This window comes from Manacus vitellinus, unplaced genomic scaffold (assembly GCF_001715985.3).
Source record: "Manacus vitellinus isolate BGI_N305 unplaced genomic scaffold, ASM171598v3 scaffold_1_pilon, whole genome shotgun sequence".
In the NCBI taxonomy this organism is placed as follows: Eukaryota; Metazoa; Chordata; class Aves; order Passeriformes; family Pipridae; genus Manacus; species Manacus vitellinus.
In genome coordinates, this window is record NW_021939396.1 from 2,573,642 (window position 1) to 2,645,730 (window position 72,089).

Below are 72,089 nucleotides of genomic sequence, written 5' to 3' on the forward strand. Positions count from 1 at the left end.
GGTAATGAGTTCATTTTCTGAGGAAAGGCATTAGCATTGCTCTGTTACTTTTTTGTCTCTCTTTATCCCACTCCATCATTTCAAAAACAAAGGAGATAAAAATTCTGCTCATTTCAAAAACAAAGGAGATAAAAATTCTGCTCTAATCTGATCACAAAAACGGTATTGGCAGGATAAAGGTATCATACAGCCACAGGACAGGTCATCCCCAATGGTTGAGGGTGACAAATATGTCTGTGAAGTTTACTCTTTCCTTCAGTTTGTTTTCATTCTGCTTTCCATTCCACAGAACAAAAACCAAACTGGCAAATAGCAGAGATAATTCTGGCTGACAGAAGCACATCAAAACATTTTAAAACTTCCACCCAGCTTTCTCTGTTTGTACATCAAACAAGCACTTTCTCCAGCCCAGAGGAGTCGGTAAATAAAACATTAATACTTGGAGTTCCTACATCTCCCCAAGTGCAAACCAGAAATAACAAAAACTCAGAAAACATGAAGAATATCAAGAAAAGTTTGCCTTTGCACTCCTTTTGTATCTCATTTTTGACTTCCAAGTAAACAGTAAGAACTGGCAACTGATAAATAGAGTTTGACCAAAGCAGCTTTACCTATTTAAAAGTGAAGATGATGGCAGGGAACCACTCACTGGAACAGTCCCAAAAGAGAAATGTCATGAGTCTTGTACTAATTTAAAATTACAAATTACTTGGAGCTGGTAATTTACCCAATGGAGGCCAAAACTAAGCACAGATTGCTGGAGCTCTCTACAGTTATACACCAGATCATCAGTCAGAAATGCATCTCACAGATGCTTCTTGTTTGCTGAATGTAATCTCCTGTTGACCACCTCTCATTGCCGCTCTGTTGTCTTTTGGTTTACACAACACAAGCACTTTGGAATGGTGTGTACACATGTACACACACACACACATATTGAGAAAACCTCAGCACATCTGCTCTCTTCTGTTAGGAGTAAATAAATTATGATCATTAATGAATTCTTCCATAAATGCGTTACAAACACATTTCTCACTTCTCTAGTAATGACACCTGTGGCCTTACCTCTATCAAATCCAAGGAATCTAGTCTGAAGCTAAGATCTTGTCAGAACACCCTTAATGTTAGACATATGCCAACGTGTTCCTTTACAGAGGAACTGGTTTATCAGATTCCATTTCTGAATCTCTCTCAGAGTTGAGTGGCTGGACTTATGAGCAGGGTCATTGGAGAAATTAGGAAACCCATTGTCCTTTATCAATTCAGCCCCATCTAGGTGTTTTCATTTTCTTTTGTGAATGTCCCAGTTTCCTGAGCCATATTTTAGGAGTAACAACAATCAACTGCTTCACGTTGTTTTATTCCCCTTTGTGTACACTTGTCACTATAATAATCAGTATACACCATTGAGTGTGGGTCCTTGTTCAGGTCTGCATGTCTTTGACAAAAACATTTGCACAGACATGACAAAATAAGATTTACATGATGCATTCTGTGCCAGAGAGCCTGATATCTGGGCAGGAATATCCCTATGCTCTATAGACACATAAGCTGAGGACAGGCCACACAGAGGAATCTCAGCAAGCCTTGCACAGCTCTCAACCAGAGCTGCTTCCACACCCAAATCAACTCTCATGTTCTAAACACCAAAACCCATCATTGTTGCAATTATTTATAGACAATACCAACCTTGGAGTATTATGAAGAGACAGAAGTAGGACTGATGGAGAGGCTGAAGAGGCTATATGTCCTCCACAACACATTAACTAATGCGGTTGCTGTTCCTGAATGCAACTGTGAAGTGGCCATATCACTGTTTACCTTCCCTTATTCAAACAGATTTATTCATCTCTGGACACAGAGCAATCAGGAGCACAGGCTAAGACAAAACCCTGTAAACAAGAGATCTTCCAACAAAGCCAAACACAACAATATATCCAGAAGTGAAGGAGTTGATGCCTAGTGAACATGAGCCCTGTACCCAGGGTATCAGCAGACCTGCACAGGCTTTCAGGAGAATAGCACCCTGCAATCCATAGCTTTATGCTGGGAGGTGGGTTCATTTCCACCTCTGCCCAGGTGCGTAATTTAACACTGTAAAGAGAAAGAGATAGGTCTAAGGGATGGGGGAAAAAAAGTCACCATTAAAATGTAAAGGACACCAAATAGTTTATAATAAAATAGAAATTAAAAGTGGTTTGATTAGAGAAAAATCAGAAAACTCATGAGGGGGAAATATTAGATGCACTAGGTCTCTTCAGTTTGGAGAAGGAATGAAGATCAAAACCCAGTGGATGGAAACTAAATCCACGCCACTTCCTATTAGAAATTAGTCATCATTTTTTTGTAAGGCTGAAGATGATTAGAGTGCAGCAAATTCCCTGCAGGAAATTATGAATTTCTCACTTGTCACATCAAATTTTGGTGCCATTTTAGTCCAACACAGATAAATGGAGTCAATATAGGGCTGTGACGGTGAGTCCTAATGGTAAAACAGACTTTTCATTTGGGGATTATGCTGAGCTTGATTCATGATAATTATGAAATTCAGTGAAAATGCTTCCCAGTTTCAGGAGTGAAGGCTAACTCTTCTTTGCAGACAATAGCCCAAAGAGCAGTTTTAAGAGGTTTACATATTACTTGTGTGTGGGCAGAGGGTATTGCTTTCTAGAATGAAACATCAGCTTCTTACAGGAGGGAGAAAAACGATTTTCTGACAATATTTTTGTCTTGTACTGACTATTCAAAAACCAGAATATTGTGCACTGCTCCAGTGCCACAAAGCAGTTCCTCTGCCTTAAAATAAAGGCATTCAGTGACTATCCTTTCAAACACCAGGCAAGAAAGTTATCCATAAGACAAGCTCCTATGCAATTTTTTTGCCTCATGATTTATCAATTTAAGTGGCTTGTTCTTCCTTTGTGGTTCATTCTTAGTCATCCAGTTCCCTCACTCTCTAGTTTGACCTTCTTAAGATTTCTCACCCCTGCACAGGGGTGCAGGAACATCATTTTCCCATGGCTCATAGGACAGAGCTGAGGAATGAGAAAACTGCAGGTGATGCATAAATCTGTCAGATGGCAGCACAGTGAATGTTTATAAATCTCTATGAATTTAGAATACACATTTTTTGTTCCATTAGAGAGTGACAATTTAAAGATTTCCGGATTACAACGAGATTAGTGATGTGTATCTGGACCCTGCTGACACACTTCTCCTATTACATGGTGTTTGACTACATAAAAAATTAACTACTCAGTGCCAGCATTTTCTGCAACAGCTGCTGAAGGAAAATCAGTGATGGGTAAAGGACTCTTTTATGATTTCCATCAGAGAATTTAAATGTAAGAAGCACCCTGGTTTCTTCAATGACAGGGTGTATTTTTTTTTCTTGTTATATAAACAGAGATAATATCACTAGAGCTCCGCTAAATCCAATAAGAGTAAGCATCTCTTTTCTAGTAAGGACATCTGAGCTCTTCCAGCAAAGATTTTCCAGATATCTTTAACATGAACAGAGTGCATTTTAGGCTCACTTGGACCAAAATATCACCAGCTAATTTCTCCTGGGAAATAATGGCAGAAGTTCACATCAAACAAGTCAGAGATTTATAGTTGGAAATCTCAAAAGACAAAAATGATGTATTGGATTTCTGGGTCCACTTATAATAACCTGGAATGACTTATATGTTGTATTATTGGAATAGCAGTGTGTGTGTGTGTGTATATATATATATATATTGCTGATATGAATGAGCAGTAGATGCACTGCCTACACCTCCACCAATAGGACTGAAATATATATGTATCCATCATCACAACCAAAATGAGAAATTGGTCCATACTGGTTTGGTTTTTCCAAGTAATGAGAATCAATAAATACTTCCAGCAAAATTTGCTGAATGAGCTCTGAAACTCTTTTTTTTTATATAAAAACTTACTCTGGAGTTAAAGGTACCAGATGGACTGCAACATGGGATAAATTAGCTGGTGATGATTGTTAGCAAAGATTATAATAAATAGCATAATGGAAGCTACTGTGAAAAATTTGAGCTACTTACTCGAATGTATTCTAGCTCAGCTCAACTATCAAGTTACATTAAAATGCATCTGCTTAATGTTAGGGGTTTTTTTTCTTATTAGAAGGAAAGAGTTGTCTAAAACTGGAGCTGAAGGATGATCACCATACCTGGGATTTACTTTGCAGTTTCTGACTGTCCTGCCATACTCATCTTGTTTGGAATATAAAAAAGCAGGCATCCTGACAGATTCTATTTCTGGAATAGAGCAAAGAAGTGATCCTAAAACAAAAGTCAAAGTTAAGTTGTTTGTTTCTTTTCCCAAGTCATGTTTATTTTCATTTGTTTCAGAGAAATATTTCTCAAGTGATATAAATCTGACAGTAACACTGCCAGAATATCAATCTCCATAGCTGCTGCTGGAAGAGCATTGGAAAGAGTCACAATTACCCATAGCTGAGGAGGGAGACCAGACAAAAAATGGTCAGGGAAAGGATGGATGAGATCTATGTGGCTGATTTGTCACCTAAATGGAGTCAGTCCATAACAATGATAGAAGGATGGTTTTTGTACTATCAGCCCTGCTAGTGCAGGTACCCCAGTGCCTGATTACAGTCTATAATACAATGCACATTTCTCAGAGATAAGAAAACTCAAGCTCATTATAAATATGAAAAATTGGACAACGTGAGTGACCTTCAAAGCTTTTTAGGGTCTAATTCCTTCTGATTTAAGGCTCAGGCAGCTCACATTCCATTTTAGGCATCCAACTGAGGTAGTTCATAGAATTATAGAATGTTTTGAGTTGAAGGGATCTTGAAGATCATCTTGTTCCAACCCCTCTGCCATGGGCAGGGACATTTTCCACTAGCCCAGGTTGCTCAAAGCCCCATCCAACCTGGCCTTGGACACTTCCAGGGAAGAGGCATCCACAGCTTCTTTGGACAACCTGACCTCACCACCTTCACAGTAAAGAGTTTCTTCCTAACATCTAATCTAAATTTCTCTCTTTCAGTAGAGTAGGTGCTGTAGGTACCCTCAGTGTGTGAGAAGGAGTGGTAGACACTAAGCTGATTAATTTGATCATCATTTCTTTCTCTTCAGAGAGAGCTGGAGGTGACTAAGTTAATAACAGGTTCCCATGTAACATCTAATAGTTAATATTATGTCTTAAGGCTGTGAGCCCTGGCCTTTCACGAGGCTGGAGCAAAACAACCAGCTGAAGGTAGCACCAGCAGCCAGGAGCAGACCCCACACCCTGCATGGATGCTCTGACCACTGGATCCCAGTTTTCTGTATAACCAGGAGAAAAAGCCACCAGTTCCAGTCCCCACAGCCCACTAGATGCTTCCCACTCAGTGAATTTACATTTCAGAATGAACTTTTCCCCCTGTCAGGTTGTATGCAGGACTTTGCTGCCATGAAAAGCTCTGAAAGCTGAAAAGGACTTAAACCCAAAGCTTGTTTATTTTTGAATTTTCATCAGTAAAATTTTGTGTGAATTCATCTCTGAGGCTGATGAGTAATTTAGGAGCTCTGTGAATAGCATTTCTCAGCATCCTGGTACCCACTTTGAGCTTCCCTAGGTGCTTTTGGCTCCTCTGTGCAGACTGTCAGATGCTGTGCCTTCCCCAGCTTCCTCACCACTCACTGGTGTTTGCCCCTCAGGTTTGATTGCTTACTTTTTCCTGCATCAAGACAGAACATATTGTCACATCCATTAAATTAGGGGGAAAAAAAAAAAAGAAAGAACTGTCAGGCAGTACCTGGATGATTGTTTTGCTAGTTATGTAGCTTTATGCAGCCATCTGCTTCAAAGGTTAAGGAAGGAGAGGCATCTCTGCTAACTGCAATTAGCAGATTTATCATCAACTCGAAGATCCTTGTGGAGGCCTCAGTGGGAAACCATTCCAATAAATATCTGTCAGGACACCAAAACACCTCTTTGAAATAGGTGTAACTGCGAGCAGCGGCTTTGCACAGATCCCCCTTCAGACAAATCACACAAGAGATTTGTGCTTCTGTGGGTTTTATGCAGGGCTCTGCAGGACACTGGCAGTTGGCTTTTGCACCTCCTCCACACACAGGTTTTAGGAGAGCTGTCACATCAAGTCTGTCTGAAGTACAACCAAAGTGTTGTCATCAAACCCACACAGTTTTCACAAATCATCGCTCAGGTTCTGTTTATTGTCTCTGTCAATGATCTGAACGAGGCTACCGAGGGCACCCTCAGTCAGTTTGACACCAGTTTGGGTGGGAATGTTGACCTGATGGAGGGTAGGAAGGCTCTGCAGAGAGATCTGGACAGGCTGGATCAATGGGCCAAGGCCAAGTGTATGAGGTTGACCAAGGCAAAGGGCCGGGTCCTACCCTTGGGTCACAACAACCCTCTGCAGTTCTACAGCCTTGGGGATGAGTGGGTGGAAAGTTGCAGGTCAAAAGGACCTGGGGGTGGTGGTTTACAGCAGATGAACATGAGCCAGTGTGCGCCCAGGTGGGCAAGAAGGGCAATGGCTCCTGGGCTGTATCAGTAATAGTGGGGTAGCAGGACCAGGGCAGTGACTGCCCCTCTGGGCTGGGCACTGATGAGGCCACACTTCAAACCCAGCGTCCAGTTTTGGGTGCCTCTACTCCCTGACTACAGTCAGTCCACAGTACCAACTCCTTGAGTGGTAGTACAGTTATCTCTTGCCTCTGTGTCATAAATATGTGGCATATTGCAGATCAGACCTAAGAATGCAACTATTCGCTAAGTTTTTTTGGTTTGAGTGTCAGCATTAATGTTAATTATAGAGCATTTCACATAATCAGTTGATTGTATGTGGTTTACATGTTGGACTTGACATAATTTGTCAAATCTTCTGCCAAGATTTGATAGACAGAATGACTATAAACAGTAAAGATAATAAAGTCAAAACTGAAAATACTACAACTGGATGCAGCATCAGATTCAAAATTCCAGTTGCTGTTACTGACCATCCAAAAAGTCTCCCATTAGTGATGTTCTCCATCTTTCTTCATCCTTTCTAGGATATGGTGTATCTTCTCTGCAGTATGATGGATGGTAATCAGGGTTCTTCGTCTGTTGTGATGCATTCATTTTAGCAATTGGCTGTTGCAACAGTTTTTTTACCAATGTAAGATTTACTCCAACAGGAGTAAGCAATGAAACTTGACACAATGTATAGTTAGATTATAGTAATTGGTGAGTTGTGACAGGAGCTGAACAGTTAAAGTCACATCCCATAATTTTGATAAAAGTACATATGTAGATATTCAAGTGATTATATGTCTCTACGGTGGTGTTTTCTATAAATATAGAATCATAAAGAGTTCTCATAAAAATACATCCATTTCCAACATATACAAGCACAATCCCAGGGGTTTCATCAGGATGTATTTCAAAATGACATTTTTTTCATTGTCAAGGCAAATGTCTTGGGCCTTAATAGTATTATTTTCACAAATAAATCCTTGTTCCTGTGCAATCATGCACCAATATCAGCAGTTTGCCATTTGTTCCCATTTTGGGCTCACATTTGTGTGTTCTAATGGATAGAGGACACTTCCATAGCAAATTAATCAGCACAATAATTGGGTATATGTTATATACTGAAGCACTGAGTACTGGTAAAACAAAAGCTGTGGCTTTACCATCAATGGGGTCATAAGTAACATTAACTAGATGCCACCAAGATTGGGAACCCCTTTCAAATTGAGTCTCATATTCCCAAATTACCTTTCAGTTCTCAGTGGTCAAGGTGCCCTCATTGCCTTCCCTTATAGTTGTTGTTACAGTAAATTGCAACCACAACTAAGAAAGACATGGTGCAGAATTTACTGTAGTTACCATATTGATTAGCACATGTAAAACAAGAGAGGGTCATCACCCTGTGTGTTGGGCTTGTCAGTGTGTGAATTTATTTTGGTTCTCCTTAGAAAAGGATAAAGTATCCTCAAAGGGATAACCTGATCTCCAGAGGATGTGTGCTGGTATCATTCCTGATATCACAGAATCACAGAAGCACAGAACCATTAAGGTTGGAAAAGACCTCCAAGATCATTTGGTCCAACCTTTGATGGCCATAATGACAACTAGACCACAGCGCTAAATGCCACATCCAGTCTTATCCTGGACACCTCCAGGGATGGTGGCTTCATCACTTCCCTGTGCAGCCCATGCCAATGCTAGGCCACCCTTTCTGTGAAGAAATTCTTCCAGATGTCCAGCCTGAACCTTCCCTGGTGCAGCTTGAGGCCATCTCCTCTTGTCCGGTTGCCTCGGGGAAGAGGCCAACATCCACCTTGCCAAAACCTACTTTCAGGGAGCTGTAAAGTATGAGAAGGTCTACTCTCAGCCTCCTTTTCTCCAGGCTGAACACCCACAGATCCCTCAGCCACTCCTCATATGGCTTACTCTCTCAACTCTTTACCAGCTTCATTGTCCTACAATCCCTAGGAAGGAAAAAAATCAAGTCTCACTGACAGTTTTACAGGTCACCCCTTGTTTAACTGCTCGTATTAAAGACAAAACTCCCTTTCCCCACTTGGAATGTCTCTGTTCTGTCTCTTTAAAATGCAGTTGAGTTAAACATCAGAGGCCTTTTTGGTCCCTTTAGCCCAGTCTGGAATAGATTGCAGTAAGTACCATGTCCTGTAAAACCCCATTCTGCTATAATAGGGTCTTCGAGGTGTATTGGCCCCACTGGTTATTAATTACTGTATTGGGGTTTTGACTGCCTTTTCATGTTCTTGGTTCCATTCCCTCAGTTTTTCTTTTCATAGGAGGACAGTGGGTGAACGATAGAAAATCATGCAGCACCCTAAAGAACCAGCAACTTGTTATCATTCTTTACTAGATTGGGGCATCCACAATTGGGGTATTTTAATTTAGGTGTCTGGTAGAATTGCCACACTACCTGCCATCCACCTAGTACCTAAAATTTTTGCTTTTCTACTAGGTCCTTAGTATTTCTGGTGGAAAGTGTTTCTGCCCATGGCAGGGGGTGGAACTAGATGGTCTTTGAGGTCACTTCCAACCCAATCTATTCTATGATTCTATGATTTTTCAGGTGAAACTTGTGAAACTCTTAGTTTCAAATCCTGAGGAAGATTCAGTTTCACATCTTGAGAAAGCAAGACTGTCTATAAAAGTTCAGTAAGGGCATCATGAATAATCATGGGTGAATGTTTATATCCCTGCAGAAGTCTGTGGAAGGTACACTTTAAATCTTCCCAAGTAAAAACAAATTTCTCTTCATCCTTTTTCTGCAAAGGGACCATAAAGAACATATCCCTGACATCCAGCAATGCCATCCATGGGTGTGAGGTCACTCATACTGTGGCTGTTAAAACTGCAGTATTGGGCACTGAAGTCATTCCACTTTAGTGATGGGTACAGTCTCATATTCAGAGTAATCTGAGGGAAGCAGTGAGTCATCATTTCCGTCATCACAATCATCAAATATTACCATCCTGGTCCTCTGGGGACACCATCAGTTTCCTAATTTGCATGGGTTAGGGGAATGTGGGGCCCACATGAGCATCATCTAGATCTTTTCTTCCAGTTTTTGTGTTTTCTTCTTTTCTTCCTGTAACTGCTTCTGTAGCTGTTCAATTTACAGGGACAGTAATAACTCAGCTGCCTTCCTGCCTTCTATTTCCTCTCTCAGATCTTCTTTGTCTCTATTATGCATTTTCCTATCCTGACAGGTGGTTTCTAGGCAGCTGCCTAACTTCTTACAAATAATTCCTTTTCCTTTACCATTTTTAATATTTCCTCTTGCTAATTTTAGTTGTTTTTCAATAACACTCAAGTCATGGCAGTGGTCATGAGCCTGTTCTGAGAATTTGGGACTCAAACTTATTCCATGCCTCCATAAACAATCAGTGATGCTACTTGCCATCCTGCCAGCTACACCAATCTGTTGTGAATGGGTGATTTAGATAATTTAAAGAACCACTATCAAAGGCATTAGTAAAAGTGGGTTTAGTACAACACTGTAAAAAGTGACTTAAAAAAGTTTGATGGGAAGGTTCACTCTAGTATTCTAAACCAATTTTCCTAAACTCTATTCTAAACTATCAAGGCACATGTCAATAGAAGTTTATTAATTATATCAACCAATTACCAAAGATCTGCCATTGGTAAAAGGTCTCTGTGCCTAGAGAAACAACCTTGAGGGTCATTCCAGCTCAAGGGGAGATCAACACCATGCAGCCAGGAGATGACAAAGAAGGCTCACTTAGCCTGTCCTCTCAATGGAATAAAGCAACTGACTCAGTCAAATTACATGTGGTGGGAAAGCTATGATGCTCCTTGTACCTACACCTTTCTTTCTTCCTTTATAAATGAGTCTTGAAACAGCCATTCATTCGTTGTGTGATTGGTGTTCCAAGCTCACCAGGTCATTCTGCTCCTCTGTGGGTTGTCAGAGAACAGAAAAAAACTAGAGGAGCTCCTTAGAGCCTGAACCAAACTTCTGCTGGTTTAGTGAAGGGGTCAAGGGCATCTACCACACAGGATGCCCAGGGAAGTAGCTGAGTCACCATCCCTGGAGGTATTTAAGACATGTCGATGTGGCACTTAGGGACACGGGTTAGTGATGGACTCGGCAGTGCTGGGTTAACAGTAGGACTTGATGACCTCAAAGGTCTTTTCCAATCTATTCTATTCTATGACTCTGTGATTGTCATCTAGGCAGATATTCATTTTTTCATAGTCTTTAGCAAATGTAGCATCCTAGATGGCACTGACTGACAAAATTTGTTTATTGTGTAAAAACCCTGAGCAGAAAAGCAACACAGATTTCCCTATTCACCTCCTGGCACAGCAAGTTACTTGACTATTGCCAAGATGCAAGACACAGGCAGACCTTCCTCTGCTACCTCGTAGAGATGAGTTATTATGAGGTATATGAATAAAATATTCCACTACTATAGAATATGTCACTGAACATCTTAACAGATGGGCATCACGCCCTCCTTCAGTTTTCAGACAGACATCTCCATCTAGCAGATAGATACATCTTTGGAAACAGCTTCCTTCTGCTTGTTCTCTGTTACCTTTATTTCTTTCTTCACTATATAGATCTCATGTAGAGTGTTCACTTGACAAGTCTTACAGGAAGACTTCTTCACTGCATTTTCCACAGATTTGCCTGACATAGTAAAACTTATTTTACATTAATTACATTCATATTTTTCTGAAAACTGCAGGAAAAAAACATCTTTCTTAATTTTACACAGATTTCCTCCCCACTGACAACAAATCTTTCCCATGGCCAGTGCAAGTTAATGAGACACTTCTGGCTGTGAAACACTCTCATAAATTGCCTCTGGTAACCCCCATGGTCCAATTCAAATTGCTTACTTTTTACTCCCATTGTTTTATAGGTTCTCTTATGTTGGGATGAGTGGTGGGGGTGTTCAGTCCAGCTGTGAAAATCCTTTAGTGAGTTTTCACAAATGTTTTTTGGGTTAAACTGTTCTTCTGAGTTTGGGAAAGGGCTTGTGCATGGGATAACTGACAGTAGGATTCCTTGACAGCACGTTGCTCTCAGGCACAAGTTTGTCTCTAACTCCCTTCAGCCCTCGAGGCAGAGTTATCTGCTGCAAAGGTGTCTCCGGTAAGCACTGAAAGGGTAATCAGTGCCTTGCACAGGTAGTAAAAGCAAAGCTCTCATAATACTGCTGTGAAACTAATTCTCAGTTGCTCTGAGATCAGAGAAACATGAGTTTGCCAAGCTTTTTTGACTGTAGGACCCTGTGCAGTGCTGCTGAATTCAATATCACAATACTGACGCTCAGTATTAAGTATTTATAACACCACAAACATTGTCGAAACAGAAGGAACATAATGAAACCTTGCCCAGAGAAGGGTCCTTTGATTTTTTTCTAAATGTAAGCAGATTTGACCAAGGTTTCTAATACATGAACTTCATGAACATGTGAACAGTGTTTCCAGCATTGAAAACTTCCTGTCATGAGGACTCATTTTAATAAGCTTTACTCTGTATATTACCCAAGTAATTGCAACAGTTAAGTGAGAAACATGGGGAGAAAGATGAGGCAGGAACATGAATCTGCATCAGAGAACACAGTGCTAGGTTAGAGAGCCCTGAACCAGCTCTGAACATGCTGATGTGACTCTGGGCAGAGCTCCATGTTGTAAATAAAAGTCAGGTGAGAACCAGAAAGCTGGAGAACTGTGCCAGTTCTCATCTCTTGTTAATTATTCCTGCAGTTAATTAGTCTTGTTGCAGTATTTGTTCTGGTGGGAAAGATGCCTTTGGTTCTGGAGTCAGCAAGTTTGGCACTGGATTGCCACAACATTTTGGATTCAACAGCTGAAATCCAGATCATATTTCTACTGTACTTTCTATAATCTATTACCCCTATAGAGCTGAACTAAATAATGAAACCTGAATAGGGACCGCCAGGGTAATGAGGCCCTTATGACTGTAGTCATAATGAATTGTGGTGACTCAAGTCACCAAAGAGTAAACAACTTGTCTGAACATTTTATCTCAAAATATTAAGCTTGCATAAGTCCAGTTTCCCACAGTTTTCTCTGAATATTTGATTCAGGTCTCCTCATAGCAAGGACGATTTTCCTGCTACAGCAAGTACCTGTTGTCCTCAGGGTAGTCTGGAAAATTCCAGCAAAATGTAATACACTAAAGAAAAATAAGAGGAACAAAGAAAAGAAACATACAAATTTTCTGAAACAGCATAAAGGTTTTGTCTTCCTGGAAAAGTTTTAAACAACAAAGGCTCAACCTCTGACCTCAGCATGGATAGCCTGAGTGGAGAGATCCATTGTTGTAATAGAAACCTCTCATTAATAGGGAGGAAGGAACAGGTTACCCAGGGAGGTGGGAGATGTCCCATCCCTGGAAACATTCAGGGTTTGACGGGGCTTTGAGCAACCTGGTCTAGTGGGAAGGTGTCCCTGCCCATGGTAGGAAGGTTGGACTAGATGATGTTTAATAGTCCTTTCCAGTCCAAACCATTCTATGCTTCAATGCCAATGTGAAGAGGGAGTGTCAATTCAGTCCTTATCCAAGGATGAGGCCTTGCTCTCTGTGTTCTATTCTGCCTTTCCCTACCCCCTCAAAGCCCTTAGGTAGGTTCAGGTTCTCAAGAAACACTTCAGTGAGCCCTGACCCCTCGTTATCATAAACCAGATAATCCTCTATACTTGGTGCCTCAAGCAAATTCCCTATAAACATCTAGAGAGGCATCAGGGTCTGCTCCAACTGACAGCCCGCAATCCGCCACCTCCTACAACAACTGAGAAGTCTGTTCACCATCTCAGCCACACCATCCTTAATCCCAGGGATCATTTCTCAGCTCAAACCAGCCAAAAAGATCAGGAACACAAAGGAAGGGACCAAATCTCCAGCCACTGCCTCCTCTCCAATTCCCTCTCCTTCACCTCAGCTAACACCTGACATTCCCACTGTCTGCCAGACACAGCTGATGTGGCCGGGATTGTGAACATAAAGAAGGAAAATTAGTTACAGCTGGAGCAATTGTCAGGCAGGAAGATAATTGAAAGGCAGCAAAACGATCAACCGTTTAATTGCTTACATTAAAGAAATGAATTGACAGCAATCAAGCCAACCTATAAAAAGTACTGAAAAAAAAATGACATGTGAGAAAATAGATTAATTTTCATAAGGAACAAGTAAAACAAACTTGGGAAAAAAATGAAAACTCAAGCTTGTGTTGTTTATAAGCCTTAATCAATTTAAAACTCATTTTCAATGTATTAAAATTTACTATTTAATGTCTCCCAATGAATTCTGCCTGTGGCATCGTTCAGCAGCCTCACTGAAGCCTTGTGCAGTTAAAAAAGATTATCCATCAGCACTACCAGTGCCAAGCATGCTTAAATCAGGAGGCAGACCCCAAAATCATAAAGAGGGGAACACTGGGAGATTTTTTTAAAGGGAATTTTCCTACTTGGGGGACTGTTGATTTCCTGGGAATTTTTTTTTTAGAGGAGGGAAAACTGTAGAGCTCTTAGAATTTGTGTTTTCAAACCTTTTACTTTGGTGTCCTAGTGTTGAATATTTGCATAGAAGTAAAGGCAAAATGGGGGGGGGAGAAGATGGGGGGTCTCTGTTTTCAATCTTACAGTCCAGTAACATATTTCACATCTCTTTTGGTTCACACTTTTTTTTCCCAATCACGTGCCTGAAAAGTCCTCTGGAAGATCAGTGAAGCTGTCCTTTGTCCCTAAGAGCAGGACCACATCTATTGGTATGAGGAAAACAAATTCCAGGTGAGCTGCATTCCTTCTGTTACACCACCTGGAACTGTCAGGGTTTGCTCTAATGCTGCTCTAATACAAATTCTTTCCAACCCACAGTAACCTCTCCTGAAATGTTTAGGCCCAAACCTGAGGTGACAGGGATATGAACTCAGTGTACAATAATTTTTTAGAAGGTTTGCAGTGGTGAAAGAATGGAAAGAAAATTACTCTAGAATGCATCCTTGATATTTCACGCTTTGTTTTTACAAAAACAATGTGGAGGTTTGTTCTGGGAGGGTTTTTTCACATTTATATAAATCCCTTAAAATATTTTATTTTGAGGTGAGAAGATAGATTGTATACCATCAGTTTTTCTCCCTATCATCAGTTTTTCATTTCTGGATAAAAATCTAATTTTGTAAGTGTGACACTAAAAAAAAAAAAAAGAAGAAAAGAAAAGATCAGAATCCAAGGGCTCAGTTACTGGCTGCCATCCAGCCTCACCCTCCAGCAGACTGAGCACAGGCAGAATTAAGCACCCCCCCATCCAATGATTCCCTTATCATTGCTGACCTTCACACCCTGAAACTGAGTTATGAAAGTTCTACACAAAATCAATACATTTTTTTAAGCTCTTTGATCTTTTATGGTTTCCCTCATGTTTTCATCCTCACAATCTTCTCCCTGGCAGCTCATTGCCCAGATATTCAGTTTTCCTGTTGGGTTTGAGTTCAGCAATGTCCCATCACAGGCTCAGTGAGATCTCTAAGAGTGACAGCGGGGATAGAGAGCCATCACCAAAATGTACAAGTGTGATATATGGATTTTAACTCCATTTTTTGACACCAGGGAGGTTTCAAAGGCAGGTCACCAAGTCAATCACAGGATGGGAAGACAAATCTTTGGAGGCAAATCTCAAGAGGGGAAATGTTAAAATCAATACCACCTGGATTAAGTTCACTATTTTTTTGACAAAACCAAAACCAAAACCAAAACCAAAACCAAAACCAAAACCAAGTTCTTTTTCTACTGTAATACATTACTTGATAGACTAGAAATACTAAAGTAATAAACAAAGTATATTTCAAAAGGGGGAAAAAAATCAACCCTTTCCCTTCTGGAAATGTCAGGATTACTGATTATTCTCCTAAAATTCTGGGAACATAGGACTGGGAGGAGCCATGTGTACCTACAAGTGCAGGTACCAGGTGGCAGAGGTTAAGCAAAGGGATACAGAGTATTGACTCCATTCTGGCATGACATAGGATGATATCGTCCTGGTAAAAGATACTATCTTTTTTAAGACACGGGTCTAGAACATCCTAGCCTGATCCCCACTGTAGAGAAAGACATAAAGGTCACCAAACAAAATCAACTTTATTTGCCAATTACAACCAGAGAGAATTATTTTCTGAATTCAGCCTTGTGTGTTTTATTGACAGCAATAGTTATGAGCCTTATAATGGTGTTATAATTCCCTGCCTTGCTCTAAGACATAGTATAGGGTGAAAGAAACTAATGAAGCAAAAGACACTTGATATCATCCTTCAAATGAGCTGTTTATAAAATCCTTTTCAAAGGAAAAATAAAACAACCATTTTAATGAATTAGAAGCCCTGATGCACAGATTGCTGGATGGCAGGTCGAATCAAGAGGGTTGACATGTCACACTGTAACTACTTCCCAGTGAATGATGACATAATTTTCAGATTTGCCCTTCTTACTGGCATTGATGCATTCAGTCAAAACAATGTATCAATCAGTCTTTAGGACCTAAATGCCTGTTATGAGTCAATCTTCTGAGGCTCTCAGCTTCCCACATCTCGTAAGAATCTCGGCAGTGATTTGCAGCCTTTTGAGTCGTTCCTGATGCTTCCCATCTCTCAAATTGGTTAGAGCCCAACACTAGAGCTCTTGCTCTGTTTCACAGCCACCGCATTATTTTTACAGGAGAAGTGCGTATTGCTCTATATTCTTCTTACCGTGCTGTCAATGCCAGATTCTAATAACTAAAGGTGGGTGGAATCCGCTGTTGTAGCACACATTTAAAAGGTTTATGGCCTGGTTTATCTCTGGTTCATTTTCACAACCTGTGTAACTCCTCAGCAGAGCTGCTCCCAAACAGAAGAATTGCACCCGTGGAACAGGGGAAGAGCTACTGATGTCATTGACCTGGAATTCTGTGAGGTCTTTGGTTTGTTCCCCTACAACATTCTTGCCTCTAAATTGAAGAGGCATGGATTTGATGGATGGACTGTTAGATGGGCAAGGAACTGGATGGATAGCCACATCCAAATACTTCTAGTCAATGGCTCAATGTCCAGCTGAAAACCACTAAAATTTTCACTCCTCCAGAGTCCATACTGGGACCAATATTATTTGATATCTTCATCAATGACACAGACAGTGGAATTTTTGGCACTGACAGTATTCAGATGACACCAAGATGAGTGCTGCAGCTGGAAGAAAAAACACTCAAGGAAAAAAAAAATGCCATCCACTGGGATCTTGACAGGCTTGAGGAGTGAGTTCATGAGAACCTCAAGAAGTTCAACAATGTCAAGTGCAAGGTGTTGCATCTGAATCAAAGCAATCCTCGGTCTCACTGAGAGTTGAGATTGGTGAGTCTGGAGAAGAGAAAACTCCAAGGAGACCTTTTGAATCCTTTCTATATGTAAGGGGAGTTGGGGGGCATAAGAAAACAGAGACTTTTTACCAAGGCCTGTAGTGACAGGATAAGGGGCAGCGATTTTAAACTGAAAGAGGGTAGATTTAGACTGCATATGAGGAAGAAATTTGTAAAGATGAGGGTGGCGAGACACTTGTGCAGGTTGCCCAGATGTAGATGCCCCATCCCTGGAAGTGTTCAAGGCCAGGTTGGATGTGACTTTGAGCAGTGGAAGATGTTCCTGCCCATGTTAGGGAAGTTGCACTACTGTAGAAGGTCTCTTTCAACACAAACAATTCTATGTCTTATGATTCTGTAATATCATATCAAAAAATGAATGAGACACAGAGAAAATGAAGACAGATAATAAATGGCTGTATGATCTATTATATATTATATAAAAGATTTATATATGAAATACTTGTACTTTGTTGCTGGGTGATATATTTGAGACAAGTGCTGACCACACAACTCACATGCCATCTCAAGCAAAACAACAGAGGATGTCAGGTAAATTATACACTCTTCTTAAGGAATAGATCACTCAAAGAAAACAGACTTTTAATGGTTTTGAAGTAGTGACAGTCAAAAGGAAATGTATGACCTGTCAAAAGGTTGAGTTTCCATATTTCATGGTGCCTTAAAAAAACCTCTCGTTTATACGAACCTTTGCTTGTTTTCAACAGCTTATTGGAACTATAATATTGCAGCAAGGGGATACTCATCTGAAAAACAACTCACTGCACTTCAAACTTCAGGGCCCAAGTTTGAAATCATGTAAAAAGGACATAAATATCTGAAAAGACATTGTATGGGTTGTAAGTTACAGCCATTCACTGACTTTTTCTCATGCTGAAGTGTTTTGGGTCTGGGTCAAAATGTCCTGAGGCAAAACCCACCCCAAAACCTGAAAAACAGTTTTTAATCTTGTCGAGTTCTTTGGTTTTGGTGTTACTTCTTCTTCTCCCCCCAAAAGAATAATTTGTGGAAGATAAGAATTTTAAAAGGTAATTTGACTGCAGTAAAAATGCCCATGGTTGATAAAGAAAAATCTGATTTTTTTATCATGATGATGTGGTCTTACAAAGAAATGAACTACCAGTCTCAAATGAGACCTTTCATAACCCCATTATAACTAATTAAAATCTTTTTCCTTAGGCTTAATACAAGTTCTGGGTGTGAATAACTTTTCTTAAGTAGATTCACAAATCTGACTGCAGTATATTGCAGATGAGACCTCTCAGGAGCAGAACAAACCCCATCAAGACCCTCATAAACAAAATGCCAGCATCTGGAGCCAGAGAGAAAAGCACAGACAGGATAGAGAGAATTACAGATCTGGGATTAGCCTATACATCAATGCATGGAAGGTGAAAAAATGCCTTTATTTACTGCTTAGCAACCTTCAGGGTGTGAGTGTCACTCAGCATTAGCATTCACCTTCATAACTGTGCTGATTTACATCTCCACCCCAGCACAGAGGAAGGAGCCAATTACATGTCTAGGAGAACACACAGGCATTGAATATGTCCCAGCTGCTTTCTCCTTCCTCTGATCCAGGATGCAGACATAGAGATTTTCTTGGCCTGAGCCTGAAATAGAGGTGTGAGAGATGGGATCTGATCTGCATTATTAGATGAGTGCCAAAAGAATATCACGTTCTATAGAAATTCATGTTCATGCAGGTTAAGCTGCCACAGGAAGCGTAGGAGATTTTAGACACAGAGGTGGTGTTTCTCTTACTCAAAGCTACTCAACTTCTTCACCAAGGCCAGGAGCAAATAGCTAAAATGCACCAAGACCAGTGAGGTGACAAACTCTGTCTGTAGTGAACAGGTCTATGACTACTCAGATATCTACACCAGACCAAATTCCTGGGTAATTCCACCCCTCAACTCTAACCAGACCTTCTCTTCCCCTCCTCTTTCTGGTGGCCTCTATAATTTCTCAATATTTCCTTCTCTTGGTTTGTTCCACACTGACACCCCAAGATCAGCTGAGGATGCTGAGCACTGCTCAGCTCCAGCCTTCAGATGAGGTTGGGTGCTTAGGCATCATCACTGGTAGTAGCTGGCTCTTGACTGCTCAGGAGTTCAATTAATGTCCCAAAACCGCATAATATCAAGGCCTGATCACAGAATCATAAAACATAGAGTGCTTTGGGTTGGAAGGGACCTTTAAAGACCATCCAGTTTCAACTCCACTGCCATAGGCAGAGACATCTTCCACTAGACCAGGTTGCTCAGAGCCCCATCCGATCTGGCCTCGGACACTTCCAGGGATGGGGCAGCCACAGCTTCTCTGGGCAACATGTTCCGTTGCCTTATCAGCCTCACAACAAAGATGTTTTTCCTAATATCTGATCTAAACCTGCCATCTGTCAGTATGCAACCATTTCCCCGTGTGCTATCACTACATGCCCTTGTAAGAAGTCCCTCTCACGCTCTCTTGTAGCCTCTTTAGGTACTGGAAGGTGCTATAAGGTCTCCCTGGAGATTTCTCCACACTGAACATGCCAAGCCTGTTTTTGTAGGAGAAACACTCAGTGTACTCCTGAACCCATTTATGTTTGCAAACAAGTGCTATTTGGACTCACTTGTTTATGGGCTCACAGCTTTCCACATCACTGGTGATGGATGGATACTAAATATGGTGCTCTGACTTTTGCTCTCTGAATTCAAAAGAGCACCCACGTCAAAGACCAGCCATCCCACCCACTTCTCAATGCACAAGGGGCTCTGAGAGGCTCACTACAGATGGTTCCTAAAGATTTCTTTTTCTGGCTGCCAAATCACAAGTAAAAATTGAAAGAAGGGGATTTTTTCAGTGTTCATTTATTTATTTCAGTATTGCATTTATCTTGTTCATGACAGCAGAGCCTGAAATGTTTCATTTCTACCATTAGACAACAGAGGAGTCCCAGTCAGGCTGCTTTTTTCCAGAAAAATTGGAGGCAAGTCTTCACATATTCATATGAATATTACAGGAAAGATTTTTCCTTTAGTTTCCAATAATATTATAAGCTAATGATCAAGGGATACATCTTTAAGACACTCATTAGATTTGAAACTTTTGATCCAATCAATTTTCTCTCCCACTCTACCCTAAATAGGCAGCTCCCAAGCACTCCAGAAATTCCCATGCACAATGGCCCGTGCATTGCACCAACATTAAGAGTCTCACAGCAGCACAAAGCTTATCCCTCCCTAAGGAGGAATGAAATTACTAATTTTTTTTCCTTAAAGGTGATTCAGAGGACAGACTGTAGCAAAGGCTTTGTGCATGGAGGGAGAATTACTGCTAAGATTTTATTAGCACATAAACATCATGACGTTTTTGATGCCTTGGGCTGTAGAAGCACGATCACCACAATGAAGACCATATTTCTTTCCATCTTTCCATTGTCCTGTAACACACTGAGCAATCCATCTTGCTCACATGCTCTACATAGTCATATATATACTTATTTATTTGCTTCTCACAATTAGCGTTGGACCTTTTGAGCACTGCAAGTGGTCTGAGGAATGAGAGCACCCACCCTGCAGCTTCTGCCTTCCAGCATAACCCAGGGGAGGGTCATGAACAGGTAGAGGACAAACATGGCACTACCAGGCACCAAATTTCTGAAAGCTGCTACATGAACCTCTATTGATCCCAGAAATAACCCACCACACCAAAGCAGCACAGTGTGGATGGTTGGAGACCGGTGGCAGAAGATTGACAGGGGGTATGGATTAAACTATTCAGAGGTAGCAAATATGTGTTTGCTCACAGACAAAACAATGTTGTTATTTTTGTCATCTGAAAGTCATTCAAATGAGACACCACTAATTCATAGAATCATAGAATGGTTTGAGTTGGAAGAAGCCTTCAAGATCATCTAATTCCAACTCCCCTGCAAATTATTCTCTTAGAAATAACTGTAAACTTCTAAATCTAAAGACATAAATCTAAAGTCTTAACAACACATGCAGGAAAAAAGTCAAACTCATATTCTGGATTTCTGAGGGTTCAAAAGACATTTAATAAAAAATGAGATAATCCTTACTGAAAAGGTGCATAATAATTAATTTACTTCTTTTTTGGATCATGCACAAAAAAGCAATTTTTTGAAATTTTATTTCAGTTTTTAAATGAATAACAAATAGCTCTGCACACAATACCTTTAAAGAAAAGTACAAAACTGAATCTACTCTCAAACTCCATTTGGTTGATTCAGTCATGTAATGCAGTTTCTCTTTAATTGAATGATTTATATAACTGTGAAGCCCTCTGTGAATTTTACAATTGAATATATCATTGATGATTTTCTGCAATGAGGCTTGAAGCAGAGAATTAAAAAGTTATTAGTATTTTCATTAGGAAAGTTCAAGAGCTCAGATATTGAAGACCAAATCCCAGAATCCCTAGCAGGCTTGTACTGAATTTTTTTCCGCAATTGTTCAGAATTTGCTCTTGGTTATGAATTATTTAAATGAAACCCTTCCACAGATAAAAAAATTCAATGCCAGAAGAGACCTTTGCAATCATTCAACTTGATCTGCTTTGTAATGCAGATCACAGTCATCCCCTTCATCTTCTCACTGCTCTTTCCAATTAGGCTGTTTGGTGTGCCCTAAACTCCTGTCCTCTTCAATAACTTCCCTGTCCTAATGCTCAGCACATCCCAAAGTCTACAGCAATGTCCTGATTTATTGTGTCATATCAGATGAGGTGTTTTCTGCCTCCATGCTATTCTATCCTTCGTGATATTGTTTCACACTTCTCAACCCTGCTTTGCACCTTTATTTTCCCCAGTTAGACAAACCTGCTTGTCAGACAAGGGCTATGCAGGTGCAGTGAACTAACAAAAAAAGTCCATTTTTAACTACTAATAATATTTAATAAGTAATCATTAATTGCATGAAGACCTACTGAGGCTTTTTCCCCAGAAGAAACTGGTACTGATTTCTCTCAGGTAATGCCACAAAGAGAATCAGAGAATCACAGAATGGTCTGGGTTGAAACAGACCTTAAAGATCATCAAGGTCCAACCCCCTACCATGGAACCTTCCACCTGACCAGGGTGCTCAGAGCCCCATCCAACCTGGCCTTGAACACTTCCAGGGATAAAGCAGCCACAGATTCCCTGCGCAACCTGTGCCAGTGTGTCACCACTCTCACAAGGAAGAGTAAAGGCTGATCCACAGATTATTTACTGTCTTCCAGCAAAATCCTTGAATACACAGCAAAAAAAAAAAAAAAATGGAATGTAACTCTTCATCCTTACAGAGAAATTTACCTGAATGGTCAGTTTAGAGAGTGTGTGGCTGTACAACAGAGAAGTGAAGTTGTTTTCCAGCTGTTTTCTGCTAAGACTGTGCCTGTGTCAGGGTGGCGGGTGGAGTGAACCATTCGTTCATTGTGATGCACAGACACAGTCAGGCTCTAATGACTTTCTGTCTAACAGTCACCCTTCTTCACAAGGGAAGTAGAGATGACAAAATCTAATCAAATTCTCATTTAATAATCACAAAAGATATCCACTCTTGACTGGAGCATACAGACCATCCATAAAGTGTGCATACATAGGTTTTTTTGTCCTCAGGATATAAATCCTCTGTGAACAAAATCAGGTTGAATACACTTAGAACTGGAGCTTAAAGAGAGGCTTTATCATAGAATCAAACTTAGAATCATGAAACGGTTTGGATTGGAAAGGATCTTAAGGATCAAGTCGCAATCCCCTTGCCATAGGCAGGGACATCTTCTTGCTCAGATTGGCGACCACCTACACGACAGCAGCACCACATCATCACACACAAGGTTAATGATGGTCTAACATTGCTTCAGCAAGGGTGCAACTCTTGGATTTCCCATCCTAGAGATCTACTACTGCTGTTAATGGTCTTTGCTGCTGAGGAACAGTTGGATATTTTTTCGCTTCTTCAACCACAGTCATGCAACTCCATCAGAGAAACCAAGATGTTCCAGAAGAAAATTTTATCAAAACTCCTTTTTTGGTTTGGTTGTTTCTTTTTTTTTTTGCACTTGTTTCCACCGCCAACCCAAAACTCCACATTTTGCTGAATCATTTCCAATTAAAAAAAAAAAAGAAAAATAGAAGAAAATGTACACTGTTAAAAAGTCTTGAGACTATCTAATGATATCTCCTTGGACCTCAGAGTCTAAGGTCCAGGCTAAAACACAGAGAACAGTAATCTAAATTTTAAAAACTATAATAACTCTAACCAAAAAATGGACATGAATAAATAAACAGCAATTTTGCTTTTCTTTGCCTATTGAGACATTTGTGCTGCTTGTTTTATTGACTCGCAATTCATGGAGAAGCCTTCAAAACAATGAAAATAAAGGTTCAGCTCCTCTGGTCTTCAATGATGCTTCCATTTTGCCTTTCAGGTTATGGTCTTTATACAGCTTTTTGTTGTTGTTTAATCTTGAGGGATCCACAAATGACTGACAGAATGGATTCTACCCCCATCCCTTTCCAAACAATGATGCTTTATTGGAATGGTCAGAGCCAACAGAGTCCAGCATCAGGAAAGAATGCATTTTCACTTCATCATTCATGCCATTGAGAGACAATTACAGAATAAATAAGTCCAGAATTAGTTAGGACGTGACAAATATAAAAACACCACCACACTCTCTCCACTTTAACACTTTCTTTCCAGTTGGGAACAGAAGCCTGTGCTGTTAAACAGATGGTAGGAGACCAACTCTGCTTTGGAAAGTGTGATGGGAAATGTAGTCTGGCAGGATATTTTGGGCACAATATAGAATAAGAACATGAGATCCCAGTGCAGCACAACAGCTGTAGCTCCACTTCAAATAGAAATCTTTCAACTTTCATCTCCCTCTCCTCTTCTTTAGCCCCATCTTCTTTATCTTCAGAATTATTGATCCCTCCAATGTTTATCACAGCTGTTGAAAACCGTTGTGCAAGATTTTAGAGCTTAAAAAATCATTTAAAGAAAATCTCAAATCCTAGGATTTCTTTTCAACAAAGAGAATAAATCAGTCTACAAAGTATCCTCAAAAGCTGAAGGAACCAAGTTCTCCCTGGATAGAAATCAGACATCTGTTGGTGACACCAATAGACCTTCACTGATTTTTATCCAATAGAAATGCAAACATTTCTATAATTTGCTCTCAGTAAATCTTTCCAGGTAGGTAATTAAAGCAACACATCCCTCATTTGCTTACAGACTTGGTTTACAATCTGTTCATTACTGGTAAGAATTGCTTTTTATATTTTTATTCTCATTTTTCTCCTTGCACAAAAATATCTCCATTTTTTCGACTTGGCACAAGGCCTGTCTTGTCCTGATCCCACAACTCTTTTTGACCTCAACAGGCCATTATTAGGAGTCTGTTTGGAAACCCTGAAGCAAGGACCAATATGGGTGATTTTGGAATTCCTTCCAATTCTTGTGCTCTGAATATTCAAAAGGTCCTCAAAGGCACAGAAGTTACCCACTTTCCTAGGAAGACCTGGGTGTACTTTGCCAAGATGTATTTTGAATTTCAGGGGGTTTATGTAGGGCTAGTGACCACTTTCCTATAGAAAGCAGGAAGAAAATTGTAGAAGAAACACTGTCCACACACTCCACAAAACAGCTTAAACTCTCCCCAGAATTTCAAAGGAAGATGTGCCCCAGACACCAGTTCACTGCAGAGCTCTGATACACTCAAGTATGTGTCACTGCATGGATAATTATAAGGAGAACATTGGCAACTATTTATTTCTTTTTATCTTGTATTATGTTTGAATTCCATTAGGATGCAACTGCCTGTCCTGAAAATAACAAATAATGTCATTAGAGAGGCACTGAGATTTAATCCCTCTCCCTCAGAGAGAAATCAAGCTATTGTCACAGCAGAGGTGGTTTCTTCTGCATTCCCAGGTGATTAATATTCATTGGAAGAGGCACCGGAGATGACTCCCTATGAGGCATGCCAATTAAGGCTGTGAAGAATGAAATAAATAAAAAATGTGTTCCAAATGGAGCACTGTGTATACTGTCATTATGTTTATAGACTTGACACCCAGGTATCTGTGCCACAGTCCCAGTGTAACTTGAAAGGCTTAAAACCTGCCTGCATAGGACAATGTTTCTTATTCCGTTGATATAATGACACCAGTTTACTTGTGTAACTGGCCTGACCAGCTTTATTTTCAGTTTTATTTATGCCATTTAGGCAGTAAACCAGAAAAAGTAATACTATTCTTAATTAGGATATGAGTATCTGAGTGGGAAGGAGCATGAATGAGATTTTTCTGCCTACTAATCACTCCTTACATCAAACAAGTATAATTATACAGACACTTTTTTGGATTACTTCAGTCCATCTTCCCAACATGCCTAATTTAAGTCAAAATGCAGATCTTTGTTGAATTCTGTCCAGTTCTCAATGCAGTCTTACCACTGCCAGCAGTTGCAAGTGGTAGAGTGGTGCTGTCAAAGCGTGGATGTAACTTTGTTCTGCCAACTCTGATGGGACAAGCTCAGGATAGAAAGACCTGAAGGTGAAAAAGACATCCAAGGATGGTAAGATTTTAAAGAAACTGAGTGAAACACACCCAAAGTCATCCATCAGAACCTTAGAACAAGATAAAAAGAAAACAACAGCTGCCAATGTGCTCCTTATAAATACCTGTGCAGCGACATAGAAGGTACTTTAATGGCTTCATAACCCTTCACTCAAGGTAGGCAAATCTGGTGAAAAATGGGATGTCCCTTCATATTCTGTAATAACTCATGTAGGATTGATTCTTGGAAGTTCTCAGAACTTTGATGGACAAGTGACTTCTAATCTGGAGACTGGCAAGACTCAGCAGGAGACTGGACTGTGAAAATTAGAATTCAAGAGGCTTAGCTAAACCAAGGTAACTTTGGCCTGAGATAATACCAGGCCTGTGGAGGGATTGCTTTTCTGTTCTTACAAACAGGCTGGTGCAGCCAGCTGAAATAGCAAATTAAGCTGATTAAGCACATTTTAAAGAATTTGTGTTGATAGGGATAAAACTGTTCAGAAAAAAAATTCACTACTGTGAACAAAACCATGGATGTAGAGAAAAAGTGTCCATGGACCTGATCTTACTTCCCAGAAGTCAGTAGAAAAATTCCAGTGGCATGAAAGATACAGGACTGAGCATTTCCTTACTACTGAGATATTCAGAGATTGCCCTCTCCACATCAATTACAGATATGGTTTTTATATGCAAAACATTTTTCTTCTTTCAGTGGAGAAAGGAATAAAAAAAATATTCTTAGTACTGTAGGAATATCCTCTTGCATGACATTTCCATATTTACTGCCCTTTTCAGATTGAATTATTATGATTGCTGTGGACAATTGCAAATGGGTATCTAAACTCCAGAGGATTTTTTTTTTATTTATACACTGCTTATTAAAATATCTCTCACCCATAGAACAAGGTAGGATCTTGAGTTTTCCGGAAAGAAAAGGTCACAAGTATAGATGATCTAGAGAAAATGTTTTAATTTACAAGTTCTACTCAGTTTTCTTCAATCCCAGTCTTTGTGTCTTAATTTAACAGGTAACACTACCTTGCTCATGGTGAAGTCACCCAAAGCACACACAGTACAACCAAGAGCTTGTTATCTGTTGCTAAGGGGAAAAAAGTGGTTACCCACACCTGTTAAAAATGAGATAAATGTGTGAAGTGTAACAGAACTGATACCCAAAATGAGAACAGCTTTGACTGCCTACTTTGCAACCTAAATAATGGAGAGAAAGGGAATAGCAGATGCCCCTTATCTTTATATAGATGGTGAAGGAAATAAAGCCACATGATAAAGTTTTAATTGAGTCTTCTCAGACTGTGTTCCAATCAATAATTTTGGAGGGAGGAGAGGAAATCATCTCCTTAATGCTTTCATCAGCATTAATCACGGCTCATTTGTTCCTGCAGAGGCCAAAGACAAAAGAACTGGAAAGAAATTAGAAGGCTCCAGCAGATTTTGGGTTCAAGGAACAAATACTCTGGGGTTCTCCTTGCTCCACTGAACCTTTCTCCAAATATTCCAGGAGCAGCAGAAAGTAAGAAAGCAGAAAAAGTACATCACTACCGTAGTGTATTCAATGGCATCTCACCAGCACTGGGAAACACTATTTCCCAAATGGAAAACATCTGAATTCCTGAAATTCTCAAAGATATCTTAGGTTGCAAGCACCCAGCAGGTTTTCCCTCCATAAAACACACTACTTTGATTCATTGTTTCTAGAGAAACCACATGCTCTAAGCTTTTAGGTTTCACTCAGTACTCTCTTTTCAATACAAGAGATACGGACAAGTGCAGGGTGCTCAGGTTCAGCACTTTCCCTCTCTTTTTCTGTCCCCACACTGCTAGTTGTTGAGGTCACAGCATTGCATCACATGCACTGATGTGTCTCCACGCCAACTGGTTTGCAAAACTAGAGGAACTGTTTAAATACAAAACACAGAGATAGTTGGCAGAAGCAACATGTTCCCTAAAGACAGACAAAAATGAAATGTCATTCAGAAACTAAGAGAAAAGTGCAGCAAAATGAGATAATTCTCTTGTTTTCTAGCATTCATCAAAGTGGTCAGTATACTTAATTTCTGGTATGAGAACTCCTTTATTAAATCATCTGCTATTCTGTATTGGAAAGTACATAACAATTTAGGAAGGTAGTTCTGTTCACTTCAGAAGCAGAAAACATGCACAGACTTGCATTATATTTAATCAGCATCTTCATTCTGCCATTTATGGATAGGGAGAACTTTTTCCCCCTTAGAAAGTCTGCCTAAATATCTCTGCCCATCTGAAAGAGCTTGTCTGCACTCAGAATCTGTAGCCATCTAAAATAGCTCAACATCTAAATGACCTTGTTGTCTCGACTGATTTTCAAAGAAGCCAACATGCATCCTCTGCAGATACCTCAGTTAAGTGATTCATTTCTCCCTCTCCACATGCCCATCAGTCCAGGCAGAACAGGGCTGAATATCCAAACTCCAAGTCCAGAAGAAAATTTCTCCTTGAACACAAATCTTTTGTTACCCGGAGAACACCTAAAAGTTCCTCATATTTACAATAAAAAATGCATCTTCAAGCTCTTCATACCATTAGCCAACCAACTAATTTCTCTCAATGCACTCTAATAAGTAGGATGCTGTAGGAACGGAACAGCTGGATAGTAAAATAAGATTCAGTCTTTGAAAACATCTGGGAAAAAAAGGAGATAGAATAGAGGATTCTGATAACAGATAAACTCCTTCCTGAAGCATGGAAAAAGTCGTCTTTCATTTATGAGGCCATGTCTCTTCTTTGAGCTTCTGATGAGGATGTTCTTTCTTTTTCATCTTTGTTTCATATGGTCTTTCACAAGGCAAATTAGTGTTAATGTTCTATTATCTGTTCATCACTAAACATGTTTGGTTTAGGGTGTTGGTTTTTTTCCTTCTTACTCCTCTACTTTTAAGAACAACATCCTGAGAGTCCTCTGGGAAATGATATAATCACTTTGAAGTTCTGTTTCTTAAATCACTTTTTTGTGTGTGCATTTTGTTTCCTTTTTGCAATCTGTTTGGTGGAGGTTTTGATTTCTATCTGTCCATGTTAGGTCCTCGTGTTCTCTGTTGTATCTGTTGCCCAGACACAAGAAGACAGATCAGGTGGCCTCTTTATTCTTTCCAGACCTCCCATTTTGTGTCTGTGAGCCCTTGATACTTGTGAGGGGTCATTTGCCAAAATAGCTCACATGGAAATAGCATTTATTTTAAAAAGCAGGTGTTTGCCCCTTTGGTGAAAGGAAACTAGCTCACTAAATGCGACATTAAATTACATAAGTCAGTAGGTAGGTTTAGAGTATAATACATCTTCTGCTCTTCCAACTGTATGGGAAAACAAACGGTGGGACAGAAGAAATCCTCCTTGTGAGCTATGGAAAGTTTCCTGGGATTTATGAGTCTTTGTCCATCATTAAAGGGGCTTTACCTGGTGTTGAATTCATATATCTGCCTATCCAGAGCCAAAAGAGAGAGCACAAATGAATAGCACTCCATGAATCTTTAATGTGTATTGGCTTTGTCTCCTCCATGTATTTATGGTTGCTTCACTTGCAGCATTTTTCATGGAGTTTTGTAGGTAATTATCTTTAGGGGTCCTTCCATCTTTCAGTGCCTGTACAATCTCACTCCCTCGTTTCGCCCCATCAGCTCTTGCAGAAGCAAACCCTAAGGCAGTTTAAACCCCATTTGATAGAGATGTAAATGTTTCAAAGTTACAATAATCCTCTAAGTTTTGTTGGATTTTACAGCTGGCCAAAAGAGTGTATTAATTAGTAACACACTCTCTTTTGGGACCTGATTTATCTGACTTTTTTTATACATCTACTGAGATATTTAAAATCTATCAGATGTGTCTGACCCTGGAGTTCTGATTTCTTGCCAGCTAGTACAAAATGAGTCTAGACACTTAGATCGTAGAAGATAGCTAAAATTAAGTGACTTTGAGCTTGAGCTCTTTCCAGGGTAAAAGCCAATAGGAAAAGGTAGCACAGGTATTTTGGGCTTCATGAGGCTTATGCCTGATCTCTCTGGGCTTTGCTGTTTCCTGTTCCAGAAACTACTGGTACTTCATGGTGAGACAAATCATCCCAAATATCTGCTGACTATGTTGACTAGATCTCCATTAACTCTGATGGGAACTGAGATAGCCACATTTATGTGACAATCCTAGACTGAATCATGGCACTGGGACTCCAATTAGTTGCTTAAAAAGAAGCTTTTTAGTGACATTTCAGACATTCCAATGTATGTGAAATACCTTCAGTTGCTGTGCCAGTCTGGTGTGATAAAGAATATGCAACAAACCAAGTCCTGCTCAAACAGCAGCTGGAGGGAATCCCAGGAAATATTAAAAGGTACCAAAGTCTCATGTTTAGATAAACCACTCTGTGAAGAGCAGAAGGAAATCGCTCATGACCATATGCCTTTGCATGCTTTCCTTTAGCTTTTAGATTCTCTTTCTTCCCTAATACTTCTCAACTCACACCAAAATCTGGTGGTAAGGCACTGGCATAAGTTGCCCAGAGAAGTTGCAGATGCCCCATCCCAGGAATTGTCCAAGGCCAGGTTGGATGAGGCTTGGAGCAACCCAGTCTAGTGGAAAGTGTCCCTGCCCATGGAACTAGACGGTCTTTAGGGTCTCTTTCAACCCAAACCATTCTATGATTCTATGGATCTATGATGCAATGATTCTATGTTCTCCCTTACTGTTGCTTCATTCTTCTGTTCAGCCTCAAGAGTGGAGGGATCTCCTGAGCAGAAAAGGAGTGCTACTCATCTTCTTTTGCTCCACCTATTGCAAAATCTACCCCTGATTTTGTGAAGGAGCTTCCGAAAAGTAAGTACATGTCTCCTCATCCCATTGGCCTAATTCAAAATGAAGCATTCAAATGCTTCAATCTTATCCACCACTAAAAGTCCTTAATTCAGTTTTATATGTCCAGTCAGGAAATTAAAAAAACCCTTCATCTGGCTCTGTTGAACTATCATACAGTGGTAATGAATGTCCAGGAGCAGACGCATATGGAATCTGTTCACATGAAACACTCATAGGATTTTTCTGGATATAGATTTAAAATAAATAAATAAATAAAAAATCAAAGTGCCTTTTTGAGCAGAAATAAAAGGCAAGATTAATTAAATACATGGAAAAAAATAAACTGTTTATTCTGTGACAGATGACAGAAACAAATAACAGCTTTTGAAGTTGCCACAAGCATGGTAATGAGAGCAACAGACCCATCAAAATCTTGTGGGAAGGGCATTCCCTTGATAGTCAGACCTGCACATGTCAAACTTCATTTCTGCTGTAGAACAAAGCTTTTTAAAGCACTATCATGGCAGAATAACCACCAAATCTGCAGGGTAGGTGTCAAGAAGTTTCCACTGAGACCAGTTAGGAAAAATCTGTGAAGTGGGAGCAAGGGACTGGGATTGCTTTATCAACATTATCACCAGGGAGCTCAGCTGTCTGAGACACCAGCTGATGCAGTCCACTGTCTACTGCAACTACATATTAGAAGATGGACTTCAGCGATCCTTGTGGGTCTGTTCCAATTCAGTATTCTCTGTTTCTATGCTCTGCAGGTCAGTGAGGAATTGTGCTCATGGGTTGAGTCCTTCTACTTGTGTTTTCAGGCAGAGCAAAGGTGACTCTTGACAGAAAATACAAAACTTTTTAAGAATTGACAAAAGGACATCTTTGCCTTCTTCTGAGGAATTCAGCCCTCCTTCATCAGACTACAGAGAAGCTGAAAGGTCTTATTCAGACACTAAAGGCTAGAACAGTTCCCCAACATCAGCCTCCCAAACGTCGTTTGCTTTTAGCTTTCAAATGTGTTGTTTCCCATCCATCCAAACACAGATTTGGCCCTAGTGGACTGTGTGTTTCTAAGCTTGGGGCTGGAACACCCAAGTTTGCCATATCTGAAGCTGAATGTGAATATGATGCAAAGACTCCATCTGGTACCTGTTGCAACTGTACAAATATCCACGGTTCAGCCCATGCTTGTATCTTGCAGTTGGCTTTTCTCTGGCTCCTGGTGCCAGTGCAAGGTCTGCATTCTGATTTGCAAATGACTTGATGATGCATATCCCAGAGACACATAAGAAATTCTGCAAAGAATTCAAGTAGCAGCTGTGATCCTCTGGGGCAAAATGAGTCACTGAGCACAGGGCTGAACATAAAGCATCCTTAGTTAACAGAATCAGCTTTGGGGCAATCTTTGAAAGGAAATTAAGCAATTCGGCACTCCCTGAGAGTGCATTTGGCACTCTCTACCAAGCACCCTTAAAATTTTATCTTCAAAAATTACTCCCCTTCACAAACAAGGTGCAAGTGATGAGAGTTTTATGTCCTTTCCTAGTATTTCCTGACCAAGTGGGTTTGTGAGCTTTGCCAAACTGAGTCACAAGCCTAGAAGTTGTCAACGGAGTCCCCCAGAGAGTTTTATACTTCAGTTTGCTTAAGCAAAAGGACAATCAGCACCTCAGGCTGTTCTGCTTCATGTACAGGAATACTGTTCACTCTCCAAGTCATCCTCTCCTTCAGGTTCATCTTTGCATGGCCACCACCCTCTGCTTAAAGAAGATTGCAGTGGGTGTCTTGAAAAAGGAGCCAATTTTATTCATGATGAAGTTGTTATTCTCAAGAAAAGCTCAGCTTACATCCAGTGTGGTACCTGCTGGTTATGCCAACAAGGTTCTGAGAAAATGAACACCACAAACCGTATTTGAGCATCTCCTATGGTAATGGTAATTTCTAGAATCATAGAATCATTAAGGTTGGAAAGAGACTCAAGAGCATCGAGTTTAACCTTTACCATGTCTCTTGCCAGCTTCCCCCTTATGATGAGGCCAACCATTTTTGTGGCAAAACACAAAAGTGCCATCTGCTCCCTGCACAGAGCCTGAGGACAAAGCAGCACAATTTGATTAAGCAGGAGATGGCTGATCCTACAGCAAAACAACTGCAGAGCTTTGATGACATTGACAGGTTTCAAGGGAATATGCACTAGAACAACAGAATGGGTTTTTTGCCAGTTATACTAAGAAATCATCCACTTTGACTGTAAAACCAAAAATTAATACTTGGCCCCATCCAATGCCCAGCCTTGAGGACACAGGTGCCAAAAATTATCCACACAAGTTTCTATAACCTCATTAGGACTTGACTCCCAGCTGACATTCATTATCTTCATCTAAGTCATTTTAAACACTAGCTGTTCAAAGAATTTTGGGGAGGAAATAAAGAGTTCATGGACATTCTTTCACCACATCTATAATGTTGATGGAAAGGTAGCACGGCCTAACAGCTAAAGGACCAGTCCACTACTGAGCAGTTCTGTGTTTGACTCTAGCTTATGTTGACCAACAAAGTTGGTGACCTCCCCTTTGCTGCTCTTTCCACTCCAGATCTTGCCTACTTTGTACAAACTAAGTCTTCTGGACATGAAGGGCTCTTCTTGCTTAATCATATGCATCCTGCTTAATACAGCAGTCTACAAGAGACATGACTACTTTAAACAGTGATCCCTGTCTAGCCATTGGGCCTCACCAGATGTAATTCATCTCATTTTTTCTAGATGTATTAGTGTAAAAATTCCACCCAAAAAAAAAAAAAGGCAGAATGGGCTAAATACCAAGTCTAGCTGGACTATTCAGGAATCCTGATGACCCAAATTAAAATCAGAAATAGTACTTGATAAAAACAGACTCTGGGCTATCAGTGTGGGAAGAGGATTTCCAAGCCTCATAGATTTAGGCGGTTAAAAGCTCCTGTTTGGGTGGTTTAAGCTGTTTCATGATCCAAGTCCCCCGTTCTTCCTCCCCACAAAACCTTCTCTTCTTGACGTACACGCCTCAAACACAGGCCCATGGCAAAAAATGAGGTTTACTTTCCTTTTCTGCCAGCTCAGTGTATTTTCACAGGGGAGGGGAGGATGCACCCATCCATTAAAGGAGTTGTCTATCTGCACATCAGGCTGACAGCCACTTTGTTATATTGATAGATCCAAGCACAGGCTGGGAGTAGGCTTACTTACTGATACGATTCATTACACTTTAACATGTGATGCTCTCTCATTGCTGTCTAGAAACATTGACTAAGTAGAAGTCCAGCATACTGATTTATTGGGGCTGGGAACTTGAGTCCAATGAAGAATCCAATGCAGGGAACTTTTTGCCAATACACAGTAACTTTGTTTACTCAATAGAGGATGTATCCATCTTTCAGCTGGCATTGATTGCTCTTACATTTTTTTTCTACATGTCCAGGCTGTAAAGAGAAAAAAAGAATCCCACCACGGAAAGTGATTTGTTTTGGTAGAGTAAAAAATGTTAAACCTCCATGCAGATAAACCAAACAGAGCGAGGGAAAAAACCAACTGTCCTATTCTGTAGCATAAAGATTTTAATTCGAAGCACAGCTCACACAGCTGATTATTTCCTGGCTTGCAATAAAAATATTCATTAAGACACAAGCAAAATGCCATGATTTTCCTGCCCTGAAAGGCCTTGAGTATTGTAATGGGGAGAGGTGGGTAATGGAAGCAACAGTCATGTTTGGCACACAAGTTTCCAAGCTATTCGTGGAAGAGGGTATAAGAAATCCATGGAATCATTCATACTGACACACATGAACACCTACCAGTCAGCTGTGGTAGGATGGACGAGTCAGGCATGAGGAACACCTAGTCTGGCTTTGGGCAGAGGGATTGTTCTCTCACATGACAAACAGGTAGGTCATTGGGAACTGCCAAAATGTTTTTTCTATGTGTTGACCATAGAATGGTTTGGGTTGGAAGGGACCTTAAAAACCATCTAGTTCCAAACACTTGCCAAGGGCAGGGACACCTTTCACAGCTTGCTCAGGGCCCCATCCAACCTGATCTTGAATACTTCCAGGGATGGGGAGTCCACAATCTCTCTGGGCACCTGCTCTAGTGCCTTACTGATGTTTATTTCAGGTCAGGACTGTCCACATTTCATGTCTTAAAAACCTTGAATGACACACAAGAAATATTTTATTAGCAAATTCAGCTTTTCCTCTGCAGTATGCACACATGAAAGACAGAGATCTTTGGAAAGTAAACTGAAGACTGTCAGAAAACTTGAAACTTCAATAAAAAGTAGGCGAATGTCCTGTGATAACCTCCCACGGAGTTGTTTCCATTTTTTATTGAACTCTCCTGAATGACTGTAGCACTCTACACCTGAAGAGCCTGAAGTGTTGGAGAGACAGTAAACAATAAACCCAACAATGCAGGAGGCTGGATCAGGAGATGGGTGTTACCTGTTCAAGAACTGTTTGAGGCAGCACTTTCAGTGATATTGGTAACTTGAGTGGGGTTTTCTTTTTCCAGAGAAATAAAGCAAATTGTTGCTGCCCAGATTTCCTGGAAATTGAGTCATTTGTTTGCTTGCATCTATAAATGGAAGGTTAGATATGAAAGTTGAAGAATCATTTAAGTACCGAGTGACTAGACAAAGATGAATAGGGAATAAAACTTGGCTTTTTAATCATTATTTTCAGTCAGAATATAATATAAGTTTACCATTATATCTAGAGGTTTTTGACATTTTATGTAATTTTTCTAAAAGAAAATCTAGAAAATAGAAAATGTTCTCAGGACAAACTTTGTTGGCATGGTCCTGAGGGTCCTGGTGGGCAACAAGCTGCACGTGAGTCAGCAGTGCAGCACTGCAGCAGTGAAGGCAAACTAGATCCATGCTGCACCCACAGGAGCATTACTAACAGAGATGGAGAGGTCTTGGGTCTTCCTTACCTCGTCTGGGTATGTAGTGACAGGAGGAATGTCTTTAAGCTGAAAGAAGACAGGTTTAGATTGGATATTAGCAAGAAATTCTTTACTGTGAGAGTGGTGAGGCCCTGACACAGAAGGAAAGAAGAAGAGAAGCTGTGGCTGCCCCATACCTGGAAGTGTTGAAGGCCGGGTTGGATGAGACTTGAAGAAACCTGGTGTAGTGGGTGGTATCCCTGCCCATGGAAGAGGAATGGAACTAGATGTCCTTTCCTTCCAACCCAAACCATTACATGCTTCTATGACTCTCCACCTGAGTATGATTTTTGTTGCTTGCATAAGAATGGTCCAGAGTGTGCTGTTTCTTTGGTGAAAGAGTTTGAAGACATCTTTTGACACTAATTTTTCAGAGTAGCTCTGACCTTTACTCAGAATTGCACACCCTGAGCTGGGCAGATATAACTGAAGTCATTCACAGAGAATTTTCATGTGCTTCTCTGCAACCGATGCAGCTTGAAAAGTCTAAGTCTCATTTGTTTGCTAGTTCAAAAAACACCAAAAGGACAACTTTCTCTATCTGGTTCCTTGGGGAAGTTGGCCATGAGCAGAGACAGAGAGGACAACAAGGGAGATTTGCAGCCTTGCCTGCATGTTCTTGCAATGCTCCTGAGGGGTTTTGAGCCCTCCAGCCTTTACGATAACCAAGGGAAAAGCAGACAGGTCTAATGTGGAGTTTGCAATTGAAGGGACATAGAAGTCTGTGATGTAGAAATTTACAGCAACAAATCATTTATATTGTGGGGTATGGTGTCATGCTAAGCAGGCTGCAAGTCTGCTCAGTTAAACTGGCTCATAGTTGCATCCCACTACAAAACACTGAGAATCCAAGGGTTTAACTTACTCTCCTCCACTTGTTCCCAAGACCAGGTTGGGAATATGGAGGGGACACCTCCAGAAGTGGACAATCACTATAAGAGACTAAATCTACAAACTGATGTTCTGCTGTCTTTATTCACGTGGAGCAGCAAAGTTCTGTCGTCAGCCTTGGTGGCAGACAGAAGCAGGAGGAATAAAGTTGGATGTGCAGGCAACTGCCCAACAGGGGAAATTTCAGTGCATAATGTGTCAACAAAAAACCATCAGAATCTAACAGAGTTCATGTGGTTCCTGGTAAACCAGATTAAAACAGCATCATAATTCTGGATAAAGGATTCTCCACCTCCACATTTCACTCTACATATATTTTGCTAATTTTTCTCTCTGCAAGTGAAAAACCCTCTCCAGGAACAAAGCAAAAAGAATCTCTTGGCATTCAACAAACCTTTAGAAACAGTAAATACATGCGGCAAATTGCACTTTCCATGCACCACACCCCTCCCACACAGACAGCAATGAACACTCAGTGCCCCAGGAGTGCAGGGAGGCAATTCCTCGTAAATGTTAAGTGCTGCCTGTTGCTGCTTCCAAATGTCATTTCAAACAGTTGTGATTGAGCACAAGTTCTGTTGTGTCCCTCCCCCACCAGCTTTCCTACATCATGACATGCCGTCCTGAATTCATATCCATGTGTAAACCTGCTGCATTCCTGACAGTTCTGTGAGGATGCCAAAGGGAGAGTTCATGTGCCTGGAAAAATGCAGGGCAATTTCACCTGATTTTGTTATGTAGGAGTCAGACTCCCTAAGGCTGTTTTATAAAACAAATATGATGAACTGCGCCTAGAAGCCCATTTCCCCTCACTCTCACTGTGTGCACAGACAGTATTAGCAACCAGCTCAAGGTTAGATATGAGAACTGTAAAAACCTATCTTTAAAAAAAAAGCCATATTTAAAATTCTAAATCTTTGGGGTTTTTTCACGACAATGTATCATGAATAGCATATTGACAATACTACCGTTTAATAAAAAAAAATTAGATTAGAAGATATCTGTGCTTCTAGGCAGACATTTTGAGGAATGGAAATGCGAAAGGCAACAACGAGGAGGCTGATCAGCTCAGTAACATCAAATCAACGCTAGAAGTGTCACAGCCCTGCTTGGACTCCAGCAGGAAGCCTTTGACTCTCTGCAAACACATCCCAGTCTGTGCTCTGAGCACTATTACAGTAAGAAATGTTGATTTTATGTTAATGTAATATAGTTCAGATTAGCTTATTCAGTACATTCAGACTGATAAAAGTGTGTCCTTAATAAATGCAACAGAATTTTTGGTTATTTTTATTCTGAGAACTCCAGATGAAAGGCACCACATAAGCAGCAAAACTACTTTAGAATAATATACAGAAAAATCCCTATTATGGGGGAGGGGAAACAAAACAAAACTAAAAAACCCAGAAGAAAAAAAAACTCTCTTTGTTGCTTTTTAAGAAACAAAAAGGAAGGTTCTAGTCAAGTATGGATACTCCTGGATAATTTAAGTCTCTAGAAATTTATAGTGAATGATGATTTACTTTTTGTTTTACTGTGCTTCCTAGAAAGTACAGCAGCTGAGTACTTTCAAACAGCTGCTTCATTGAGCTCAAAAGATTTCTGCATATTAGAATCATAGAATATCCTGAGTTGGAAGGAATTCATAAGGATTATCAAGTCCAACTCCTGGCCCTGCACAAGACAGCCCCAAAAATCCCACCAGGTGCCTGAGAGCATTGTCCAAATGCTTCTTAAACTCTGTCAGGCTTGGTGCTGTGACCACTGCCCTGGGAGCCTGTTCCAGTGCCCAACCACCCTCTGGGTGAAAAACCTTTTTCCAATATCCAACTGAAACCTCCTCTGACACAACTTCAGGTCATTCCCTCAGGTCCTATCACTGGTCCCCACAGAGAAGAGATCAGAGCCTGCCTCTCCTCTGTCCCTCCTGAGGAAGTTGTAACTGCCATGAGGTCTCCCCTCAGTCTCCTCTTCTCCAGCTGAACACACCAAGTGCCCTCAGCCGCTCCTCACACAGCTTCCCCTCCAGGCCCTTCACCATCTTCATTGTCCTCCTTTAGACACTTTCTAATAGTTTAATATCTTCCTTATATTGTGGTGCTCAAAACTGCCCCAATATTGCAGGTGAGGCCTCTCCAGTGCAGAGCAGAGCCGGACAATTCCCTCACCCAGCTGGTGATGCTTTGTCTGATTGATGCCCCCCAGGACACACTTGGCCCTCCTGGCTGCCAGAGTACTGCTGACTCAAGTGAAGTATGAATCAGATTTTGAAATTTGGGTGGAACTTCCTTATTTAAGTAGAATCACAAAATCACAGAATGGCTGGAGTTGAAAGGAACCTTTAAGATCTATTAGTTTCAACTCCCCTGCCATGGGCAGAGACACCTTCCACTAGACCAGGTTGCTCAGGGCCCCATTCAACCTGGCTTTGAACACCTGGGGCATCCACATCTTCTCTGAGCAACCTGTTCCAATGTCTCACCACCTTCACAGTAAAGATTTTCTTCTAATATCAAGCCTAAACCTGCCATTCTGGGCAGACCTGTGACCCATTGTTCCATACAGTCTGGAACTTGTCTCACAAATCACGTACAGCATAGAAAGGAATTTCTTGTCATTCAGTGAGGTGTTTATTACCAAATGGTGCCTTAACAACATTTTTGATTGCATTTAAAAATCCACAGAACTGTATTTACTGCATTCCTGGTCTAAAAGACTGTTGGTCTTTTTATGAGAAATTAATCATAAAGTTAAAATTAAAAAGTAAGACTGGAACAGCACATTAAAATAGATTTAAAGGAGTTTAATTTGCCAGTCCTTTAAACATTTTTGATTGACATAGTTCCACTACAGTCCATTGAACTATGGTGATTTTTAAGAGCTGAGGGTGTAGGCAGCATCTAAAAGAGAAAAGAAAGGCCATGGAATGCTACTGTGTGTAAATCCTACAGAAACAATTGAACCAGAAGGACTATTTAGAACCGGTGAGAAGGGCCATAGCAGGGTGTGATCACTGCAACAATAGGGGCTGGAATGTGAGTTGGATTTAGCTGTCAATGTACAACTCAGTATAACACTGTAAGCCAGCATGCATAGGATTCCATAGCATGGTACTGGTGGGAAAGTCTGTTGGAACCATTGCATTAATATTCCAGTAGGATGTAAACTTCCAAGCTGTCTAAATAGGTACAAGATTGTTGGAGGAAGATACAATGAATTTGCTCTTTGATCAGAATTATTTATTACAACCTGCACCACAAGCTCTTCTCTGAGAAGTGATCCTGGACTTGCCAGTTCCTCAAGAACTCTCCTCCACATCCCAAAGATTGGTTTAAATAAAAGAGAAAACTTTAAAATACAGCAACTCTTGAATGAGGCTCATACACAGCGAAGGCAAAAAGCAATCTTAAACACCAAACCAAACTGTACCAAGAAATCTCAAACTCCCGTTGTGAAATGAAGTCCTCTTTTTTCACTTTAACTGCAGATCTCAGCAGGCACTGTGATATAACACCCCGTGAGATGCTTGATAATAAACTCAGACAGTCTCATTTTCATTGCTTTACCCATTACATAGATTATCAAAATTGGAAAGAAGGAGAACAATTTTCAGCATAGAATAGTTCATTATGGATTTGTCCCATCCTAGGTAGGTTCCTTCTGGGGTGGGGTTAAGTTGTTATCAAAGTAGGTGATTGTCATTTTGACCAGTGCTTGCTGCTCTCAAAAAGCTAATTATAGTCAGGAGTGGTGTGAATTTGCATTTTAATGCCTTGTGGGTTCCTGCAAGATTCTGGTCAGAGAGCGTGAAGTTGTGTTTAGTGAAAAGCTCATTAAAGATTAATCCAGCAAAGACCAGCCATAAACATTTACCACTGTTACACCATAAAAGTTAATGGGATCAGTAAACAGGAGGCTGGAACAAGCCAGGCTCCACGAGTCACAGGGCAGGGGAACAAATCCCAGGCTGGAGTAGCAGCTTGCATGTGGCATTTAGAAAGTGGGAACCGATCCCAGTGGGAATGGCTGAAGTGGATTCTCTCTCTTGATTTGCTTAGGAAAATGCTTGTTTATCCCATCTGTTGTTAGGGAATGTTCCCTACAGAAAGAGGATCCAGTGCTGCCCCTTGGGAGGAATACAAGACAGAGGCAGGTCAGAGAACAGCTTTGCTATGAATTTGTGATGGTTGATGCTTTTCTCCAAGCAGCCACACCTGAAGAGGGAAAAATAATCCATCAGCTACATTCAAAGAGCAGTTTGGAAAAGGCACTTAACAAATATAAACTAGAAAACTGCCCAAATAATGATATTTGATGACAGTGAATTTCTCAGTGAACAGCTTCCTTTGTTGAATTTCAGTTGAAATTGTTGCAGTATCATTCATAAATAGCATTTGTCTTTCCCTTCTGTTGCCATCGCTATTGATAATTCTTTACATACTATTTATTATGTGCTAGTATTACATACACAATGGGACAAAAACTCATATTTTCCCTTAGAAAACCAGCCTGAAGTGCAGACAATGTCATTATACATATTCATACCTACAAGCTGAATGCCAGTGTTTTTATAATGCTTTATTAATCCAAAAAGAACTTTATAATCTCCTAATGCAACTGTTATATTCTATTCAAACGTCCCATAAAAAAAATCAAAGCTGGGAATGGTAAATAATTATCTAATCCATCAAGACTCTGAATATAATGAGTATTGACTGTTGTTTTATTTTAGGATCTTTCAAAGTAATTTCCAACTCTTTCTCCTCCTACCCCATGACAACAAGTATAGAGTTAATAAAGAAAAAATACCTTCAATTTACTTGCTAACATGCTAAAAGGCAACACAAAAAGCCTAAAATGCACAGGGAAAGTTCAAAAGAATAGTAATTATTTTAGAGTGAAACCACAGGAAAAAAAAATCAACTGCTACATATCAGAAAAAGCAAAGCAGCATGAATTATGTACTTATGTAAATAAAGCTAATAGGCGATAACATTAATTAATGGCATAAAACTTCTGCTCATCATCCTGCAGATAGCAGGTATTCGTTTGTGAGGATTAATTTATATTTTAATTAGAAATTTACATATTTAGCAGCCTTGCCATGAATAATTAGCAACCCCAGTGCATTTAAGGATTTTCAGTTTAGACTAAACATAGTGACTTTCAAAGGGTCATTTTGGAGCAATTTGTCTCATTCTGCAGCAATGGGGGGCTACAGGTTCCTTTCATGCCCACCTGTTGCCTTTGGATAAAAACTCCTGAGTAGTAGTTCGTAATGCCTAAAACATGTTTTGGTCTCTTCTAATTTATTTCTCATAAAACATTTATGTTAAATATTAATTGGTAGGGACAGTCTCTGTGGAGGCCGAGGAAGATAAAATTATTTGCGACGTAATGAGTTTGGAGCGACAATAAATCAGCCTCGTGTGCTGGATGAGTGGGAAAGTGACAGGACTGGTTGATTCCATGTATAATTAAGTTTTAGGTAAGACTAGTGAACCAGAGGTTAAATAAATTTCAATTAATTCTATCATGTGCTGGCGGTACATACGGCATGAGGTTTGATCTATATAGAAGTAACAAGAAGAGAAATCTGGGTTGGATGACTTGCATGATTTATTCCAGATGAACGGATGAAAAGATTCAGGCTCTGCTCCCCAGAACACGAATGTGAAGGCAGTAGAACTGCACCACAGGCACAGTATGAGACACCTCTTAACCCACTAGAAGTTTTCACATCGTCACGTCCATCAAACCCTGGTCCAAAGAATTCACTTCAGAGGTGTTTCATTGCCAAAAAGTGGAAGAATTTTTCATTTCTGAGCAACCAGGTTAAACTCAGTTCAGAACAACGGGGGCCTGGGGTATATTCCCAGCTGACTTTTACTCATTCCTCATTCTGCATCCTTGGGCTCGAGGATAATACCTGGGAAGCCCAGAGCACCACATCAGTACCTGAGATCTTACCCACTGTTGGTGGGGTGAGGAAACACAGCCCTTACCTGCAGCCTTCACTTGCCATCATGCAAATAACATTGCAAGTGAAATAAAGGAGAAGGGGACGGACAGTGGAGCTGCCCAAATAATATTTGATGGCAGGGAACTTCTTACTGAACACCATTCCCTGTTGAATTTCTATTGAAATTGTTGCAGTCCCATTCATAAATAACATTTGTCCTTCCTTTCTGTTGCCACTACTGTTGATAATTCATCACATACTAATATGGTAATATTACATACACAATGGAACAAAAAGTCATATTTTCCCTTAGAAAACCAATCTGAGTTGCAGATTCAGGAGTAGGAGGAGGCTGACTGATACATTATGATGACTGGACACTAAGTTTGGTTGGGACTGTTGTTTCTAATAAAGTATTTTTTTAATCAAGTAAAAATTTCCATCAGAACAACGTCATTTCCCTGAGTTCCTCTCTCAAACTGCTGCCATGGGAACTATCACGCACCAGGAGCAGAGAACAGTGGTTCAGTCTCACCAGCTCCTGCGTGGGGACAAGGGCATGGTCTTCACCCCAGCCTACTCAGTGTCTTCTATGAGCCAAGGTAAGAGGAGCCTGGGGCATTCAAACTCTCTTTGATTCAGCTTCTCTGACTAGTTAACAAAATTGAATTCTCATTAAAATTGCTGAGATGTATTTATTTGAAAATTAGTAGTGAAAATTAAAACCAACCTACCCTACAGGATTTCCCTGAGGCATAAGGAATATAACCAGAAGCACTCTTAGATGGGAGGCAGTCTGGCCCTGCCATCAGCTATAGAACTGCTTATTATTTTTTTCCTCATCCCCAGTCCTGTTCATTTGCTCAGTACAGCTGTGCAATACAAAACAGGGCTTCACTAATCTCTGTGTGCAAAGCTCACTGATACAGCTTAGAGAAATTAAGGGCAGGGGACAGCTCCGAGATACTCTACTCCACAAGAGCTGATACCTTTCCCTCTGCCAGTGTTTCTTTTCCCACATAAACAGCATCTTTCCTCCTTAAGGTGGTGTCTGAGAAGTGTCTGTAAGTAATAGCTGTAGCTGGAAACATCCCTCCTTTGAGAAAGTGAGGTTTTGCCAGCAATTAGGTAGCCAGCACTTTGCTGGCTCACTGCCTTGCCGTGAAGGATGGAGCAGTTTTCACCTAATATTACCTTTCTCAACATTTCACAAACTCCTCTGAATCCTTGTGGTACCTCCTTGGCCATTCTCTGCTAATTTAAGGAACACTGGCCATCCTCCTGCACTTAGAGCTCATCTGAGAGACCAATATTTCACTGACCAGCCAGAAGGTATTAAAATATAGGCTGATAACTCTTGGCAGCTGGTGCACAGCCCTAATCTGCTCTGAAGGCACCACTGACACCCGAGTAATTTCTCAAGTTATTTGATAACCTGTAGCTAGAAACCGGCAGTGATGGATAGAGCAAGTATCACCCACAGGTACTTACTTCCCATTAGATTATTTTTTTTCCCTGAAGACTGAAGAAAATCTTTTTGTCCTCGTCAGAGTGTAGAGACCTGTCCTCCCTTTTATAATTGAACAAATCCCGTTATTCCAGTCCATCTTCCTCAGTCGTGGTTTTCTTCCCCTCCATTCATCTGGCTGTTCAGCCAAACATCTGTCCTTTTGCTCTTTTTTCTGTGCTATAACAAGAGCTTGGATCCCAGTAAGGCTAGTGATGGATTGTGCTGGATGCTCCGTGTTTGCAATTACACACATACAAACACAGGGAAAGGCCCCTGTGCCCAAGCCTTGGGTTTAATGCAGGAGGGATAAGAGGCCAACAGGATGCGCAGCAGGAGATAAATGTCACCCAGAGTCTGTGCCACACATGGACAATGAAGTCAGGGTTTGGGTAGAGTCAAAGCCACACACAACAATGTGTCCATTTACAGCCCTTAAGGGATTTAAAGAGAAGTGTTTGGCAGCCAGTGGCAAAGAACTAAAGCAGAAAAGGAGGAGAGGGGAGAGCCCCGCAATGCAGATGAATTTCTCTTATGTCCAATGTTTTATTTTCAAAAAAGCTACAGAACAAAAAAAGCCATTAATTTCCTATGACTCCCTGCAATGGCTTCAGAAAAGCTCTCCTAGCCAGGACTGATCTGAAGCCTTGCAATTATTGATCATGATTCTGTCATGGTTTTGCCTTGGAAGGTGCCAGATGTAGGTCCATAGAAATTGTGCCTTGGTTGTTTTTTTCCCCACAGTTATGATACAATCATTTCCCTGCCCTGAAAGCTATCACTACCAGCCTATATCCACTTTTCATTTAAGCAAAATTAAAATCTCCCAGACTCTGCGCCTGCATCAGAAGCTTTTTTCAGAATATGACAGTTTCCAGAAGAAAACAGAGATAAAAATTCCTGGCTAGAAAACATTACTATTAAGAAAAAAAGATAGAGACCCAAAGGTACCTTTTGACCTGTATCTATTAGCCATCCTTTTTAGCACTGGATATGTTAATATTTTTATATTTTTCAGACAAAGCAGCAAAATCTGCTTCATTTAAACCATCTTTGAAACAAATAATTACTCCATTCTTTTATTACATCTGTCAGGTATGAGAAGTCTCTGCTAAATATCGCACATGGTGGAGAGTTTTGAATGTCTAAGCAACAAGCAGGACTTTGGTGTGTTATTAATTCTCACACCCACCCTGGTAATTAATTATCAATGCCAGCAGTGGCATCAGACCAGATTATTAAGGACTTTTCACAAGTCTATGTGGTGAAGGAACAAGAAGGAATGGCCTTAAGCTGAAGAAGGACAAGTTTAGATTGGATATTGGGAAGAAATTCTTCGCTGTGAGGGTGATGAGGTCCTGGCACAGGTTGCCAGAGAAGCTGTGGCTACCTCATCCCTAGAAGTTCAAGGCCAGTTTGGATGAGGCTTTGAGCAATGTGGGATAGTGGAAGGTGTCCCTACCCATGGTGGGGGGTTGGAACTGAATGATTTTTAAGGTCCTTTCCAACACAAACCATTCTATGACTCTGTGATTATAGGAGGTAGATCCTGATGGGACCAGGCGGTACATACCTCCTTAGGTTCACTGAGAGTCATCCTGGGAAAAGTTGATTTTTTGGTCATCAAATCTTTTAGGACAAAAATGGTCCCATAAGCTCGGAGAGACCTGGGTCACTGCTATCCTGGGGTGAAAGATTGTGTCTGGAGTGGTTCCTGCGCCAATAAATTGTTGGAAGAATCCTCATTCATTTCAATATGTGAGTCATCAGCACAGACACACCGCCTTGAAAAAAATGACACTGAACTCTGCCAAGCCATAGACAGCCACGGATCCTCACTGCCCAAGGCTTGGCAGCAGGAACCACTCCAAAAGAGATGTGAACTGAGTCCCAACAGCACAGTCAATCCTCAGTTCTCCCACCTTGGAGAAGATGGTCTAAGCAACCCAGTTCAGCCCCTCCCCAGCCTTCTGCAAAGAGAAGGGAATGACACAAACTGAAAATGTCAGGGTTAGGAATTTGAGTTTTGCTGCTGTAAATAACATTAAGGAGCATAAAAAATCTGGGATCTGAGCTCAGAATTACATTGTGGGCATATCCTAAACTCAGCAGTTTAGGATACAATTTCTCTAGGCATTGTAGGCAAATATTAATTAAATGTCCTTATTCTAAATGACTAGAATGTACTAAATGCTAAAAACATAGGTGCGAAAATCTGCACTTTATTGAAAAAAGAAATGTGTATATGCTGAAGGAAAGGAACCTGTGAAGAATTAATATTAAATTAGAAATCCACAAAGCAAACAAGAGACAGAAAGCAGCATTCGAAGTTCTGTTTTAACTGAAAACATTTAAAAAATTCAAAATATAAACTGTCTGTTCTTCATCCCTTTCTTCTAATCTCATTTCTATAGTAAAAAACAAATTATTTATAAAAGATTCTTTTCTTCTTTTCAGCTGTTCTACAAATTCAGGTTCTTCATCAGAAATGCTGTGTCTGCTTTTCTATTCTTAATTCAACCAGAACATTACACATTGGGCACAGGTTTCTTTTACTAAAAAATATTTCTTTTTTATTTCTTCTCTTTTTGTGTATCATATGATTGAAAATATTTTGGTTTTCAGTTTAAGAAAAATATTTTTTGTTGTCTTACAGGATCTTGAACAGAAAAGAAATCAAGCCATCCTACATATTAGCTATTCTTATCAGGATTTCACTCAGAACTATAATCATCTGTGAAGCATCATGCATCCCTGGTTGTAAATATACATAAATGACCAATCAAACAAAACAATGGCAGTGAAGGTTTTTCAGCTGCCTGAATTTGCTTCCAAAATGCTGGAGCCATCTCCTACTGCTGGGAGAAATTAGCAGAACAAATTACTGAGATATGGAGCATAATCTTGTCTGAGTTGAAATCATTCAAATTGATTTGAATGGTCCTGATTTGAAGCTGCTTTGGAATCACCCATATAGTCAAAGCAGGTTATATATCTTCATATACAAGAGGTATTTTCAGGACAGCAATGGCCACTGTGACTATCTCGCCCTGGCAGAATCACAGAATCACAGAATCATTAAGGTTGGAACCTCCAAGACTGAGTCCAACCTTTGACCGAACATCACTATGTCATCTAAGCCATAGCTCTGAATGCCATGTCCAGTTGTTTCTTGAACACTTCAGGGATGACTCCACCACCTCCCTGGGCACCCCTTTCCAGTGTTTGACAACCCTTTCCATGAAGAAATTCTTCCTGATGTCTAACCTGAACCACCCCTATCCAGCTTGAGGCCACTTCCTTTTGTCCTGTCACTGTTTTCCTGGGAAAAGAGACTGACCCCCACCTGGCTACAACCTCCTGTCAGGGAGTTGTAGAGAGTGAGAAGGTCTCCCTTAAGCCTCCTTTCCCCCAGCTCCCTCAACCACCTAAAGTGCAGTTTTCAGAAATCCCTCTGCTGTAGGCTTCATCTCAACAAAATTACAGTGTCTGCCAGGTGTCAGTCCCAAGTGCACCAACAGGCTCTGCAACCTACTCTCCTCCACCCAATTATCAATGATTTGAATTTCCTTTAGAAAATTCCTTATTTATCCTATGAAACATCACATAAAAGCAAGTTAAATGAAATTGCACAAATTATGTATCTATATCAGAAGAGCAACATGGGTTGAGTTTGCAGCTTGATACAGGGCTCAGCATTGAATGTGATGTTGCAGATACTCTTCAAGTCGTTATTTATGGATTTTGGATTCAGTTGGATAGATGATTCTTTATATGAACCTTTTGTTAACACTACTTACTTCCAATGTAATCCATCTGTCTCCTCCATTTAATCCACCATCTTCATCTGAATGATAAATTATGTCAATACTCCCTGTAGGATTTTTCCAAATGGAGCAATTTAGGAAAGATCTGACAAGCAGGATATAGGAGCAGAAGTTAGGAGATAAATCAGGAAAAAGTTTTAGTTCCACTGAAATTTGGAAAATTTTGGTTATTTTTTTCATTAGGACCATAGTTTCACCTCTAGGCACTCTCAGTTCAGCTTCTGACTCATCGTGTGACTTTGGACTAATCCCCAACCTCTCTGAGTCTCAGATCATGTATCTGTAAAAGAAAATAATCCCTTCAGTTAATCATTTATATTTAATTTATACAGGATTTTGCTTAACCTCACAAAGCACCATTCTGCAGTTGTTCCTGTCCTGTTCTCCTATTTTCTGGCATATACTTGCACCCAACTTCCCACAAAACTGTTGCCTCTTCCCTGCATTTTGCATGCAGCTGTGTGGTGACTCACAGCCTTAACCCAACATGATGAAATTCTTCGTGTTTCCTTGCAGATGTTGTCTCTGCTGTCCATTCACTTTACTCCACATCCTATAATCTATGGTATTATCCAACTCACAACACTTTTCTCCACAGTCTGCTGCTGGGAGGTTTACTCGCGGATTTCAACTGGACAATAAAGAAAATCAATCAGAAAGGAAGCCACTTGCCAGACATCTGCAGGACAGCCTTCAATTTTTGTACTCCTGAGCTGAAATGATTGAGGTTGACATTGGAAAAAGAACTTTACAGCAAAAAAAAAAAAAAAGCATTAAACTATTCTCAACAGATCTTGGTTTTGTCATCACTTAGAACTGCTTTGAATGGAACAGTTTTAGCAACATTACATGATGCCACAAAACACTTATGGTATCTGACATTGCTGGATGCCAGGATGCACTTAATACATGCATCTTGGAGAATACATGCACTCTTGGAGAATACATGCACTCTTGGAGAAGATCTTCCCCCTCTTTCCAGATTACACTGCCAGGAAAAAGAAGGAATTCACTGCCATCATGGTTAGACCTTCACGTTGCATCTACTGGCCAACCACATTAAGAACCACCATGCAAAGCATCATAGAAGCATTTACAGCTTACTAAGGTGAGGCAATTTGTGTTTTAAAGCAGTTTAGAAGGATCATATTCCTACAATTCTTACAAGTTTTACTGCAAACTGGAAACCCAACCAAGGGTACCACCTCCTAAACTTCAATCTGAAAGTGAACTCAAGAGCAAAATTTGCTTCCCACTGGAGTTATACTCCAGAAATCAACATTTTGGATGGGATTCTAGCTGAGACTAAGACATGCAAAGGTGCCTGACTCCATGTGCAGTCAGGATCTAACCTCCCACTGGTGTCTGAGGGAGTGCTCAGCTTCCCTTCAGCCAGATGCCAACAGCTTGGTTTGGTTGCCCATGTGTGGGTGAGTAGGGATGTTTGCCGTGTCCTGGAAGGCATCCACCTGGCCTCCTGCTGATTCTCCAGAAGGGTATGGAGCATGGATCCTGAATCACATCTTCCAGATAAGCTTGAATGCCTTGAGATATTCTAAGATAACTCAAACCACACAAACTGCCTACCTGAGGGCAACTCAACCAAATCCCTCAATTAAATTGTTCCAGGGGGTTCTACTAAATATCCTCTGACTAGAATAAAAGATACACACTGCACAGATAGACATATAGACACAGGCTTCTAGATATAATTTCCTTAATCTCAAACTGGAAAATCACTTTTCCATAAACTGATTTTCTACCAGGCAGATATTAAATATTTCTTATCTCAAAGTGTATTCAGATAACACAGAAATATTAGTCAATAGGTTCCATCCTGGAACATTTCAGCAGCAGAAGGTGCAACTCTAGGTATGAAATCAAATGATGGTTTATCTTCCTGAAGTCTGCTTCTCCCACCTTCAGCAGTTTAAAGATATGATAAACCCAGTATGGCCATTGACACTTTAGTTTACTCTTTGAACAGACAGAACATTTGCAATACATCTGAGAAGGAAGGAGGTAAGAAAGGAAGGAGTTTTCTGTACTTTGAAGGCAAAGAGGCTTTACTGGAGTTACCACTACAGACAGCATGCTTACTTTTTTAGCAAAAAATTAGACACACATTAGACCTTTTTCTGTCATCATGTCCATAAGAAGCTGGTTTACTCTCTGAAACAGTGTGACCATATCCAACTACCTGTTACAGATGATCATTAGCCATGTTAACCCCTAAACTCTCTCAGAAACTCTTTGAGAGGTGACTCCAAAGCCCAGGCCAAGGAAAGTGCCAGGTCCAAGAGCATTTACTTGCACTGGTTCCTATACTGATGAGGAAGAAGTTTATATACTCCATTATGTCTTATAATGTATAAACAAGTTTGTTCTACATCTTGTTCACACACTGGAAATAGACATATGCACAGACAAGAGCCTTTACCTCTGTCACCACCAAAATAATTAACCCTACAAATATAGTTATATTCTGTGCTATTTTGTGCTATTTGAGAACATGACTACTATTCAGATTATGTACCATGACTAAAACTGGAACTTGGGTGAGGGAACTGTCCAAGCACCCAATTCCTTGTTTTTCTTGCCTTGGCCTATTACCACCCCTAGTGTCTGGCTTAGATGCAACCACATGCCTCCACTTTCCCATCGGTCATCAGGGCAGGACAGATGAAATAGGAGAGTGGAACTAGGTGATCTTTAAGGTCCCTTCCAACACAAACCATTCTATGATTCTATGAAATCAAAGTTCTATATGTGAGGTTGTTGTCTGGAGTCCCTTAGTAGTCAGTGCAGAAGGATCTCTCTCTCTCTAGGGGTCCCTTAGTAGTCAGTGCAGAAGGATCTCTCTCTCTCTAGGGGTCCCTTAGTAGTCAGTGCAGAAGGATCTCTCTCTCTCTCTAGAGTGCCCGTCATCTCATCCTGAGGTAGATATCTAACTTATTTCAGATGAATTTCCATCTAGAAATGCTTGTTTGTCTTCACAAAGTCAAAAGAGGTGAGCTGGTTGGAGAACTCCACACCGAAAATGTCTAAAAAGAGGCAGGAAGCACATCTAAACCTACAGCAGATACCAACTCAGAGCCCTGGAGGGAACACGACGTTGTATAGCAAGAGGATAAAAACTGAGCTAGCACTGGACAAACATTTTTGTCCTGGAGGTGAACACCATGGAGGGTGGGCTACTGGAAAATGGAACATGTTCCCATCTCTGCTACCAAGTTTCCCAGTCCAACGTAACCACAAGGAAGATGGACTGACAGTGACATATCTGACAGAGACTGATGAAGGCAGGGATGCATTTTTGATGATGTTTGCTCCAGGCAATTCCAGAGCCTATCTTTCTGTTCATGTCAGACCCACACAGTCTCTTTGTGCCAGCCCGATGGGCAGCACTGAGACCACTCTGCTTTCTGTCTCACTTTTCTGTTGTATTGGGTTTTTGCCGTCATGTTGCCCAGACTTTTTTCTTTCCAGAGCAGGTCTTCTTTCACACATGAAAACTAGGCCTCAGCCACAGAGTCTTTCACATCAGTTGTGCAGCTTCATTATGTGAATATTTACTTCCATCCTCTTCATTTGTCCTATTCAATGACAAGCTTTCAGAGCACATCCAAGGGCTGATTTCCAATGTTTGAGTTTTGGAAAGATTTCTATTGCAGATGCTGCTTATTAAGTAGTTTACCAAGTCATTACCCCTTAGGATGTATCTTCTTGCTTACACTGGAACAGCTAGGGAGTAGAAGGGATCCCTCAGAATTTGGTTAATTAATCCAACTGCAAACAGTAATTAGATTTTATCGTAATCAACTAATTAATTCTTCCAACTCAGTAGTCAATGTAATGAGCAGAGAAAACACAACCCACTCTTGCAAGACATGAACCTCAGCTTGGAAAATAAAGGAGCAAAGGCCATTTAAACCAATTAAAGGAGAGTATATACACTGAGTTACTCAGGGGGGAAGTGGTTCTGGATATATGACACAGTTAATCTGGTATTTTTTCTTTCCAGAATTGCTTTGGAACTGATTTCTAACCACACTCAAATGTCTTCCATGCTTCCCCAGTTATGTGCTGAGCCTGTCTTGTCCCTTCTTCCTCAGCTCCTCTTGAATAACTGTCTTGGAAGCTGTGGTTTGGTTTTTTTCTTAATTCTCCAAATAATTATATTAAACAAGCTCTGAGGAGGAGAAAGATGTTATGCTGTGGATATGTCAGTGCCTCCTCCTTGCATAAGGGCTTTCCTGGCATGTCAACAGGAGCACAATATTTTACTGATGCATTTACCAGCACAGTGCCATGCAGACACCAAGTTGTGACGCTGGTGACCAGTGCTGGTGACACGAGAAAATGACATCAGCATCACTCTTCACCAGAGTTCACTGAGACCAGGCTGGATACAGCCACGCAAAGACTTGTTTGGGAACATAAACTTGATCCATTAGGGCTAATCCAGGCATTTTCCAGTGTGGACATATCTAAAAAGAGTGAATGTATTTAATCATGTCAGCAAGGGAGGTCACACTAAGCAGAAGAATCACAGCAGCTGGGGATGTATTAGCATTTGTATGTCCAAACAGAACCACAATTTACAGTGTTTGTGGCACCTCTCCAAATGTGATTATATTGGCACTGTGCAGGAAAAGCAAGTTCCCCCTCTCTGCAGATGCAATATTTAGGAACTATTAAAATTGGGCTTTTAAGTGTACAGACCAGGGAAAATTCCTGAATGCAAACAGAGTAGCAAGGCTCTTGACACTGCCTCCTATAAAATCCTCATGGATAAAGGAATGAAGCATGGATTAAAGACAGAGTGAAAAGCAAGTGAAATGTTATGAACAAAGGCTGTGACCAGTGGCACAGAATCCAGCTGGAAGCCAGTCAACAACACTGTATGCCAGGGATCAACACTGGGGAAAATACACTTTAACATCTCTGTTAATGACATGGATGGTGGGGCAGAGTGGACCCACAGCACGTTTGTAGATACAGAACTGGGAGGAGTGGTTATTACACCAGATGAATGTGTTACTAATGAGAGGGACCTGGGCAACCTACAGGAATGGATCAGCAGAAACGTGATCCCACAGATTCTGTAGGAATGAATAAGCAGAAAAAGATTTTGCATATGGGAGTATTAACCCCATGCACCAGTACAGGCTGGGTGCAAACCTCTGAAAAACCCTGTGGAGAATGACCTAGGAATTCTGGTGAAAAACAAGCTGACCACAATCCTGACAACATCTCCTTGTAGCAATGATGGTCAACAGCATCCTGGGCTGTGCTGGGAAGAACTTTGCCAGCAGTTCAAGGGAAAAGATTTTGCCTCTCTGCAGGTCATTTAACCTCAGAAAAAGCAGAGGGAAGAGGTTAATTTGACTCCAAGCCATTGCCCTTCCCATCAGCATCATCCGGCGTGCCATACATCCTCCAGGCCATGCCATATGCTCTGTAACTCCCACAGCCCAGGTCAGGATTGTGGATTCCAGGGAGCATTGCTGCCATGAGAACTATTTAAGGGTAAACCAATCCCAAAGTTTTCTGGAGGAAAATGGTGTTCTAGGCCAATACCACCAAATAAAAATAACAGTCTCCTGTCAAGCTCTAAGAGGAGAAGGTAATATTTGGAGTTAAAACTTTTCACTGTGCAGTCACTGCACGTCAGACTCATGCATTCAGTCATTAACGGTGTTCAACTAACGAGAAATAACTCATTAAACTGAGGTGACTCAAATTCTTGCACATGTCCACACATTGCCCAGCTACCTCCACACTAATAAGGTTCTACCCTGGGTAGTGACACAGCTGTTATTAAAAAGCATTTTATCTTTGTCGGACAGAAAATCTATTAAAATGTTTCCACAGAGCACTCATTTACCCACTGTGTCCTTGCACGCCCTTTAATTAACTCAGTGACTTTCTGAGCAGCATCAAACCCTTTCCACTTGTCTTGTCCTCCCTGAGATCTGTCCCAGACTCCTGGTCATCTCTTGCTGTCTTTGAGGTCTGCACATCTGCAGCTCCTCAGCTCCATATTGGGATTTCCTAACCCGTCGCACTGTGTGTTCAGCTGCTGTTTGCCAAGGAGTCCAAAGGAAAGAACAGGCTTTTCTTGTTCCTGACAGACCATCTGACAGACTCTTTTCAAGAAACATAGCAATGTCAGACATACAAAACTGACATTGTCCATCACAATACACTAAAAAAAAATACACCATACACTTCCTGCTGTCTCTGTGTCCCCAAACATTATCACAAATCTCCCTGCCTCTGAGATCACTGGTATACTTTTGCTGAAGTTATTTATGTCATTACTATCTTCAAGGTCATCACCATGTGAAAAATCCAAGGGATGACTATCTGGTGAAGCCAGCAGATAGTGGCTTGTGCCCTGACCTTCTTAGGTTACAAGCATAGATGACACTCAGCTAAACTCCTTTCCTCTCTACAAAATGCTACTGCTCCTCAGCTGAGCAGCACCATCAGGCCACAGACACATCAGTGCAGGCCAGGTTTATCATGTCTCTGCACTTTTGTGGGCATTTCAGTCACTTGTGTCAGGCTGTGAGCTCAGTGACTTAAGTCCACCTATCTGCATCATTCTGCATCCTCCCATCCTGAAAGCATGGTAGCCCCTGACAGCAGGTGGTTGCATCTCACACCACTGCAGCAAGATTTATCTCCCCTTGTCTGTCAGAGTCTCAAATCATCTGGCTGCTGTGTAGGTGGCTAAAGGGACAGCAGCACAAAAGCAATAAAGAAATAGTTTCCTATAATTCTTAACTATTTTACATTTGAGAATAAGAGGAGAGAATGGCTCGGTTTTGCTGTCCCTCTGGGGAAGGGCTGTAAGTCAACCAGTGATGCCGTGCAGGAGGAAATAAAAGTGTTACCTCAAACAGCATCACTGCTGTGAATAGTGGTAACTAATGGAACTATTCAGCAGGCTCTGTGTGAGTCTGTGCAGGGCTGAGAGAAGACAGAGCAGGTTATAAGGGATATGTAACCATGCATGATGTTTATTGATGAGGGACATTTAGATAGATCCAGTGGTGATGGATGAATTACAAAGAAAGGCAGCGAGGGAAAAAGAGTGGTGTGCATTACAAAACAGCAGAAGGACTTGAAATGTTGAAAATTTAGTACTAAGAAACTCTAAGGTAGAAAGGGGGTTAGGAAGAATAGGGTCACTTGTAGCCTCCTCTATCTGTCTGTCTAGGCATAGGTAGTGATAATTTCACACTTAATTATCAAAATTTAGGGCTGGCAGGACATCAAGAAATCGTGTAGTAGCCTAATTCCCTGTCCCAAGGTCATTCTTTCCAGATGTTCACCCAGACCATTTATAAAGCTTTCTGGGACAGAGTCTGCATTTAACTCAGGCAATTTATTCCAGCATTTTTCAATTCTTACTCTCAGAACTTTCTTTCCCAGTGTTTAATTCAAAATCCTCCTGTTGCATTAACACTACTTACTTCATGACTTGCCCACGAGGAACATGAGAGCAGGTCATGAAACTGATAGAACAGTTATTCCCTCCCTTCTTTCAGTTTTTGCACCGTATCATAGGATCACAGAATTTTAGGTTGGAAGGGGCCTTCAAGTTCATTTAGTTCCAACCCACTACCATGGTCAAGGACAGCTTCCACTAGACCAGGTTATTCAGAGCCCCATTCAACCTGGCCTTGAATACTTCCAGAGATGGGGCAGCCACAACTTCTCGGGGCAACCTGTGCCAGCGCCTCACCACCCTCACAGTAGAGAATTTCTTCCTGCTATCTAATCTAAACCTGCCCTGCTTAAGGCCATTTTCCCTTGTCCTTTCACTCCATGCCACTGGAAAAGTCCCTCTCCCATCTTCATGTAAGCCCTTTTAGGTACTGGAATGCTGCTACAATATCTGCTGTAGTCATATTTTTCCTATTCTAGATCATACCTCTTCTCTCACTTTTTCACCCTAAATCATGGTAATGAATTCTCTTGCTTAATATCATGGTAAATGACCCCATCCTTCACAAAGCTTGTCTTTTAATATTGAAATTCTTGGGACTTCCAGAGGATTGTACTAAATAAGAGCCTTTGCCATTTTTACTAGCTGGGTGTTCTGCTCAATTTTAGACTTTCTTTACCTTCAGTTTCTGTCTGCAGAATGCAGGCAAGGATTATTCATGTCCTATCACTGCTTGCCTTTGGAAAATGTCCTTCTCCAACCTTCCTGTAAAGCCCCCTTTAGGTACTGGAAGGTGCTGCAAGGACTCTCTAGAGCCTTCTCTTCTCCAGGCTGAACAACCCCAACTCTGAGCCTGTCTCCATAGCAGAGATGTTCCAACTCTCTGGGCATCTTGATGGCTTCCTCTGGACTCATTCTAACAGATCCATGTCTTTCTTGTTGTGGTGGCCCTTGCAGGACAACACCACAAGCTATAGTCCGGCTTGCTCCACAGCTCTGCGTACATAAAACTGGATCCTTTCTCCCTGTAATGCTCACAGTGCACAATTCTTTTGAACGACACAGAGGTTTGTGTTTTACCATATGCATGTGAGACACTGGCACAGTGGGGTTAAATTTAGTAGAGGCACATCCAGACAGCAAATGGTTGTTACCAAAAAATCTCACCTAGACAAGCTCATTTGCTGCTCTGCACTGAAGCACATTCGTCAGTTTGTGGTTTCGGTTCCAATTCCCCTCCCTCTTGACTTTCTCTTTCATTTTAGTATTTTATTCTTTCCTTGATAAATCAAGAGACTGTCCCATTGCATTGCACTCAGCCCTTACCAAGAGGTTTTATAAATAACGGTAATGACCAGGCAAAAGATGCAATTCAGTTAACAGTGTAATGACTACAGGGATTAGCACTGCTGTATATTTTTTATGGGCGTAATATGTCGTTTTTGTTCTGTTGCTGTAATGAAAATAACAAATTAACAGAAGCATTATGCAAATTATACATTAAAAATGTCATGTTTATTAATCTGTCTTGGCAAAAGAGAAGCTACAGCAATAGCAGTGTTAACTGTTTAATAACCATGTTATACAACAGAGAAAAAAACTCAGTTCAGCACAGTTTGACTTGGCATTGGGGTCATTTTCGGTGACTTCAGTGGCAAAGTTTGCATGCTCAGGGCAAAATATATGTTTAAATATATTTCTGGAGAACAAGATGTTAGTAGCAGTTTCAGTTCAAGGATATTTCTTTTCTCAATTACCTATCTTTGGAATATATTCTTCACAAAACATCCTACACTTTGCACCTACAAAATAGTTGGGTAACAGCTTTTACTTTAAAGTCTTGCTGCTAATTCAGAAACTGCTTCGAATATTTATCCAGGCATCAAGTCTATTATGTTTTCAACAGAAGGCAGTTCTGCCTTGTTCTCTTTGACATTAAGGGATATGGGGAATTTCTTTTCCAGCATATCCTGAACTTAATTTTGCCACTAACCTTGAGGTAGTTTGTTGAAAATCCAGAGGTGATTGTTTTCTTACAGCCTTCAGTGATTAACACTTAGTGGTAAGAATTTCTTTGTCCTTGTGTGAAGAACATTTTACTCACAGGAGAAACAAAGATTAATAATAATCAGGAGATTCACACTTTGCTTTTGTTTATCAAATAGTAACTCAGTAATATAATACAGCTATGAGATTTCCATAATGTGCCGTATTATTGACATTCATCAGAATCTAAAAACACAAGGAAATTAATTTTCTGAATGAGGTTCAGATTGAAAAAATTATATTGCTGGGAGCTGTATATTTTTTTGACAAGAAAAACAGTCTCTTCAATTTGGATTTACAATTGAAGAGTAGAGAGATGCTGGGAAACCACAGGCTTGGAGTGATTAGAAGGGCCAGTGCCCTTCATACCAAATGGTGAAGTTGGTATGAGTATCCATATTTCAAGGTTTTCCCATCCCTACCTCACTGCCTGGATCACATCACCATTCTACACTCATGGCTGTGCAAATTCCATATCTGCTGGAGTCTCCATTTGGTGTCAGTGGGGACCTAGGAGTTGTCTGTACACACCCAAGGGGAGCAGGTGCTCCGGGCTCAAAGACTAATTTAAAAGAACAATAATAAACATAATTAAAATGGAAGGGAGGAGAGGGAAATAGCCATCAGACAAGTTCAAGCACAAGCCAAACTAATCACAAGTTGAAAGAAAAGTGTTTATTTCACAGTTACTGTATTGGAATAAAACATGTGAAATCATTTTCACAGGAGTTTAAAACCCAATAACAGTAAATGTGAAGCTCATAGAAACTTGAGAACTCCATTCTGTGGAAATTATGACATCTCCAGAATACATTTGTTATACTGAAATGAAACAAAGCCAATTTTTGACATTTCTCACAAAATTTAATTGCCTGAAACATTCCTTAATTGTTCCAGCTCAATCAAGGCATTTCATTTTGTTTTGATGCACTGGAATATTTCAAGCTCATTTCACTACTGAAACTCAACCTCTATATAGAGAAACACTCTTTTTAAAATCAGGATTTGGTTATGTTTCTTAAATTAAGAGTGTAAAATGAAATGAACCTCCATTGACTATTCTAAACAGGCAATTGGCATTCTAACTGTACTGGTAACTAGAAGTTAGACTGGTTATCACTGGCAATCTGATCTCTCAGTGACCAGTAACTGGTAATTACAGAACATGAGCAACATCTGCCTATCAGAAATCTGTGTGGGCCGTTTATCTTGATGATTAGTTCCAGCTTATGTAACATGGTCAGGAGACCACATGTAGATGAGGAACCCAAGTCCCATGCAGTTCTCAGGAAACAGTTCCATGTAATAAGAGTCTATTAAAGCCATGAACTAAAAAGAAGAGTCATACAGGACTAGGTAAGAAAATAACCACGAATAGTAATGCTCAAGCTTTTCTAAATTGAGAAACTGAGCTGCTGAATTATTTCTAGGATGATCAATTTTTCATGATTTAAGAACAATATATCATCAAAATCACCACTTTTCAAAATACTTTGACATTTTGCAGCAAAAATTGCACCTAGAAGAATATTCCACATGTGAACTTTAAAGACTTTTTTTGTCCAAGATTGGGATTCAACTCCACATTTCAACATTTAAATGATAGTGTTTACGTTGTGTTACATCTGCTACGTGTGCACCACTCCCAAACAGCAAAGGAGCAAGTAAGTAAGTAAGTAAATTCTTCCTGAAATGGATGCATGGTATCATAGGATCATAGAGTAGTTTGGGATGAAAGGGACCTTTAAAGGTCATCTCAACCATGATGGGAGCCATAAGGATGGGGTACACCACACTCAACATACTTGTCAGGGAACTAGAACATGAGTTCCTTCTTTCTTCAGTACCTTTCAAAATATACAAACAGAATTGTTGATTGAGTCCCCAGTGGAGTCCCCCAGTCTCACATGGGCAATGGTTTTGAAGCTCTGAAAGGGAATACTATTGAGTATGTCTGCAAGCCAGGACCAATAAATGGGGTAGAAAGTCTACCAGACTTTCTTACTACTGGTCTTAAGTTCAAGGTTTAACAGCATCAGTTTAGGGAAAAAAAAAAAAAAAGAAAGGGAGAGAAGGGAAAAAACCCTAGTGATCAGTGGTAGTGGTTTGGGAAACCTGGTGGCAAGGGAGGAATACAGGAACTGACCTTCTTTGTCAAAGAGAAATGAAGGAGACAGAGAATGCATCATTTTGCACTCTGATTCAGGTGAAAAACAGGGGTTTGAACTGAAATAAAGAAATTTAGGTTTGCAACTGGGGAAAAAATAAACAAAACCGAAAAACCCTACCTCCCAGAAAAAGCCACCTTTCTAACAGGAGCATAAAAGAAGTCTGTGATGGACAGCGTAGGGATGGGACATTCTCCATCCACGTCTAAAAATGTTGCCTGTTCTCAAAAACAGTGCAAATGTCCATCATGGAATAATACAGAAAATCCTGTGCATTTTCTGAGTCCCTTCCAGCTCTGTTTTCTCCCATTGTCTGGAAGACATAGGAAGGGAAAGATATGAATTCAGAATATGTTAATTTTACAGAGGCTAGTCTTGATTAAGAAGCAAACAGGCAATGGTCTTTCCTAGAAGGGTCCCCATCCATGTTCCTTTGGATACTCTGATTCCCAGCATGGGTTTTTATGTCCCAGGGATTTTTCACACTGGATCCTCGGGGAGATGTGGGAAGAGCCAGTCATTTCTGCCAGGCTTTTCTCTTATCAGTACATCCCACAAAGCTTCTTTTGATGCTTCTGATCCCTGGGAAGGGGGGAAGAAAGACATCCAATCCTGATGAGTCTCAGCTTTGTTGCTAAATCAATGCATTATTCATGTGTTTGTGACAGAGAGGAGTGAATTTAATGTGCAGAAATGAGCTTGGAGAACTGTGGGATTATCGCTGGGGATGGGACATGCTCTGCTGTGGCTGTGCAGCAATTTATGCTGGGAGCTGCCAGTAATCCAATACAAAATGCAATCCCACCATGTAAAGACTATAAGTGCCTTGTTTGGATTGCTTTTTGTTTTGCGGATCCTGTCATCACTTCACATTTGTGGTATTTACCAGTTTCTATCAGAAAATCTTAATGAGCTGAAAAAATGCTGTCCAATCTCACTTCAAAACCCCCTGGTTTTAAATATAAAATCATAGAATGATTTGGGTTGGAAGGGACCTTAAGGATGATTTCATTCCAACCCCCCTGCAGTGACACCTTCCACTAGATCACCTCGCTGAGAGCCCCATCCAGCCTGACCTTGAACGCTTCCAGGAATGGGGCAGCCACAGCTTCTCTGGCAATATTTCCCACTGCCACTTAAGTTGTTATAATCAAGGTGACTGAGTCACAATGGGCTGAAGTTTGGGGGTTTTTTAACTGACATTGACAATAAAGACATGTATTTTTGATACCTCTTTCGCTTCTTTAAGCTGTCAGCTAGACACTGAGAGAAGGACTTCATAGGAAACATCTTTCCCATCTTCCAATCTCCAGGCATATAAGGATTGAAATGGACCCTCTCAGGAAGAGCCAGAGGTTTGTTCACAGGGGTATGTATCTGAAATCACTCTTGCCTTGTGATGACCTTACAGACTAGGAAACTGGTTTGAATGGTTTTTGTTGCCCATATCCAATTAGCTGGTTGTCCACAAATACTAAATTGAAACTCTGGGAACTTATGAAGACATCACCAAGTTGTGGCTACCCTGTGCTTTTTCAATAATGATATAATGCATCAGACTAAGCCCACTTGCTCCCCAATGGCACATGTAGCATTAATGTGGCTTTTCAGTAAACATTGAACTGTAGCAGAATGGAACATGTCAAACAATTCTGCACTGGTACAACTTACAGCTTATCAGGGAGTCAGAAATAAATCTTATTGTTATCTATACAAATTGTCTGGCAATTCTGGAAAACAGAGTCATCTGCAACATGAAAGTAATGATAGGAGCAACCTCATGAGCCCACCCGTGATTTCACTGCAGTTTATGTTGACTGAGAGCTTTTAATATTTTCCAGACAGACTTCATGTCCTACATGACACTGAAACACATGGAAGGACCCCCAAGAGCCAGCCTGACCTATCCAACCAGCCCAAGCTCTATAAACCTGTTACAAAGATATGCGCTGAGAGATAAACTGTGTGGTGAAACTTCCAGTTAAAAGGAGCAAGCACCTCTTCCCATCACTATTTCTGTCCTGACCTGTCAGGACACAAACAAAATAGAAGCCTATTTATAATATTTTTCCCTATGTAAACATAAAACAAAGGTAATATTTCTTCAGCCAGCATAATTTTGACCTGTGGCATTGACTTCTACTAAGATTGTTTGAAGACCTTCTCCATAATTCATAACTGGTGAGCCAGAAGATGCTGCCACTTTTTTTCCAGGATGTTATCTTATTCCACATGTAGTGCACTGAAGTCATTAACTTCCTGTGGAATAAGTGGTGTTTGGTCTAACTTTCAATTCTCTGCAATATATTTATCCATGCTGCAGCTGTAAAGGCTAATAAGAACGCTGACTGTGCAAATCAGAATATATTAGGGTGGTATGTTAAGATTATTTTCCTTTCGTTTAGTTCCAATGGCCCTAGTGCAAGAAAGAGCATTGCAAATCATACAGAGTTCACAATATGAAATAATGACACAAAATGAGCCTTTACAGGAAAAACAGAAAGAGCTCAATCTCTTTAGTTCAGCAAAAAGGAAGTTTAAGAGTCTATAATGAGATTATAAATTTCTATGAGGGGAAAAGATATTGTATAACAAGGGCTTTCAGTTTAGCAGAACACTGAGTAAGAATTTAAAAATGCTTGTACCAGGTACCCAAAGGATCATTTGGTTTCCTGTATGTTGGAAAAGCATCTATCAAATAGTTAAGAGGCTAACATTGGCAAGTGCAGAGGGAAATGAAGTTGAGACTTTAATTGCAAGAGTAGTGAAGCACCAAAATTTACTAAACTCGCAGCGAGTTCCCCATTACTGAGCAGGGGGGAAGGGATTTCCTTAAATTTTGAGGTACTGTTCAAATTATAATGAATTTCAGGAAAAACCCTGTTTTGTCTTCCATGGGAAATCAAATCAAGCCATTTCAGTCATTCCTTCTGGCCGCTCCCTGTGTGAATTCATTGCTGGTATAAATTCCAGCAATCAGGTCAGGATCTTTCAACCTTTGCATTGCTGTGTCTTCCATCCAACTCACAAGAGGGGAGAGAGGAAAAATAACATGAGATGTCTGGATATTGCTGAATAAACACAGTTTTTCCTTCCTCTGAAGACAGGCAAATAAACACAAATGACCCAAAACAGATGGCACAGAATCATAAAGGTTGGAAAAGGCCTCCAAGATCATCCAGTCCAACCATTAACCCAGCACTGCCAGGTCCACCAATCTACATGTTTTTTGAACACTTCCAGCATGTTATAACATTTATGTCTAGGACTGCTAAAAGTGAGAAAACAAATGCAAGCAGAGAACTCATGTTCCCAAAACTGGAAGAACCACCTACTTCATCTCCTGCCCATGCAGGATCACTCTCAAGAGCATAGCAGTTGACTTAGTCAGAGGTGGTATATTTATTGCCAAGCACCTTCTATCATGTGCAGAGATTTCACTCAGCTCAATAATGAAGACAATCACTTCAAATCACAACAGTCTAATACCCATTAATTGTATTTGTCATAATAACATTAATCCTGATGAGCCAATGTACAGTATTAAGATGACCACCATCTTTATGGTGTTCTTGTTGCTGTTCAGTGCTCAGTAAACTAAATCTTTGCTATCAAAGGACATTTATAAACAAACAATCCCATGCTTATAAGGCTTCTTGAACACCATATCAAGCATTAAATGAGGTTGCTATTAAGGTAGATTCTAACAAATCTGCTGATGAAGCTGAGACTTTCCAGGCTGCAGCAAGATGAAAGTAGAAAGAATTTAACAAATATCACTGTGCCTTATCTAACAGTGGTACAGATCAGCTGGCTTTGACACAGTGAGTCCAGTGTTATTATGCCCACAAAAGTGACAGCACAAACAAGCCCACTGAGTGTTGCTGATGTGCTCAGAAGTACAGGAAAGTCACACTCACAGTCGTTATCCCTACACACATCCAGCCTTCAGAGAAGCCTGTAATTTCCCCATCATCACATCCCTCTAAGAAATGAGGGATTAACGTCCTCATTAGAAAGATGGAGGAGGAGTGGAAGTTGGAAGATGAATGACTGCACTGTGTGACAGAGCTGCTGAGGCTGGCAGGGCCCTCTGGAGACTCTAATCCAACTACCTGCTCCAAGTAGTGTCAGAGGAGGGTGCTCAGGACCAGGGCCTGACATTGCATTTGAATGTCATAAGGAAAAAGACTCCAAAACTCTCTGGGTAACAAGCATCAGTGTTTGCACCTTCCTTGTGAATAAGGTTTTTCCTTTGTGTCCACGGGCATTTCGCTTTGGTCACTGGACACCTCTGAGGAGATTCTGACTATATCTCCTTTACTCCCCCACACTGGGTGTTTACACACCCTGATAAGATGTTGGTCCTCTTTGTGGCCAGGACACATTGATGGCTCACCTGTTGCCCACCAGCACCCCCAGGTCTTTCTCTGCAAACTGCTTTCCAGCCAGCCCCCAGCTCGTGCTGGTGTATGGGGTTATTCCTCCTCCCTGGGTGCAGCCCTTCTGCCACGTTTCTTGCCTTCCTGAATGTGAGGATGGACAATTCCTGACCTTAGAGGAGGTGATCCTTGAAAGCCATTCAGTGGATACCCCATTCATTAGCGATCAGTAGGTGTGTCTGCAATGGAAGGGGCAGACAGGACATTTTGCCTGCATAGGGAGGTGACCAGAAGGAAGGCTGGACACATCCAAAAACTGTGCATTTGCATTATCACTACAATACATCCGATAGGACATGTCAACAACTTTATGAACACAGGCTGCTCGTGTCTGGCCAGCTCAGAGCTCAGCAGAATGAGATGGGGTGTCTTGACGTCTGTAGTGTGGTTTTCTGTCAGTCAAAATCAGGATCTAGATGTTTTCTGCCATGTTCAAACTACACCAAACTCTACAGGGGGATGTAGCTTCTCTGTTACTCTAAAGGGTAAAGATGGTGTCTAGGAAGAGAGTCTATCCCTTCAGCCCTCAGTGTCTGGGCTGCTACATTTATTCCATTTCTAGGGCAGCTGATGCATCTGGACAAATAGAAAAAGCCAGAAATAGTTCATCAGAACTGTTGCTTAACACAGATTTTACTGTCCTTCAAGCTTGAAAATTTAATCAATAATTTTTATCCAGGTCATGACATCTTTTTATCCAGGTCATGACATTGACCCTTGCTCAAGTCCTGTAGGAGTTAAGTTGTATCCCTCTAAATTCTGCAGGCCTAGTCTTAGATCCTAAAAATCAAAATAATGGGCAGCTGTGCAGATACCACAACCTTACTGGGCCAGGTAAAGGCAGCAAACCCTCCTTTCACCAGCCCAGCAGAAGGAACCCACATTGCAAATCCTGTAAAGGCAAACCTCCCAAAACCTTGCAGATAAAATGAGCCTAAAAGATAAAATGAATCTGAAAATTATGCCTTTTTCTTCATGCTCTCAGGACCTAACATTAACTAAGTTCTGCTCTTAAACCAATTGCTTCCTGCTTGACATTTATCTGTAGCTTTGGCTCTAAAAGTCTATTTGCACCGTCTGTTCTGTTTTCCTGGAGGGAAATTACCATCTGTATTTGCCATTGTTTGATGATTAGCTACAAGTAGTATCACACATTGCTTTTTCAGGTGTTTGCTCTGGAGAAAGATTCACCTGTTTTAGTGGTTTGACTTATAGATTTTAATTCTAATTAATCCAAAACTTTCCGTTCTAAAGAGCTTGTTTTCTCCCAGTGGCAATGGTTTCCAGCCATATTGTACAGTTGTGGGGTACCACTATCAGGAGTGACTGTGAAAAGCATGTTGAGGTCCATTGAGTTGGCAAAAGCCAAAGCCCAGACCACAACTCCCTGTTTGCAAAAGATACAGTTCATTATCCTTGCCTCATATTTGCTAACTGCTCTTGGCACTACAAAAACATCAAAAATACATATGGAAAGAAACTATAGTGGATTTCTATGCTGAGAAAACAATATTTCAAAACCATATTTCACTGTAACACTCATGTGGCTGCTCTTAGAATCTCTGCAGAAGAAGGGGAAATCAAGACGTTCTTGATGAAAGAAGGCTCTGCTCGAGAGCAGTGGCTTGGAAAATTAATTTTAAAAAAATTGAAAGCACCAAAATAGTACTGCCCCTGATTTTTCTGTTCCTTCTCTGGCACAATACCACTGTCTATTAAAGGGCTTCATCCTTCTGGATGAAGCTATTACTGTATAACACTTTTTTTCCACAGAAAGTACAAGAAATTGCTGGCCAAGTTCTCCCTTCAAGTAGTGAGAATTCTGTACTGGTGGCACAGGAAAAGAGAGAAGTGAAAAAGAACTTTGTTAAATGTACAAAAAAACAGCTTAGTGAGGGTATAACGAGAACTTCAGTGCTTGTTAACAAATTTTGTAAGTTCTGCACTTGGCCACCCATGGTCAAAAGATTAGGGAAATTGTCAGCTCAGTGCATCAACAGCAGGACTCTCAAATCCAAGAGCAGATTTAGACTGAGCTCCAGAGCTTTGTTTCAGAGGAAAACAGAGACTATTTACAAGAACATGTAGTGACAGGACAAGAGGGAATGGCTTCAAACTGAAGGAGAGTAGGTTTACGTTGGATTCTTCCCTGGGAGGTTGGTGAGATGCTGGCATGGGTTGCCCAGAGAAGCTGTGGCTGTCTCATCCCTGGAAGTGTCCAAGGCCAGGCTGGACCAGACTTGGAGCAACCTGGTCTAGTGGAAGGTGTCCCTGCCCATGGCAAGGGGATGGAATGAGATAATCTTGAAGGTCCCTTCCAACCCAAACCACTCTGTGATTCTATGAAGAACTGTCTTCACCCCAAGGGGATGACAGTGTAGGTAGCTGGTTCCTCCACATCAGTGGTGAGGACTACAGGGATTTTTTGTGTATGCAGCTACTGTTGCTTCTCTCCTCCTGTTGTTTGCTTCTGCTCCTTTCCAGGGTCATAAAGCCAGCTCAGTAGTACACCTACCATCTGCATATTCATTACTCAGGTGAACAGAAATGTGATGTATTGATGCCTCAGCAGCAACAGACAGTTGTGTCATGACCAGCAGCCCAACGACCACAGCACCCTTTAAAACACAGTATCCACCTTTAGGAATTATTATTCTGCATTTGCTGGTTGGTTCCCCTCTTGTTAAGGTGCTGCATTCAGCATGCAGATAGCACATGCTTATCTGGTAAACCCAGAGCTGTAGCAGCCTGCAAATTGCCTCTGCACCGTGTTAGCAAAGTAGAAGCATCCTGGATGTGCTAAGCCTGATCTCCAGTGAACGCTGCCTGTGTCTTCCCTCTCCCTATTGCACTTCAACCCTTTGTGTCATTTTTCACCTCGCCCTTTTCTTAGGTTTGCATGCTCCCCTACAAACTGAAAGGACATGAATCAAAATAATCAGAGGCATCAGGAACAATCAGAGGCACCACGAACCCCCACCTTCACAACAAAAACTCAGCAGTGTGTTTGAGCACAGCTTGTCACTGTTATAACACCTCTCTGTGCAGAAAATAAGAGCACAGCAGGACTGAGTGAAAAAGTAAAGTAATAAATATAGATAAGCACATTAAAAAAATAATTTAAAAATAAGGAAATTACGTGAGGTTTTATGTCACCTATTTTTTTTAATATCTAAATCTTGTCTGCCCAGAAAAGAAAATGTCACCCCCATGGTTTGTATTTCTTTGTTTAAAATACTGCAGACTGTAATTATCACCCTTTTCTGTGAAACCAAACCTTGAATTTTTTTGATCTTTGGTATTATTTACTGAAGCTGTCCCTGACTCAATAGCAATCTCATAATAAAAACTGTAATCAATATCTTATTATGGGATTTTTTTTGAGATAAATTGGCTTTTATTCCACAGAAACCTATACATTTTCTTGTTTTAGAGAGCCTTTTCTCTCTGGATATCTACTCCCTTTTCGTTTAACCTCAAATCAAAAACCAGATCCAATTATTTATTTTTAAAGGAAGCAAAACAAATGGAATTTTTAGAAGAAGAAGAAGAGTGGCTGTACAGTGGGATCCAAGAGACCTAAATGCTCTCATCTGGCTGTGATATGAGAGATCTGACACTGAAGGCATTTCAAGCTGTAGTCACCTCTTCCTTTTCAGCAATGGCTCTACTGTGTCTTCTACTGAAATAAAATGGGTAAGTTTTGTTGCAGCTCAACTATAAAAATGAAAGAGGAGAAGGTATGAGAAATGAACTGTGGAGCAATACTGAACTTTTGTGCATGTTGATTACTGCAAACGATATTCCAGAAAGGGAGAGCTCACAGCCCCTGTGAAAAACCCTTATAAATTGTGAAAAATTCAAAATCCAGAGCAGACATCTTGCTGTCTACCTGACTTTCCTGAGTCATTGTCCTCAATTAGCATTAAAAAAATAAATTATCCTTTTTTGATCCTTATTCTGTTAAAGTTGTAAAGAGAGAACTGCAATGTGCAATCAAAATGAATGGCCAGTATTTAGGAGTGAACCTGTAGCAAAGGAAAAGTCGATAAGTTTTATTATTATAATTGATGGGCAGTAAGGTCACAGTAAGGATACTCTAAAATCTTTAAAGAAGTCTTTATCACAACCTTCATTAAATAAAAAAAATATGTGCAGCTCGAAAGAGTCAACAAATTACATTCAGACTATTATGTAATATGTTAAAATAATAGAAATTAAATTGGGAAGCTTCCAGCTGCAGTATAAGACTGAACTGAAGTGTGATGGATGGGTTCTGAGATATGAAACTCATTGGAATAAATGAGGTAAAAGGACGAAATGACAAGAAACTGTTTAGAACCACGAATATGCTTGATGGGAAAAGGAAATGGGAAAAGCAGCAGACTGAAATTGTGGAGCAGGAGGCATCTTTACTGTCAAGTTGCTGCTCTTTCAATTTGATGCTCAAGTTCACACGGTCTGTGAGTCACTGTGTGCTGCAGGTCTTCCCTAAGCTACATGTGTTTGGTCAGAGAAATCAAAAGCAAAGCAATCAGTGTTCATATTGTGCCTTTTTTCTATGGACAAGACTGAGCTAGACCTGGTTTCCACCAGCCTCCTGTTTCTAACTCACTACACCCATGAGCACCAAGGAAGCCAAATTCACCATGGCACAGCACTCATGGGTTACATGGCACAAGCTTATCTTGATCCTGCATCAAAATTTCCCTCCTCTCCAGGGGCTTGTCCAAGGTTTCCCACATCACCAGCTGAGCAGACTGATAAATTCAGCATCCCTCTTTCATTTATTCCACTGCCAAGGTGAAGTAGTCAGAGGCAAAATCCTTCCCTGCTATACCCTCTACAAACTCACCAAGTGATCAGTTATTGCTGCAAGGGGTTTAAAATCTACATAAGGCTTTTATAAATCTTTTCTTTTTCACAGGGGTAGATGATATTTATGGTGTGTTTAGGAGCTGTGGGGGAAAAGGGATCGAAAATTTATGATAACCTTCCCATCCTGCAGTGTCCAGGACATTTTCAGTGCCTGGAAATGCTCAGCACTTTGGAGGAAGGCACTCTGAAGGGATCTCAGTGCACCAGCCAACATTTGCTTCACGTTGCGCTAATATTTAAAACACAAATCTGTCAACAGATTAATTGGCACTGCCACTTTCCAGCAGTTTTATGGGTACTTTAAACCACTAGCAGTCAATTCCTAAAAGGAAGCATGTAACATTTAAATATGTGTGTACATGAGATAATGGCAATATTAAGCATCCTGAAGAAAAGGCAGAATTGTTATCATGCTGTTCTGGTGCTGAATTCCCAATGCTTCCTGCTTTCTCTAGAGAGGTGTTGACAGAAAGAGGTAGTCAAAAATATTTAGAAGTTACTTGGGCACTTTTTCCCATGGCAAAGACATTGATATCAAGGACTAAACATGAACTGCAACGAGCAAGGAAGGAGAGATTTTAGATAATGCAAAAAGCCGTTTCATAGAATCATTGAATCATAAAGGCTGGAAAAGACTTCTGAGATCATCGAGTCCAACTGCTAATCCTGCAATGCCGGGTCCACCATTAAACCACATCCCCAAGTGCCATATCCACATGTCCTTTGAACACTTTCAGGGTCAGTGATCCCACCACTTCCTTGGACAGCCTGTTCCAATGTTTGACCACCCTATCAGTGAAGGAATTTTTCCTAATATCCAACTGAAACTTCCCCTGGCACAGTCCCCTGACAGGATGAGGCCATCCTGTTGCTCGTTACCTGGGAAAAGAGACTGACCCCCACCTGCCTACAGCCTCCTTTAGTTAGTTGTAGAGAGAAATAAGGTCCCCCCCCGAGCCTCCTTTCCTCCAGGCTGAGCCCCCCCAGCTCCCTCAGCTGCTCCTCATCAGATTTGTGCTCCAGACCCTTCCCAAACTCCACTGTCCTGCTCTGGACACGCTCCAGCCCCTCAATGTCTTTCTTGTCATCAGGGGCCTAAAATCAAATCCAGGGTTCAAGTTGTGGCCTCACCAGTGCCCAGCACAGAGGGACAATCACTGCCCTGGTCCTGCTGGCCACACTATTGCTGGTATAGGCCAGGATGCCACTGGCCACCTTGGCCACTTGGGCACACACTGTCTCATGTTCAGCCACTGCTGACCAACATCTGTAATATACGTGAGTTACATGACATTACAAGAAATTAGTTGCAGTGCTCTACCCTGCCCATGTCACCATGACTTGAAGAAGGATTCATTTCAACTTACCATACCAAAACTTGGGTGTCTCTTGCAATCAGTTCATCAGGCTCATTCAGCAGCCAGTGGTGACAAAAAAAAATCACAGAAAAAAAAGCAGTTCTTGGATTCCTATTTTATGATGCAATGGATCATTCTCTGGAGATTCTCCTATCCCTTTTCCACTCACTATTGAGGGAACCTACACAGTTAGATTTCACCTCGTGTTTAAAGGCTGAAATTAGGTGGGGGAATCTTACCTCTGATGTATGGCACCACTCAAACTTCACTCACTTAAATAAACAGTGGCTTTCCCACCTGTTTTGACAGGCACATGACAGTTAATTATGGGAAGAATTAAGTGAAGTGGGCATAGGTTAATACATGGGCTTGCTCAGATATGTGATCTGTACCAATAGATCTGGGAAAATTTTGCAAGAGTGATAAACACTACAGTGCATAATCCCATTGCTCCACTTCACTAGCCAAGCACATATCAGTTCCAGGAGCAGTGATACAACCTTATTTGCTCTGCAGAGAGATAAAATCCACAAACCATTTGGAAAGAGAGGAAAATGGGCACAGAGAAAGAGACTGCAGGCCCTAATTGATTCTTCACTAAATGTATTTACTTTGTTCTTGTTCCCTGGTGAATTCATTAGCTCACACTTAGCACCATTCTTTGGTCAAACGCTAGGGGAGGAAATAAATTGAAGCAATTTGTTCTAGAACTCATAAAATACTGTTGTATGTCCACCTTTTGACTATACAAGACATAAAAGCAAAGTTACACTTTGGAAGAGAAATAGTTCCCTCCTTGGCCTCTGGAGATTTTCTAGAAGAAACTCACACAAATACATGTTTGTGTGTGTGTGTCTGTGCACATGTGTGGCAATGTAAGGGACTTAACAATTTCATGGTGTCACTACTCCACTACAAAGACCTTAAGGACAAAATAAAATCTAGACAAAGTTTTCTGCCAGCCTTTCAGACTTTTCTGCTGGAGTCTTTCTCATTGGCACTGCAAATTAGATAATCAAGCCCTCTTGTGCTCCATCACATTTCCTTCCTCAGCCAGAGGGTGAGTAAATGTGATATAACTGCATTTCATGTTTATAAAGACTCAGGGCTCTTAATTTTACTTTTAATTTTAAGCAATCAAGTAATACCTATGTTCATTCAGCAGCTGTTCTGTGCTTCTTTGGTGGGTACTTGCCCATTTGGGAGCCAAACCATATTTCTGCAACATATGAACAGAAAGGATTTTGATATTTACCACTGAGGAAACTTCTTAAGTTTACCTAGTTACCCTATCAAGCCATGGCTCTTTATTTAATGTGTGTTTTCTGGGTGCATCTTAGGTCTGTTTCTTCACTGTGGATTTCTGTAATTAACATTTCACTTAAAGCTCAGCATGATTATTTGGCATTACACCTGGAGCCTGAACTGAAACATTAATTTATAAAAGAAGTAATGAAGACAGATTTTGAGATATTTGCTCCTTACTTTTATTTCCCTTGCTGGACTGTTATTGAACACATTCCTTTCGCCTGTAGTACAATGTTCTAAATGCCAGTAGCTGTAGTTGCCTGTTTGAACTTCAGAAATGGGAAATTTTTGAACTTCCAAAAGAGTCTTTGATCCTCTAAGAGCTCATTAAAGTTCCTCCTGAATACAACACTATATTTCTGCAATCACTTTGCCAATTAATGCTAATGTCAGTTCTTAGTAAATGTGTGAGATGCCATGACCTGGTTATTTAGAATAACAGGCTATTACTGGTATTGACAAAGGAGCTACTTCAATTGAGCTTTGATAAGTATCTGCAAATAAACTGGCTCTGCATCATGTGTAAATTATTTAGAGAGACAAATTATCTCTTAGAGTTAATCTAAAAAAACCTTCTAGAGGCCCACTTGGCTGGAAAGCTGGCATCATTCTCCCTTAGCCAGAGTCTTTCCAACGGAAGAGAAGAGCATTATTTCCAGGTGATAATTGTAGGGGTTTTTTTGGTTGAAGTTACCACTAAAATACACTTTCATTACATTTTTTCATCTCTCTGCACAGGGAATGAGAACGTCACCGGTTTGGGGATTTCTGTCTTCCAAGGAAAGACAGCAGTGTTGATGAAGAGTTATAATGCCAAGGATAAACCAGGCATGGTTATAATTAACACCTCCAGTATGTCCATTCTCATTTCATTCTAAATTGTGCTACAGCTTGATGTATTAGCAGAGCCCAGACATGAATTTACAGCTTCAAGGC